The 68,811-nt window shown below is 38.4% G+C and overlaps 7 protein-coding genes across 13 annotated transcripts in view; 3 read left to right on the top strand and 4 right to left on the bottom strand.

Moving 5' to 3' along the window:
- Window positions 1-12,104: 12,104 nt before the first annotated feature.
- On the bottom strand, window positions 12,105-19,628 carry LOC104106945 (WD repeat-containing protein PCN-like). The gene is made up of 11 exons (XM_009615607.4): window positions 19,289-19,628; window positions 19,051-19,197; window positions 18,360-18,666; window positions 18,209-18,272; window positions 17,942-18,055; window positions 17,676-17,838; window positions 15,435-15,588; window positions 14,680-15,275; window positions 13,689-13,870; window positions 13,214-13,471; window positions 12,105-12,630 (listed from the first exon to the last, which is right to left on the bottom strand). Exons 1-11 carry the CDS (start codon window positions 19,448-19,450, stop codon window positions 12,315-12,317), a joined length of 2,463 nt encoding a protein of 820 aa, XP_009613902.1. The 5' UTR covers window positions 19,451-19,628; the 3' UTR covers window positions 12,105-12,314.
- Window positions 19,629-27,137: 7,509 nt separating this feature from the next.
- LOC104106944 (peptidyl-prolyl cis-trans isomerase FKBP62-like) lies at window positions 27,138-36,815 on the bottom strand. Of its 4 annotated transcripts, none has more exons than XM_009615603.4 (13): window positions 36,460-36,815; window positions 36,294-36,350; window positions 35,509-35,766; window positions 35,234-35,314; window positions 35,050-35,130; window positions 30,561-30,755; window positions 30,033-30,122; window positions 29,500-29,675; window positions 28,718-28,840; window positions 28,472-28,618; window positions 27,946-28,073; window positions 27,745-27,865; window positions 27,138-27,420 (listed from the first exon to the last, which is right to left on the bottom strand). In XM_009615603.4, the coding sequence occupies exons 1-13, from the start codon at window positions 36,650-36,652 to the stop codon at window positions 27,355-27,357; spliced, it is 1,716 nt and encodes a 571-aa protein (XP_009613898.1). In that variant the 5' UTR covers window positions 36,653-36,815; the 3' UTR covers window positions 27,138-27,354. The 4 variants fall into 4 exon arrangements, with proteins under 4 accessions (XP_009613898.1, XP_009613897.1, XP_033514736.1 ...); XM_009615602.4 differs by having other exon boundaries at window positions 36,264-36,350; window positions 36,460-36,814; XM_033658845.2 differs by lacking the exons at window positions 35,509-35,766; window positions 36,294-36,350; window positions 36,460-36,815 and having other exon boundaries at window positions 35,226-35,316.
- On the top strand, window positions 32,235-33,722 carry LOC138909081 (uncharacterized). The gene is made up of 2 exons (XM_070200177.1): window positions 32,235-33,486; window positions 33,576-33,722. Exons 1-2 carry the CDS (start codon window positions 32,343-32,345, stop codon window positions 33,713-33,715), a joined length of 1,284 nt encoding a protein of 427 aa, XP_070056278.1. The 5' UTR covers window positions 32,235-32,342; the 3' UTR covers window positions 33,716-33,722.
- A 379-nt stretch (window positions 36,816-37,194) lies between the features above and the next one.
- LOC104106942 (caffeoyl-CoA O-methyltransferase 3-like) lies at window positions 37,195-39,345 on the bottom strand. The gene is made up of 4 exons (XM_070201613.1): window positions 39,262-39,345; window positions 37,694-37,773; window positions 37,432-37,579; window positions 37,195-37,245 (listed from the first exon to the last, which is right to left on the bottom strand). The coding sequence occupies exons 1-4, from the start codon at window positions 39,343-39,345 to the stop codon at window positions 37,195-37,197; spliced, it is 363 nt and encodes a 120-aa protein (XP_070057714.1).
- A 13,579-nt stretch (window positions 39,346-52,924) lies between these two features.
- LOC138910376 (uncharacterized) lies at window positions 52,925-59,162 on the top strand. The gene is made up of 7 exons (XM_070201612.1): window positions 52,925-53,373; window positions 53,547-53,856; window positions 55,165-55,717; window positions 56,351-56,844; window positions 57,190-57,408; window positions 57,556-58,007; window positions 58,418-59,162. The coding sequence occupies exons 1-7, from the start codon at window positions 52,925-52,927 to the stop codon at window positions 59,160-59,162; spliced, it is 3,222 nt and encodes a 1,073-aa protein (XP_070057713.1).
- Window positions 59,163-60,127: 965 nt separating this feature from the next.
- LOC104112056 (uncharacterized) lies at window positions 60,128-61,792 on the top strand. The gene is made up of 3 exons (XM_070201611.1): window positions 60,128-60,378; window positions 60,472-60,704; window positions 61,464-61,792. Exons 1-3 carry the CDS (start codon window positions 60,128-60,130, stop codon window positions 61,790-61,792), a joined length of 813 nt encoding a protein of 270 aa, XP_070057712.1.
- A 6,510-nt stretch (window positions 61,793-68,302) lies between these two features.
- LOC104096342 (serine carboxypeptidase-like 7) overlaps window positions 68,303-68,811 on the bottom strand; it is a 4,454-nt gene continuing 3,945 nt past the window's right edge. For 2 of the 4 annotated variants that reach the window (XM_009602704.4, XM_009602706.4), the window contains exons 13-14: window positions 68,691-68,736; window positions 68,303-68,571 (exon numbers count right to left, since the gene is read on the bottom strand). In XM_009602704.4, coding sequence (XP_009600999.1) covers window positions 68,488-68,571; window positions 68,691-68,736 — 130 coding nt within the window. In that variant the 3' untranslated portion in view covers window positions 68,303-68,487. The remainder of the gene's footprint in view (window positions 68,572-68,690; window positions 68,737-68,811) is intronic. The other 2 variants (XR_686300.4, XR_686301.4) reach the window with 1 other exon arrangement.

Raw genomic sequence — 68,811 nt, 5'->3', positions numbered from 1 at the left:
AGGAAATTCCTGATCAAGTTTTTCCCAACTAAGAAGACAAAGTCGTTGAGGAGCCAAATTCTTGGGTTCCAACAACGGGATGGCGAGACACTTCGTCAAGCTTGGGAAAGATACAAGAAACTACTCAGAGACTGCCCGCATCATTGTCAAACTGACGAGGTATTGGGTCACACTTTTGTTGATGGGTTAGATGAAGCATCAAAGATGAATCTTGACTCAGCTTGTGGGGGTAGTTGCATGGCAAGACCGTATAGTGAAATACAACTCCTGCTAAATAATTTCACTGCTAATGACCATAATTGGCAAGGAGAGGGGGATTCACGAAGGGTAATTAAACAGAAGGCCGCCGGTTTGATTGAGCTTGATGACTTTTCCGCCATGAGAGCCGATATAGCAAAATTGGCAAATCAGATGAATAGAATGACAACACAACAAATGCAACATGTACAGCAGATGTCTATTTGTTGCGAACTATGCGGAGACAGTCATATGATTGACATGTGCCCCACGAATCCTGAATCTATATACTATGTGGGACAACAAAACAGAGGTCCTATGAATCAACATGCGCAATATGGGAACACTTACAACCCAAACTGGAGGAATCATCCTAACTTCTCATGGGGCGGAAGTCAACAGAATCAGTATAGGCCTCAAGGGAATTTTACTCAACCTCAGAAGCCACCCCAACAAATGGAAGAAAGTACGAATGACTTGCTGAAAAAGTTGTTACTAGACAATCAACAGCTCAGGACCGATTTCAGAAATCTTGAGAGGCAAATGGGGCAGTTAGCAGCAAACCAAAATACTAGACCTACAGGCTCACTTCCCAGTGATACAGAGAAGAACCCTCAAATTAATGCAGTTACACTTAGAAACGGGAGGGAACTAGAGGAAGCGCCAAGGAAGATAAAAGAAAAACCTATACCTGGGGGGGAGTTGACACCTAAGGCAACACAAGAGTCAAAGGAAGATGATGCAAGTTCAGAGCGAATGGAGGTTACAAGACCACCACCACCTTTCCCCCAAAGATTGCAGAAAAGGAATGACGATCGCATGTTTCAACAAATTTCTCTCCATGTTGAGTCAGGTTCAATTAAATATTCCATTAGTGGATGTACTTCGTGAAATTCCAAAGTACGCTAAGTACATAAAAGACATAGTGGCTCATAAGAGGAAATTGACTGAGTTCGAGACGGTTGCACTTACTGAGGAGTGCACATCAAGGGTCCAAAACAAGCTTCCCCAAAAGCTTAAGGACCCTGGCAGCTTCACTATTCCAGTACAAATCGGTAATATTAACGTGGGACGTGCTCTGTGTGATTTGGGTGCAAGCATAAATCTGATGCCGTTATCCTTGTTTAAGCAATTAGGTCTGGGAGCTCCGAGACCAACCACCGTGATGTTGCAATTAGCTGATAGGTCCATAGCCTACCCTGAAGGAGTGATTGAAGATGTGCTGCTGCAAATTGGAAAATTCATCTTCCCAGCTGACTTCATTATTCTAGACTTCGAGGCTGATGAACAAGTTCCAATCATATTGGGACGACCTCTCTTGGCTACTGGCGATGCAATAATTAAAGTGAGAGAAGGGAAAATGATTATGAGAGTGGACAACGAGGAGGCAGTCTTCAATGTCTACAAAGCAATCCAACTCCCCCGCCACTATGAGGAGCTCTCTATGATATCTGTGGTGGAGGTGGATGAGAAACTTCTTAACACGAGTGTATATCTAGGCGACTGTTTAGAAAAAGCAATCATGCTATTTGATAGCTTGGAGATGGATGATGAGGTTGAGGAGATAAAGGGAATCCTAGATACATCATGTGGTTACATGCAAGGAATAATCCCGTTTGAGCCCCTGAATAGGCCAAGTGGCCCCCCACCAAAGCCGTCAATTGAAAAAGCTCCAAATTTGGAACTTAAACCCCTACCCCCTCACCTTCAATATGCTTATTTGGGAAGTTCTGACACTTTACCTGTTATTATTTCTGCTCACTTGTCTAAATTACAGGAAGAAAAGCTATTAAGGGTGCTACGTGAGCACAAGCGAGCAATTGGGTGGACAATGTCTGACATTAAAGGCATTAGTCCAGCTTTCTGCATGCACAAAATCCTCATGGAGGACGGACACAAGCCGAGTGTAGAACACCAACGCCGACTAAATCCAATCATGAAAGAAGTGGTAAGGAAAGAAGTGATTAAGTGGCTTGATGCAGGTATTGTATTTCCAATCTCTGATAGTAAATGGGTAAGCCCCGTTCAATGTGTGCCGAAGAAAGGGGGGATAACCGTAGTAGTTAATGAAAATAATGACTTAATTCCGACAAGAACTGTAACTGGATGGAGAATTTGCATAGATTACAGAAAACTAAACAATGCCACCCGGAAAGACCACTTTCCCCTGCCTTTTATTGACCAAATGCTTGATAGATTAGCTGGCCAGGAATACTACTGTTTCCTGGACGGTTATTCGGGGTATAATCAGATTGCTATAGCCCCAGAAGACCAAGAGAAAACTACATTTACATGTCCTTATGGCACGTATGCGTTCAAGAGAATGCCCTTCGGTCTTTGTAATGCACCTGCGACTTTTCAAAGGTGTATGATGGCTATTTTCACTGACATGGTTGAAAGATATGTAGAAGTATTCATGGACGATTTTTCTGTGTTTGGATGTTCTTTTGATAGTTGTTTGATGAACCTTGATAAAGTGCTAGCTAGGTGTGAAGAGACGAACTTGGTGCTAAACTGGGAAAAGTGCCATTTCATGGTACGTGAAGGTATAGTTTTGGGGCACAAGGTTTCAAAAGATGGTCTACAGGTGGATAAAGCAAAGGTGGAGACGATCGAAAAATTGCCCCCGCCGACATCCATAAAAGGCATTCGCAGTTTCTTGGGTCATGCAGGTTTTTATCGTCGTTTCATTAAAGATTTTTCGAAAATTTCTTCCCCTTTGTGCAGGCTTCTAGAGAAAGACGTTACCTTCAAGTTTGATAATGCATGTCTGAAAGCATTTGAGGAGCTGAAGGGAAGATTGGTGACTGCACCAATTATCATTGGCCCCGATTGGGCACAACCATTTGAGTTGATGTGCGATGCAAGTGACATAGCAATTGGAGCGGTGTTGGGGCAAAGGAGGGATAAAATCTTTCACTCCATTTATTATGCAAGCAAAACTATGAATCCAGCTCAGATGAATTATACAGTGACTGAAAAGGAGTTGCTTGCAGTGGTGTGGGCGTTTGACAAGTTCAGATCCTATCTAGTGGGAACCAAAGTCATCGTCTACACAGATCATTCAGCTATCAGATACCTATTTGAAAAGAAAGACGCCAAGCCGAGGCTGATTCGTTGGGTCCTCCTCTTGCAAGAATTTGACTTAGAGATCCGAGATCGAAAAGGGACAGAAAATCAAGTGGCCGATCATTTATCCAGATTAGAGAGCCGGAACCATGTAGCTGAAGGAGGGTCAATTAAAGAAACATTTCCGGATGAGCAAATATTGGCAATCACCTCAGGTGAAGCCCCATGGTATGCAGATTATGTGAATTTTATCGCAAGTGGGGTAACGCCACTAGAGTGGACAGCTGACAATAGAAGAAGATTCCTACATGATGTAAGGTTCTACGTGTGGGATGAGCCATTCCTATATAGGCAGTGTGCAGATCAGTTGGTGAGAAGGTGTGTTCCTGAGGAAGAGATGAAGGCTATACTACATGACTGCCATGCGTCACCATATGGAGGTCATCACGGCGGGGATAGAACCGCCCAAAAAGTGCTACAATCAGGTTTTTATTGGCCAAAATTGTTTAAGGATGCACATGCCTTCGTTAAAAATTGTGATAGATGCCAAAGAACTGGAACTATCACGAGGAAGCACGAGATGCCCTTGCAAAATATACTGGCGGTAGAACTTTTTGATGTTTGGGGGATTGATTTTATGGGACCATTCCCATATTCTAACGGACACAGATACATCTTGGTGGCGGTCGACTATGTTTCTAAGTGGGTAGAGGCCATAGCTCTTCCTACTAACGACGCAAAAGTTGTGGTAGGCTTTGTAAAGAAGCACATCTTCACACGTTTTGGGACCCCAAGAGTGTTGATAAGCGACGGGGGAACTCACTTTTGTAACAAACTGCTGAATAATATTCTTGCAAAATACGGAGTCAAGCACAAAGTTTCCACTGCCTATCATCCCCAAACGAGTGGTCAAGTAGAAGTTTCCAACAGAGAGGTCAAGCAGATTTTGGAAAAGACAGTAAGTATGAATAGAAAGGACTGGGCCGGGAAGCTGGATGACGCATTATGGGCATATCGCACTGCGTACAAGACCCCAATAGGCACTTCTCCGTACAGGTTGGTTTATGGGAAGGCCTGCCATCTGCCCGTCGAGCTTGAACACAAAGCTTATTGGGCGATTAAAAAGCTAAATATGGAGATGGACTTGGCCGGTGAAAAGAGATTGCTACAACTCGACGAGCTTGATGAGTTTCGATTGCATGCGTATGAAAATGCCAAATTGTATAAAGAGAAGACAAAAAGATGGCATGATAAGCATATCCAACATCGTGAGTTTGAACCAGGTCAACAAATTCTACTGTTTAATTCAAGGCTAAAGCTTTTTCCAGGAAAGCTTAAATCTCGATGGTCGGGTCCGTTTGAAGTGGTTAGTGTGAAACCTCATGGTGCGATAGAATTGTGTGAAAAGGGGTCCAATACGACATTCTTGGTAAATGGCCAAAGAGTAAAACACTATTGGGGTGGTGACATTGCACGTCACAAGACCACAATGGACTTAGTGGAGGCATGAAGAACATGTTGCGTCGTGCCGCGACGTTAAATCAGGCGCTTCTTGGGAGGCCACCCAAGTTAGTTAGTTTTTTTCTCCCTTTCTTTTCGTAGGACATAGATTTTATTCAAGAAAACGAGGCGGATGCGTCGCGTCCCCCTCAGCAAAAAAAAAAAATTGACGGGCCAATTGCTCAAGGCAGTGAAGTCTGCCTATCGCGCCCGTATCGCGTCCGAAAATTTTTTGAAGGAAAACGAGGCGGATGCGTCGCGTCCCCCTCAGCAAAAAAATTGACGGGCCAATTGCTCAAGGCAGTGAAGTCTGCCTATCGCGCCCGTATCGCGTCCGAAAATTTTTGAAGGAAGACAAGGGGATGCGTCGCGTCAAAGCTCGCACGCACAGGTAAGTAATATATATTTTAACACATCTTAAGATAACCTATTCGAACAAAAACGTTTCTTGCGACGCATCCACTCGTCTCGTTTTGGCGACGCCTACGAACGCAGAACAGAATTCTCTCATCGAAATTGTATCGCAATAAGATCAAATTGCAGGTACTTAGATTCGTAAAATGACAGCAGCGAGTAAACCATCCAAGCAACAAGACAAAGATGGTAACAAACAACCGCCCAAAAAGCCTACCGGAAGGGCAGCGGGCGGTCCAAATCCACAGAAAAAGAGGAAGCGGACGGAGAAGGAAATGGAACTGCTGCCTAGGCAGTTAAAGTGATGATTCAGAGCAAGAGGAGGAGGAAACATTGGTCCGGAGGACAGTGAAGAAGGGTATTACACCAAGCAAAGGAATAGAGATACGAGAGCCTGTGACATACCAAAGAAAAGCTTCGAGAATGAGTGCTCCAACTGATAAAGGGAAGGAGAAGATTACTACAGAATCTGAATCCGATTCCGATTCGGACAATGACCACCTACAGATCAACATGAGTGATGAAGACGAAGGTGAACCCATAGACCGAGTTGATTGGGAGAAATACTTTGTTAATGAGAAGGCATTCCGAGCCTATAAGAAGATATTGGTTTCAAAGAAGTACATTCCGGAAAAGCCGATAAACATCGGACCACTTAAGACAAAGTACTCAGAGTTTCTCCAGTCAATTCGAGAGGTGCAAAAATGGGGACCCATTCTGAAAGGTCATGGCAAAGCCAACCTCACCATTGTTAGAGAGCTCTACGCCAATTGGCGTCACGCACGGGGAAACATTGTGCGAGTAAGAGGGATAGATATTAATGTGTCAGCTGAAGCTCTGAATAACTTCTTAAGGGTGCCACACACACTCACTGACAGGTTTGACGACATATGCAAAACACCAGATTATGCACACATTAAGTCTGTCCTATGCCCTACCAGGAAGGATGCAGAATGGAAGCATGGGAGTATGGAGTACCACTCTATAGCAAAGGAATTCATGAGTGCGTTAGCACGTGTGGCTCTAAATTTCATTTGTAACCGACTGCTGCCATGCCAACATAAAACTGATGTCCCTCGTTACCGCGCACTCGTATTATATGCTTTATTAGAGGGGATACCACTCAACTTCGGAGCCATCATGCATGATCAAATGCAGCGAACCAGGATGAATTACAAGTGGAGGCTGTTCTTTGCTAATACCCTAACGGTTTTTTTAACAGAGAGGGGAGTACTATGGGACAAGGAGAATGATGACATTGAGGCTAAAGCTCCAGGACCATATGATGTCACTCATGTTCTAGAGCCGAACAAGGGAAGGTCTTCTAAGCTCACCGTCCAACAATTATTTGAGCATATGCAAGCAGATATGCAAGAGAACAGGGCTGAGCTGATAGCGACTCGTGTCGAGTTGAGTGCCACCAGGGATGAGTTGAGACAGACTCGTGCGGATCTAAGCCGAGTTCAGACCGAGCAGGCCACGATGATGAAGGAGATATCATTACTCCTCAGAGCTCTGGTTCAATGTGCAGGTACAGACATCTCCCAGCTGATTGCATCATCCACTGCCGGACCATCCACTCCTGTTCCTCCCATAGTCACCGAGGCTCCACTCAACAGGCCTATTGAGGTCGCTGTAACACCTGATACAGAATCAGCACCAGTTGTTGATGATAGGAATGCTATGGATGCAGATGCTCCTCCACCTTGACTTCAGGGAGTCCTTCTCACCCTACTTTACCTTGTTTGTGTGCGTTGGGGACAACGCACAATCCTAAGTGTGGGGTGGGGGTGATTTATGTTTGATGTATGGATGAATGTACTAATATATTCACTGGATTAATGACATAAAATAGCAGTAAATTCATCTATATGGAGTAACTATCAGTTTATCTATCAGTTTATCATTAGTTTATTTATTCAAAAAAAAAAAAATAAAAAAAAAAAAAAAATATATATATATATATATATATATATAGTATCTTTGTAGATAGTAATAATCCCCTGTGGTTTTTCTTTGTGCCTCGGTTCTTTTCCATGGGATGTAGTTTGAACCGGGTAATTTTGTTTTCTTTTTAGAGTAGAGTAGGAATGTAGGGAATAAAAGGAGGAAGAATGATGAACCTAGGTGACCTTGACTTGGTTGATACTGGCATATTTAAGCTTTTACATATGTAATATCTTCCCTTCTCACTCTGAAATTATTGATGATGCCTTGTTAAAACGGATAGCATGTTTTGTTGCAGCCTATTTCTCATTTTTCTTGACTTGTGTTCACTTTGCGCTTAATGCTTAATATCTCGTTGCTCCGTGAATACTTGCATTGTTTGAGAGTCGGAATGTGACCGTCCTTAGCGAGTCATGTGCCATGTGTGGTGAGGTTTTTGTGTAGTCCATGTAATGTACTTGTGTCTAGAACTTGCCCGGTATGTGAGTTGAAGCGAAATTTTAGGTGATGCTCGGTTTGAAAAATGATTTTAGGCTTTCTTTGATCTTTTTGAGCTTATTGCTTATCACAAATAAAATCTATCCCTAGTTAAACCTTTTGAGCCTGTAGACCTTTTATTTGGTACCCACATTACAAGCCTATACCCTTTTTATTCTTAATTGACATTGTTTTGATCCTTTTACCTCTTAAAGCACTTTAATTGTTAGATGAGCGCTAAAAGAAGTAAGAAGGGACTAAGTGTGGGGTGACTTTTGAGTGGAACCAATGAAAGAAAGAAGGGTGCACTTATTTTGTAAAATAATACGCCACTAGAAAAAAAAAAAAAAAGAAAGAAAAATATAGAGGAATAAATTGTTGTCTTATTCTTGCTAGTGGGTATGAATTAAAGTAGTGCTTAAAGAAAGAGGAAATATTGTTGGGGTGATATTATTTGTGAAATTGAAGTGGTGTTGAAGAATTTGCGCTTAAGTTATTTGATGATGTGTTAAAGTGCTTAGGAAGTTGAGTCACTATTCCTTAAACATATCCTACCCGTCCCTTAGCCCACATTACAACCATGAAAAAGTCCTAATTGATTTTAGATCGAGCGAGCTTACATTAGTAGAGATTTACATTAAGGGCCAAGCCTATGGTACCAACTACATGCATGTGACTTCTTTTGTGAGAGTGAGCGATTTTCTTTGTGAGCATGAGATTCGAATGTGTGGATTGATTCTACTCTCTCTGCTTTTGTTGTGAGGGCACATGGTTTCACGAGGGATAGGTAACGTTATTAGACTTCTCTATGATGTTGGTTGTTCAAGCCATGAGTGCATAGGTGACATTGAGTCGGTTTTTGAGGTTAGGATTGTTGTGAGCATGTTGTCTTTGTTCGAATATGTTTAAAGAAGGGCATAAGAAAAGGGAAGTGTGTTGATGCATAGTCTAGAGCCTAATTGTAGCAAATAACCACGGTCATAGGTGCAGTGTGCTTTGAACGATAAGAGTTTAATTTTGTTTCGTCTACTATATGATGGTTTGTTCGAGGACGAACAAAGGTTTAAGTGTGGGGTAGTGATGTTTGGCATATTTCGATATGTGTTAATGTTACTTTACCCATGCTTTAACCACTTTTTGATGTTATTTAATCTTTAAAACACCCAACATGGTGTAATTATTGGTTTGATGACTAATTAAGTTATGTGTGACGATTTAAGGTGTTCGGAGTGCAAAATATGAAGAAAAGGTGGTTTAGCTAGAGGAAGAAGGGTTGGATGCGTCGCATCCAACCTAGGAAAACATCATCCTGCATGCAACCTTAGCAGTGAAGTTGTGCCATCGCGTCCACCATCGCATGCGAAGCTGAGAAATAGAGGACAAGGTGGATGCGTCGCATCCGCCTTCGCAGGCAAAAAATTGAAATGGAGGACAAGGTGGATGCGTCGCATCCACCTTAGCATCAATCCCTGAAGCCGAATTGGACTAGGAATGGGAGAGCTTTGGCCCACGACTTTTGTACGCAATATATAAGCTAAAAACGCCTCTTTTAGGTTATCTAACATATTGGGAATAGGAAAAAAGCCACGACAAAGCTGTGAAGGCCGGAATTCATCAAGTTTCATCTTTCTCCCACCAAACTTAGTAATTTTTATGTTTCTTTGTATGATTTATTGTTTGGCTACCATGTCTATGTGGAGCTAAACTTCACGTTCTAGGGTTGTGGTTCTTTCATGACTATTATTATTCGGATATTGATTTTGACTTCTTGAGTTATCATATTAGTTTATTTATTCAATCTTGCGCTTAATTATTTAATTGCTTGATCACCAATTGAATATTATCTACGAATCTAGAATTGAACTCGAAAGTGGGAATTCTATATTGCATATAGGATTGAGTAGGGCAAGTTCTTGAACTCGGGCATCGGGGAACGGATTCGTGGTTAGGATAGACATATACCTAATTGCCTTGCTTGGTTGATTTACAGGAATTATAAATGCGTTCTTGTTGATTCTAACTCCATAGACATATAGGCGTTAGGTTAGCTTGAATAGGCGAGTAAGAACTCGACAGATTCTTATGAGCAACATTAACCCTGTCAACCAATAAGCTAGATAAATTAGTCGGTCAATTCAATTGAAGAATACAATAGGATTGTTAGATAGACCATAACCCTAAATCGTTTTCATTACATTGATATCATTAAAATCTGCTCTTTCTCCGTTCAAAGTCTATTATTTATATTTTTCTTATTTAATTAGTTGGAATAAAATATTTTTAGATTTAATTCTTGTTTAGATAATTAAGATAGGCTAATTTAGTTAATAGTTAATCATAAGTCCTCGTGGGTCCGACATCCGACTTTTAATCACTTTATTACTTGACGACCGCGTATACTTGCGTGAGTGTGTTTGGTCGCAACACTGTTCTTTAACCGAAGAGCAAAAAATGTCTTTATCTCAAACTAGTGAATAGACAGTATGATGAAAGATAAGGAGAACTAGTTAATCTTGTCTGCTTAGAGATCTAATCCCTACACATGACCACAAGGGTGGTTCAAGGGGAGGCTAGTAAAGATTCTGCCTCTAGATCCCAAAATTTTGAGGCCCCAAAATATTTTAATAATATATTTTATTATTATTTTAGCTTAGATAATAATGAAGTCTATAGATTAAAGAGAAAAAATAAATCCTTTAATTTTAAAAGAAAGATTATCTTCTTTTTAACACTAGAAATATTTTAGAATTTTAAGTTAAATTACTCAAATCTTCATATTAGTAAATAAAGTTTTTTGCAAAAATATTCAAAGTAATATATGACTAATATATTATTAACATAAATTAACCTTCATAATAATAATAATAATAATAATAATAATAATAATAATAATAATAATAATAATAATAACAATAATAATAATATTACTATGTGAAGTTAAAGGCTTAATGTCTTTTAAGACTACTATCCTATAAGAAAAAATGCAACCTTAAATTTTTGCATATTTGCATTCAACCAAAAATTTAAGACCTCTTATTAAATTTAGCTTTAGGCCACTAGTTTTATTCGGCCGCCCTTGCATGGCCACAAGCATCGATCATCATAACTTTTTTTTAACGAAATATTGTACTAGAACCTTAGAAACTCTTGTAAAGATTAAACAATAAAGGAGACTTCACAATTACATGCAAAATGTTGTTTTCCCCAATTTTGATGCTGGCAATATTGTCATCAACATGCATATATTGATGACCTTAGTGAATGGTTCATAGGTATACATGGTAACTATAATGAGCCTATACTATAGTACAAATGTAGTATTCTACGCAGGCCGGAATTTTTGCTTCAAAAAATACTTTCAAGCTAGGAATTAAAGCATGGATAGCTTTATTTGATAATTAGCTGGAAGTTGGGTATGCCTATTCAACATAAACTAAGGCGATGAGTAAATCGTAGATTGCCGGGTATGAATTCGATTCTAAGTCGGAGAATGCACATGAATAGGGTCTTATTATAGAATCCGCAATTTTGAAAGTAGCCTTAGAAAGATCATTGCTAAGAGGAGAGAAGTGAATTTCTTGCTAATCAGGTGCTATCATCGTATTGTAATGATTGTCCCTTGTTCAACCCAAATTTTTTGTTACACTGTACTTGGAAAAATCCTTGGTGGGGCTTGAAAGAAATAGGTGAGAAAGGCTTCTGCATTGCTGCTGTCTCCACTTCTGGACCATTTAGTGCACCGGTGGCGTGCTTTTTTGAAAGAAGTTCATCGATACCCAAATCGATTGTATTGCCCTCACATCCGCTTACAATATCTAAATGCCCCTCAGTTGAATTAGACACCTCAGTTGAATTAGACACCTCAATTAATGAATGGCTAAACAATTTCAGCTATCTGTTCTGGCCCTGACAAATGAGTACTAGAGTAACCTTCTCGCTAGTTCTTTTTCCTTTTTAATCTTACAAAACAAATTATATTTATTCCACTCTTCAAGTTGCAACACACCCCTAATCGTTTTCTTTTTCTTGAACAAAGTACGTGAAAATATGTTATAAATGGGTAATAATGAAACTCACACTTGCTTCTAAACCTGGATTCACTTAAATTGCTAAAACTATATCTTCCTAGCCATACCGGTAATTGTATTTTGTATTAAAGATGAGGGAAATAGAGTGAGAGGAGGGGTGAAATTTGAGGTACAAGCAAGACATCGGTGAAATTTGAGAGGTGTTACAAGCAAGACATCGAGAATATACTCGTTCCAATTCTTCTGAAACAGATAAAATGGCGGGGATTTTAATAGGTGGGATTCCAACTAAACAATTGACTTATTCGAAGACAACAAATACTTAGCTGTGGTGAAAAGGCTTTAAGCAGCAAAAAGGCAAACTCGCCACTTGGCTACTGTGGTCAAACTCGTGTTCAGGGTGTCATATAAAGCTTCAGTTTACATATGCAATTTACATAAGATAACTCTTGTATATAAAATGAATGACATTGAACTTCAAAATTGATTTCACAGTTAACTGGACTAACAAAAGAATACATTACACAACATGCTTTCATCCCCCGAGTGACAACAAAAGAAAAACCTACCATTGCAAAGGGCTTGAATCGTCCCTCTAAAATCCCTAGTAAGTTGAAACAAAAACAACCTGGCACAAAACAGTTATGTCCCAAAAATATGTCTGTGAACAGGTGTAGCATCAAAAATTTTAACCACTTGAATCCAAGGTTTGTCTATGATCAAGGTAGAGGTTTTTGAAAGATGTCCAACAAATAAGACAGGATCTCTGAAAGGATGAAACTCAAAATTCTTTTTACCATTATGTTTACTCTCCAACTCACTGACTTGTAACTTACGCTTCAAACTTCCATTCACAAGACTACTATGTAGCTTCTTCAATGATATATCTTGATCGTTGGCTAAGTCAGCCTCATCATCACCACCCACTGGCTTCCCAAAGTCGATCAAACACATTGCCCTGTAGGATAAATATCAGCAGATGTTATTATTTTAGTGGAACTCAGAAAACTTTTATTGCCTTAGTAATTGATGTGACATCAATATTGCATGTCAATTGCAATTGCAATGAACAGGTAAGCAAAGTGTTGTAGCATGCAACAAAATACTGGAGAAACATAGCGTCACATATAGTTGCTGATTACTTTGTGTTTCCAGCCATTCAATAAGCTTTAAGTTTAACTTGAACAAGTATTTTAAGGACGTATACCCATGTCAGCCTCCTCCCCAAAGTAGAGGGCAAAAAGAAAGAAAAAAACTCAGAATACCTGCCTTTCGAAAGCACAGATTACTGGTACATGCTAATAAGCCACGACATATGCAAAAAGTCAAATCTTGCAACTCAAAAGAAGCCCATATAGCGCAAGTATTTTTAGCAAATCCAGCTTGTGTTACTTTTCTCAGGTAAGTGTAATTCCCATAATAAAACCCTCTATCGGAATTACGGAGTCACTTTGATTTTTAAAAGGTAATGATCAAAGTGACCATTATTATAAATATCTGAAGTAAAAGCATCAAGTTTGTCAAAAAACTGTAAAACATACCTTGGACTATAGACGATGACAGATGATGAATTGGAAGGTGGGAATGAAAGCCCAATCACTTCTCCAGGAAATTCTTGATATCTTCTCGGCAGGGAAAATGTATTACGACTTGACCATTCCCCCAACTGTTTAGCTTCAACATCTAAGGCATATACCTGGTTGGACGAAGTGGATACTATAAGCACATTGCTATTTTGAGGAGCAAAACCACCTGCCATAACTGAATGACCATCCAATCTTGATATAAACCAGTGTTGCCTGCTCCATGACAAAATGCATTCAGACCCAAAAGAAACAAGAGAGTACAAAATGATGACGGGAATAAGCATATCCTTTCTAGAAAGTTGAGGTATCCCGTGGAAAGGAAAAGAGTTTTTCAAAAATATCAAACGCAAAAAAGGTGAAATCCTAAAGGATCAGAGGGATGATATACTAGACGACAGATTAAATACATGCAGGAAAGGATGTCCAATACCTCTGTATCTCTAGATTAAATATATATACATCTCCAAAGCAGTTGATAGCAGCTAGCCATTGCCCATCAGTGCTGGTGAACAGTCTAGTTATGGGAGGTTCAGCCGGGAACAGTTCTTCAGCATATTCTTTATGACGAGGTGTAAAAACATAAACTATCTCTGAGCTTCCTACATCCACCACCTAGAACACAAAAGCTGTGATTTCAGGAACTATCAAGCTGCAAGATTTGATGGCTCAGATATATTGATAGTCTAAACAAAAATAATCAATTCAATTCCTCAGATTAATTCACAGCCTAAATATCAAACAGTTCCTATAAGCAATGGTCATTGGAGTGCACAGAAAGATATTGATCCGCGGAACTGCATCCTCTTATTAAAAACCATACAAAATTAAAATTTCAATTAGCTCTCACATCTGACATCCACGTGAAAAGAATAGATCAACACCATAATTAAATGGAGAATATGACAAGTTTCATTAAAGACCATGCCCTTACCCACCAACCACAGCCACCGTACCCTCCCTATTCACCAGCAGCATCTCATGCTTGCTCCCCTTTTTCCTATCCATTTGCCCACTACTTCAGCCTCCCTCCAGTAGCAATCTCAGCGATTCAACCAAGTTCCATGACCTGATTCCAGATTTCCTCCCTTCATTATCCCCTATGATGCAGTTTGGTGCTAGGATGGCAAGGCAGAGGAAGCCATAATAAAGTAGGTGGCAGGGTTCAGTGATGCGGGATTAAACAACAACAAAGGTGGTTAGCTCTAAAATCATGATTCTTAACAAAAGGTTCCCAACCTTAGTAAGATCCCTATTGTCCTAAAACTTCCTAAGAATTTCTTAGTAATGCCAAAGGCTGCTGGTAAGTGAACTCACTGCAACTTACAAGTTGAGTAAGATGCAAAATGTACAGTTATTTTTTTAAAAACATACAGTAGAAGATAAATAAAAAAGAAGATAAATTGGACAAAGAAGGTACTGACGTAGACCATTCTGTCACACCCCGCTATCATCAGCCGAGAAGAATCAGCACTGAAAACCATTGAATGGGCAAATGGCAGTTCCAAAGGGAGATGCCTTTTGTTGACTGCCCATGGACTCTTGCTGGCAGCATTTCTCTTAAGCTCAAGAAGGCTGGGTTTAACATGATCAGAATAAGCAAAAAAGGCACCAGAAGGCGAAATTGCACTGCATGTAATTTTCCTTGAAGCTTTACACTTAACTCGGGCGACCAGATCTGTCTTGGCAGCCCCAGCAGATGGACCACAGCTGTTAGACTTAACTCCATTTATTTCACGAACACACAAAATATCAATCCAGTACGACGCTTGGATTAAGAGTAACGAAGACTGATTGAAAATCGTATTTATTGCAAGTTGTATATGCGGCCTCTGCGGTGCAGGACAAATGTCATGTGGGGAAAACTTGGTAAACTCCCTCGCAGAGTATGCAAAAAGTTTAGTATCATCACCGCCTGAGATAAGCATCGGCACACCTAAATGTGCCCATTTATGGTAACTAGACTCAAGGGGGTTCGACCTAGATCGAGGTCTCTTTTCGTCCCGTTCAACTATGGAATCTGAAAGGAAAATGAAAAAAATTAACAATTTAACAGCATAAATACCAAATGGACTATATTAAGACGACTTTCAGCGAACAAAAATTTCAATTCAAAAAATGGGCAAAGTATCAACTTTATTTTCAAAGGAGAAGCAGAAAAGCACACAAATGAACTAACCTTCAGCACTGATGGGCACAGCAACAGTCAAGGCCCTCACATCATGTGTATGGGCCCTCACATGACTAACATAAACCCATTTCTTGAGGACTCCAGAGGTTATATTTCCATCATTAGCCCCGACAAAATCCATAGAGAGCTTATAAAGTATAACCTAAAGAACAGATGCGTGAGTTAGCAGCTACAAGAGCATGTTTTCCAGACATTTCTGAACAGTTATACACCGCAATGTTCACAGTAAAATATCAGAAATGATATTACTTCATAATTATAGAAGCATGGTAAGACCAAGACTTTTGCAACTGAAAGAAGGTTATGCAATAGGCAATAAAGCAAATAGAAGCAACCTTTATTTCAAAATTTAATTAAATAACTCTTTTGCTTTTCTCTTCACTTTCTTTTACCTTGAAACATTGACAAAACAAATGAAGGAAAGTTATCTCAAAGGACCGAAAACAAGTCAGAATCAATGCAAACTTGGCTAAGTATCGAACACAAAGAAACCAAATAATCCGTATAAGGCATACCAAATAATTTGGATTAAAGTAATTATCCGAGTAGGGATAACTGGAAAAGACAGATCTAAAAACATGTCGCGAAAGAGAAATTATTTAGTAGTGGAAAGAAGTAGACCTGTATTAAGCGGAATGGATATAGAGATTTCATATAGCCGACCATAACTGATTAGTGATTGAGGTATGGTTACTCGAGAAACTAGAAATGATGAGAGTTTAAATGGGCAGTCAAGCCACTCAAGAATCAAAGGCTTCTGACATGTTACTTTTTCAGTTTTCACAAGCCACTGACCATGTGTATTACAACTTAAGCAACTAAAGCACTACAACATCCTCCAAACCCATCATCATTTGTCTTTGAATCCTTTACTGGCATTTGCTAAGATGATAGTACAAAAAAAAAAAAAGCAAAAGAAAGCAGTCTACAAAATCAGAGAAGCATCCCTTTCTGCGCCAGGTAAGGAACAGTGATGTGAACGAAGACACAGCAGGACAGAAATGTATTGAGTTCCATTGCATACAAGGAACATCATTCAGATGGGTTTTTACATAACTGCCTGTGAATCCAAAGCAGTGCACTAGGATAAATTGAGTTGTGATCCTCTAATATTTGTTTTATTTTATAAGGAGAGTTGTCATCCTCTAATATTTGTTATCGTGCGACTGACCAATGTCTAAATACTTAACAGCGTTTGAATTAGATAAAGTTGGTGTTAGTTTAGTTTGCATTAGATTTTTTTTAAAACAATTCCAATTTGCTTTGGGTAACAGTTTTTAGGTTGTTTAGGGAGAAGTGACTTTACAACAACAACAAACCCAGTGAATTCCCACAAGTGGAGGGAGAGGCGACTTTGAGTTTGTTTTTTTGGGGGAAATATCACTAAAGTCCAAAAAGAATTCTTTGAAGCTCTTAAATATGTGAAATGAACAAGAATAAACCGACAAAAACATCTATCGTTCATTCTACAAATAAGAAAATTTGGTTGAAGGTGAAAATTGTTGATGCAAAAAAGATTTATGGGACCAGAATGCAAGTTAACAAAAGCTGAAAATTCATTTTCTGCTTTCGTAGAGAGCGGGCACTACGTGGGGCCACTTAAGTCCATTCCATACGCACCCACTACTAAACAGTACTAGTAATGTTTGTTTTAAAACTAGTGGTTTTCCGGAACAAACACCACCTCACTATCAACTGGGCTAAAAATCAAAAGAGGCACAGCATCATTAGCTTAATTTTGTTAGAGTTTTGCCCTGAATTTCTAATCTATTAGGACTCTCTTTCTTGAAGGAAGGGAAAAAGACTCCTAAAATAAATAAATCTTTTTCATATGTCTTGTCCTTTTCTTGGAGGAAAAGTCTTGAACACCTATAAATTGAGGATCTCTGCTTCTCAAAACAACGATGATAACAACCTCCACAATGTAGTCTTTTAGAGAGTTTTGTTTAGGGGTTAGGGGAGACTATTCTCTCAAAATTTATTCTCTTTTATATTAGTGATGAATCATATGTAGGTCGATTGACCAAACCATAATAAATTGCTATGCCTAGTTTAGTACATTTTTTATTTGTCGTCTGATTTATCGTCTATCAAGCTTTGCATTGTTAGCTTCCTCATGCACCTTGTTATTATAATCCCAACAAGTTTCAACTACTAGAATAGTAGGGGGACAACCCCCTCCAACTCCAACAGAAAGAGTTCATTTTGTAGGGGTTTCCATTTATATACCTGACCATCGGAGCCAGCAGAAAACACCCTTCTATGGCTGGGAGATGCTGCTAAAGCATTAACATCACCTTTATGATTGGAAAGGGCATTCACAAGAGTCCCATGCTTGGTGTCCCAGAACTGAACACTCCCAGTTCTATCAGCACTCACAAGGGTACCACATCTGGAAACAATGTGAAGTTAGAAGCGAGAAGGAAAATTGGAACATCTTACAGAACACTGTAACAAATGAGAAAAATGAATATCATTTCCAATTCAATTTTCACCTCAATGCAAGTAACGACCATATGCATAATTCAGATCCACTACCCAGACCTCCAAGACCAACTGATATCCTGTAGATTTCATGAGCAAACTTGGCATCCCAGCATCTTATAAACCTACAAAATAAGCAACTCTATCAGATAGTTCACTGTGTACATCCTATAAAACATAACTTCAGGGCTCAACCTACACTTGTGTCCTTTTTGAGTTTTCAGCAGACATCAACTAGTAAAAATTCAGCAGATAGAAATGTTAAAAATAGAACATACCCATCACTACTCCCAGAAAATATCCTACTTGCATCAGAACTCCAAGTGACACTCAATGCACGTCCTGCCAAAAAAAACAAAAAGATGACAACTCTATAATTCCAAGCAACAATCACATTTGTACTCTGACTCCTAAGGATAGCTGTCTCACCACTGACCCTTGGCAATGATCTTTTGTAAGTTAAGTTTTCGTCATCATTGACACAGTAGATTCTTACACAGCCATCATCACAAGCAAATGCTATTCGGCTATTATCACTAACAAGATCCTCGTGAAGCTCTATGGAGTCATCACCATCTTCGCTTTCACTGCTCTCACCATCACTGCTCTCGTTATTGCTGTGATTGACGTGGCCATTTTCATAAAGCTTAGGAGACTGCTTTTGATTAAGCTGTGGATTATTGCATGGTTCCACAGCCATCTGCCATATTGAAACACCAATAGAATCTAGAGCAATCTGCAAACAACCATAGCAAATAAAAGATTAATCGACTCACATCATACAAAACATAAAAACCTCTATCAATGATATAACATATCTTACATTGTGATGACCCAATCACAAGCATAAAGTGATTAGAATAATGATGAGCAGCACAACAAAATGCAAAAATCTCTCATCTTTCGTGGTAGTCAATTTTCACTTTGCATTCATTTCTATGCTAACAAAAAATAGGTTACAAGGTTTCATTTTTCATTGTAATTGCAAGTTTATTGAACCCTAAGCTACTTACAGGTTATCAAAACTTTTCCTTTCCTATTTTTGAATAATAGGAAATCTCCAGTAAAAAGAAAAATTCAGCTCAATACAATAAAAGCAAGGATTTTTCTTCACACACACCTTCTGTCTCAAATCAAAAAGGTCCCATTCAGAAACTGATCCATCAATGCTGGAAGAAAACAACCGACCAGCAGCCGAACCACCACTCGAACCGGACCGACACCAAACCAGTGAAGAAACCCTAGAATTTGGATTCCCGTGTATTGTCTAAGCAAACACCAATCAAATTCAAACTTTTAATTAAAACCGGGAGAGAAAACAATACATAAGCAATATATATAAGTATATATGTACGTACGAGCTGACAGTGCCAGCCTACAGAGCCAGGAGAAACGAGCCAAATCTCAAGAGAGCCGTCTTCACGAGCGGCAGCAACTTGAGAATCGTCGGCGCTGGTAGCTAAAGCTACCACCGGTGATGGCTTCCACTCAACTGAGCTGCTCCTATATACTGAGAGCATTTCCAGTCCTCAATATTATAGCTTTATTGAAGAGTTTTTTCGGCTGATTGGTGAGTCTGTGAGTTATGGGCAATGAAGAAATTTTGAAGTGGAAAGGGAGAAAGAGAATAGGACATCAGCGCCGCTAGGTTTTTTCCTAAGGGTTTAAGCGCCGGATCCATCTGCTACAAACGGGTCTATCAAGTTTTTCTTATTTTAAATTTTAAATAATTAAGCTTCCCTTTCTCTTTTCTTTTTTCTTCTCCCTTTTAAGTTTTAAATAAATTGAATTAAAAAAAAAAAAAGAACTTGAAAAAGGCAAAAACATTATTACTTGATAAAATGCGTTTAATTATTGAAGATGTTATGGAATTGTTAAGCAATTACATTTTAATAATAATATTTACAAAAAGAAGGTTATGATAATTTTGAGAATTGAAATAATATGTTTTGAAATTAGTGTCTAAATTGTCTACCATCTTAATGAAACATTTACTTGTCTAATATTTTAAAAATGTTCTCCTGAATAGTCTACTGCATCTAATATTTCAGAAAATGTTCATTTCAAATTTCATAGAACCTTGCTTCTATAAACCCTCAAATTATTTTTTCGAACTGTGTTGAGTATCACTTGGGAAGAATAACAATAGAATTTTTTAACCAAAAAGAAGAAGAAAAAGAAGAATTTAAGTTGGACATAAACTAGACTGCCCAAAATTTTAAATATAAGGCTTTATTTAAATAGAATGGACTGCGCAATGTTAAATAATTTATAGTTGATAAAAATATTGTTGTCTTATCAATTTAGAACTTTTAAGTCAACTAAGAAATGAGTTAATTGTAATTGAATCAACTTAGAGTTAAAATCTTGCAATAAGCTACTCGTGTTATAACCAAAAAAAAAAGTGATTATCAATATTCTTTTACCAAATCAGTCAACTACTAATTGTTTTCAGCTTCACTATTTCTGTCCAAACAAACACATAATTGTTTACATAAGTAAAAAGTCCATTGTTTTTTCAGAAACACTCAAAAAGTATTTTTACCGCTTTGCGTTTAAAAGTTACTATAGTTCAGCTAATTCAAACGGGCTAATAATGCCAACGTTTAGCCCACTGCCACTTAAGTATCCCCAAACCATTTTAGCCATAACGCTTTAATTGCAGGGGAATTTTACCTTCTTATATTATATATAAAACTTTATTATCCTTCTTAATTAAGTTTTAATTTAATTACATAGTCATACACAATTTATCAATTATATACAAATAAATTTGTAATGAGTATCCCTTTATATTAGGAATTGAATAAAGAATATCAGTTATTTTCGCATCCTTTTATACTTGCACCTCTCTCTGTCTCTCCCCCTCTCTCTCTCTTCCTCTCTCTATCTCTCCTTCTCTGTTTTTTTCCTGTTTTTCTTCCTTTAATGTTCTCTATTTTTTATGTTTTTTGTTGTATAGAGTTTTAATGGAACTTATCAATGTATTTCAATCGTTTGACTATAGAGTTTTAACTTAGCAATTTTTTTTCATGTTGCACAATTGACGTTCGAATTAAAATTGTCAATCAATAAATTTTGAAGGTGTTTGATTCTCCACCATTGACAACCATTAAAAAGCTTCGAAGCTTTGAATTCGAATTTGGGTTTTCAAAAATTATTATTTGTTTGGATTTGGTGTTGTTGCAAACAATTGAGAATATTCTTTGGAGTTTATATCTCAATTTTGAGGGTGTTTGGTGAAGATTAGACTTAATTTTGGTCGAATTTCTGATTGAAAATCGAAGAAGAAGAAGAAGAAGAAGAAGAAGACGACGAACAACAACAACAACACATGACATACAATATACTTACGAAATTGTATTAAATTTGTATTATAGTTGTATGTAAATTGTATTTTAAGTTGTATTATATTGTAGTTATATATTTTTTTATTTGACTGTTGTATGAAAGTTAAAAAATAATTGTATAATGTATGAATCGTTGTAAGAAATTTGTATTTAAGTTGTAAATACTATCTTTTTACATAAAATTGTTGATATGTATCAAAATTGTATTAAGAGAGAAAATTTTGATTGGAATTTTAGAGAGGAAGAAAAACACACCACATACAAAATATATATAAATCAGATACAAAATACATACAAAAGGCATATTGTATAAAATTTGTGTGAAATATGTATTTAAGTTGTATGATGTTGTAGATGTATTTAAGTTGTATGAGGGCTCTCCTTTGTCTTCTCTCTCCTTCTGCTTTCTCAACGTTCACTTTTCAAGCCACCACTGTCTCTTCCCTCCCTTCTGTTTCCGTCCAGTACCCCCCATCGGCGTAGTGCAGCCCAGGTAAGTTTCTCCCTTTTTTCCTTTCTTGCTTTCTCTCTCCTCTGCCTTCTCCCCCATTATGCTTTCTCTCTTTCTCTCTCCTCTTTCTTCTTCCCCTTTTCTCTATATATGGTCTTTCGGCAAACAACGAAACATCGTAGACCAAATTCCGGTAACCACGGTCCAAACAGGAACGACAGCGGTACCGAAAGTTTTCGTGAAGCCTGCATTTTTGCGTTGCATTTCTTCGGACCCTGCTAGGTTTGCGAGGGTAGTAGCGACATCCATCGTCGCTGGGGACATTAGGAAGACAATAAAGGCGTTATGTTCCTTCTTTCCTGTACTACTCTTTAATTTATTCGTTGTAATATTCTTGCTCTGTTTTTTACTTGTTAGTTAGTAGCATTCTTGCATTGACTTGAATTTAATTGCATTGCACCTCGGGTGCGCCCCAAGTCATATTCTCAAGTTCTATCATCGGGAGTTGCTACCTCCTGCTTTCCTGCTTCTCTTTGTTATGTTAGTTATATTGTTGTCATTTTAGTTAGCATTAGTTTAATTGTACTATTAGTGTGCCTGTAGTAATAATTTGTTATCTTCTAGTTTGGTCTGCTGCCCATTTTGTGTTAGTATTTTTCCTTAGTTTGTCATTGGTATAGTGGCTGTGGTATGGGATGGTACAGTAAGGTCATGTCCTCGGAGGGGAAGGGGGAGAGGGCGTGACACGGGGTGGGGCGATGGGAGTGGGGAAGGGATAGAGGCGGGACGGGAAGCAAGGTAGGTAAGGGGAATAAAGGAGCCTATAGGTTGAGGATAGGGTCATGGAATATTGGCACATTGACGAGTAAGTCTATAGAGCTGGCAAAGATTCTCCAGAGAAGGAAGGCCAGTATAGCTTGTGTTCAGGAAACTAGGTGGGTAGGATCGAAGGTGAAGGATGCGGACGGGTATAAGTTGTGGTACTCTAGAGTCAGGAAGGGTAAGAATGGAATGGGTATTTTGATAGATAGGGAATTTAGAGAGTATGTGGTAGAGGTTAGGCGGGTGAATGATAGATTAGTGGCTATCAAGTTAGTAGTTGGAGAGTGCACCTTAAATGTTGTTAGCGCTTACACACCGCAAGCGGGCTTGGATGAGGAGGTTAAAAGGCGCTTCTGAGAGGGGTTAGATGAGATTGTGCATAGTATTCCGCCTGCTGAGAGGTTATTTATAGGAGGGGATTTCAATGGACATATCGGGTCATCTGATGGTGGTTATGATGAGGTGCATGGCGGCTTCGGTTTTGGGGATAGGAACGGAGGAAGAACTTCGCTATTGGATTTCGCTAAGGCATTTGAACTAGTGATTGCGAACTCTAGTTTTCCGAAGATAGAGGAGCATTTGATTACTTTCCAAAGTACGGTGGCAAAGACTTAGATTGATTATCTCCTCATCAGGAGGTGCGATAGAGAGTTGTGCATAGATTGCAAAGTTATCCCGGGCGAGACTCTCACGACGCAGCATAGACTCTTAGTGATGGACATCGGAATCATGATAAGGAAGAAGAAGAGGTATGTTCGAGGACGACCGAGGATTAGGTGGGGAGCCTTGAGTAAGGATAAAGCTAAGGAGTTGGAGGTGAGGCTATCAGCTATGGTAGCCTAGGGGGAGTAATGGGGATGCGAGCGCTATGTGGACGACGACGACAAACTATGTAAGGGAGGCGGTGAGAGAGATGTTAGGGGTTTTGAAGGGTCTCTCTGGCAGCGAGAGAGATGTTATGGGTTTTGAAGGGTCTCTCTGGCGGGCATAAAGGCGATTGGTGGTGGAATGATATGATCCAAGTCAAAGCGGAAGCGAAGAAGGCGGTGTACTTGAAGTTAGTAGGGAGCTCAAGCGAGGAGGAGATGAGAGCGAACATGGAGAGGTATAAGGTAGCGAGGAAGGAGGCGAAGTTGGCGGTCACAGAAGCCAAAACTGCAGCGTTTGGCCGGCTGTACGAGGAACTGGGGACAAAGGCGGGGATAAGAAGTTATTTCGGTTGGCTAAGGGGAGAGAGAGGAAGGCTCGGGATCTGGATGAAGTGAGGTGCATCAAAGACGAGGACAGTAGAGTGTTGATGGGGGAGGCTCATATTAAACAGAGATGAAAAACTTACTTTCATAGACTTTTAAATGAATAGGGCAGCTGAGATATTATGCTAGGTGACTTGGCGCATTCGGAGAGCCACCAAGACTTTAGGTATTGTAGGCGCATTAAGGTTGAGGAGGTCGTGGAGGCTATGCGTAAGATGAGTAGGGGTAGAGCAACATGGCCAGATGAAATATCGGTATAATTTTGGAAGTGTGTGTGTAGAGCAGGTTTGGAGTGGCTGGCTGGGCTATTTATTGTTATTTTCAGAACAAAGAGGATGTCGGATGAGTGGAGGTGGAGTACGGTGGTACCGTTGTACAAGAACAAAGGTGATATACAGAGTTGTAACAACTATAGGGGTATCAAGTTACTAAGTCACACCATGAAAGTTTGGGAAAGGGTATTGGAGGTGAGGGTGAGGAGGACGGTATCTATATCCGACAACCAATTCGGGTTCATGCCGGGTCATTCGACCACGGAAGCTATTCACCTTATTAGAAGGTTGGTGGAACAATAAAGGGATAGGAAGAAGGATCTGCACATGGTGTTTATTGACTTGGAGAAAGCATATGACAATGTCCCCATGGAGGTTCTCTGGAGATGCCTAGAGGTAAAAGGTGTGCCGGTAGCTTACATTTGAGCGATCAAAGACATGTATGACGGAGCTGAGACTCGGGTTAGGGAAGTAGGAGGTGACTTGGAGCATTTTTCGGTTGCTATGGGGTTACATCAAGGATCTGCGCTCAGCCCGTTCTTATTTGCCCTAGTGATGGACGCACTGACAAGATATATTCAAGGGGAGGTTCCATGGTGTATGTTATTCACTGATGACATAGATCTGATTGATGAGACGCGAGACGGTATTAACGAGAAGCTGGAAGTTTGGAGATAATCCTTTAAGTCTAAGGGTTTCAAGTTAAGCAAGACAAATACAGAGTAATTGGAGTGCAAATTCAGCGTTGAATCGAGGGAAGCGGGCATGGACGTCAGGATTGGATCATAGGTCATCCTCAAGAGAGGCAGTTTCAAGTACCTGGGGTCGGTTATTCCGGAGGACGGGGAGATTGATGAGGACGTCACACACCGTATAGGGGTGGGTTAGATGAAATGGAGGTTAGCATCTAGAGTCCCATGTGACAAGAAAGTGCCATTGATACTCAAAGGTAAGTTTATAGAGCGGTGGTTAGACCGACCATATTGTATGGGGTAGAGTATTGGCTGGTTAAGAACTCACATATACAGAAGATGAATGTAGCAGAGATGAGGATGTTGAGGTGGATGTGTGGGCACACTAGGATGTATAAGATTAGGAATGAAGATATTTGGGAGAAGATGGGCATGACTCCTATAAATGACAAGATGCGGGCAATGAGACTTAGATGGTTTGGGCATATGCGGAGGAGGAGCCCTGATGCCCCTGTAAGAAGGTGTGAGCGGTTGGCTTTGGTGGGAATGAGAAGAGGTAGAGGGCGGCCTAAGAAGTATTGGGGAGATGTGATCAGGTAGGACATTGTTAGGCTTCAGATTTCCGAGGACACGACCCTTGATATGAATGTGTGGAGATCGAGCATTAGGGTTGTATGTTAGGAGGTAGTTGAACATTTTTTTTCTACTTCATTCCGGATGTGAGGATAAACTGATAGGGTTGTCTTAGATTTCTAGTGGTTTATGTTGTGTTCTCACTATTCTCCCGTTTTTCTTTACTGGTTATTGTATTGCGTTTCAACTATTTTTTGATTTTTATAATGCTTTATTATTTCTATGGTTTCTGATGATGGTACTGATATGTTGTCTCTTTTGTCTTTTTCGTTTTCTTAAGCCGAGGGACTATCAGAAATAACCTCTCTACTCCATGGGGGTAGGGGTAAGGTGTGCGTACACACTACCCTCCCCAGACCCCTTACTTTTGGGATCTTACTGTGTTGTTGTTGTTGTTGTTGTTGTTGTTGTTGTTATTATTATTATTGTATATTTGTTGTAGATGTATTAAATTTGTACAAAATTTATTTTTTAATTTGTAGATGTATCAAATTTGTACGAAATTTAATTCTTTCTAACCGAAAGAATTAAATTTACGAGCACCTTGTTAATACTCATACTTAATAGTACTAGTTAAAAGTCCCAATACTTAAAAATAATCCGTTACTGTCACCCTAATTAATAGTGATAAAAAAGAATTAATTTGAGAGATTAAGCTTTCTTTCTCTTGTCCACAGTTGCCATCTCTATGCTGCAGGAATTAAAGTGATTTGTTGGGCGAATAGAGTGAATTGACCAAGAATGAGTTTGCTATTCAAAACCTAGAGTTTTGGTTTTCAACCTCTCTTGTATTTTTTTTTGGTCTGATGAAGTATTAAATAATGTGAGGCATCTGAATGCACAAGGACTATATAGAAAAATCCTTGTGCCAGAATCTTCGCCCCTATTAATTCTTGGCAATGTACAGTGCTGTATACGCTAGTGACAAAGCACATCAGAGACTCTAATTTAGTGCCTATCAATCTCTCCTGTATTTGTATATATGGCTAAGTTTTTATTTTTGTTAACCTTCTACTTTTATAGAAAGGGGAGAGGAGAGAAAATAGGAAAATGATATAACTAAATTCCTTAATTTAAGGCACTAGTAATGAATTGTATATAATTTGTAAGCAATTCATGTTTAGGGTGGGTAATATACAAAATAAGGATAATTTTGATAAATAAATTACAAATATTGTATAGGAAGTAAATACTCCCTAATTGAAAATATGAGTTTCTTCCATCTCTTACACATAGTAAGACATTCTTTAGGCTTGTATTCCTGAAACCTTACAAAGTGTAGTAGCTTTTATCAACATCTATCACCAGTTTCCAAACTTCTCTGGTAAAAATTACTCCCTCCCATATTATCGGTCGTGATTATTAAAAATAGATGTCTCAAATTATCCTTAATTATGAATAACTTTGTTCAAATACCAATGAAGAAAAATTAAATATTAAGACATGAATAAGGGTAAAGTAGTCAAAATCTCATCATAATTAATTTTTCTTAAGGCGCGTGTACAAGAGAATCATGACATATAATATAAGACGGAGGGAGAAGAACTTTGCCGAAAAACAATAAGCCAAGCCAAATATGCAGGGTATATCTCTTATTGTGTCGATGGTCTATCGGAAACAGCATCTCTACTCCTCCGGAGTAGGGGTAAGGGTCTACGTAAACACTACCCTCCCTAAACCCCACCTGTGATATTTCACTGGATTGTTGTTGTCGTAGTATAGGGGCTACTTAAAAAAAATACTTCTAATTTGCAGCATCCAAATGAACTATACAATGGGAATGTGTCAACTTACATTTAAAATAGAACTGAAACCACATATTTCAAGCGGTACATGTGTGGTTTCTGTGACAAATACCCTTTCTCTATTACCTTGTCTATACATGCTCTCTGTTAGTTTTAGAAAATGTACAAGTACAATTCTTCAGCAAGAATCAACTATCAATCAATTGTCAAGGCATGTTGATATCACCAACATTTTCTTCATTCTTGCTCTCCGTTTCTTCAACTTTCAATCTCTGCCAAATTGGAATAAAGTAGGGTGTAATTAGGCTGTAGATGACAATTTTTTAGATTGATCATAGAGTGAATTTTCAAAATACTACACTTTGTGTTTTCTTAGGTTTGGAGGATTAAGGTATTTAATTTGAGCTCACATTAGCAAAAATCTTTCAAGTCCAGAATGAATCATTAAAGGCTTGAAAACTCTGTACTTCTTCAGCTTCTTGCATATTTTTTTTTTTTTTTTATAAAAAAATTATCCTCATTTGCTCTTTTTTCTCTCTCAACCTATGAATCATTACTACTTTTTTTTTCCCACAGGTAGAAATCAAGCGACAAACCTTTGCCGCCGAAGAGTTCTCATTTGACAAGCGTGTGAACATTGTTGTGTAGAGCTTTGCATCTTTCTTATTGCTCTCTACTTGGAGTTGTTTCAGTGTTTTCTGTATCAGTTTCACCTCCCTGAGCAGCAGGAACTCTTTGATTCATAATAGTCAAAAGAAAAAATCTCCAACGATATTTTAAGTCATGAGTTGCATTACCTGTTCTGTGGATCAATTTCTAGGGCCTTCTTGAAATCCAATTCTGCCAAGTGCAGATCAGCTGTTTCCATAAAAGCTTGTGCTCTCCTATATAATGCTTTCACATTGCAGGACTCAATTTCTAAGACCTACAAGCGATGAAAAAGGATAAGGATGAAATTAAGCCTTGCTTGCGTGGATTACAAATGCTTTTAATCAGCTAAACTTGCATCAAGCTTTTTTCGTTCTTCAGCATTTGAAACAGCTAACAAGAATTAGAATAAAACGCGAAGGGAAGTACATAGCAGCAGGGATTTGAAGACCTACAACAGCTCCTGCTAGAGAAAGGGACGAAGGGAGAGAAAAGAGAAGAAACATAGTAAAACCATGACACTTTAAAAAGAAAACATATTTCTAGTCCAACATATATAGACAGTAAGTGAACTTGCCCCATCATGCATGATCATACTCTTGTCACACTACAAAAACCTGCCTATCCATCCAAGTTACATGAAAATAGAGTTGTTCGGTTACCTAAGTACATTACCTTGGAACATAGCTTAAATGCTTCCTGGAAATCATTTTGTTTGAGACAACAAGCAGCACCATTCAACCAGCATGACACTCTCAATGATTTCACTAGCCTTTGATCATCATCTTCAAAGGTTCCATCTTCATTAATATAATCAACAGCCTGAATGTAAAAAACCCAAAAGAAAAATGCATACAAATAATAAAGCGTTTCATGAAAAGTTGCATATTCTAAACATTAATGACCAATTCACTGAGATACCTTCTCATATTTCTTCATTGCTCTTTGATACTTTCCGTTTTTGAAGAGTAGATTGCCCTCTTCTTTCTTCCTTTGGGACACTTGGATTCTCTCATGTTTATTCATTTCCCAAGGATCCTTTTCCTTGTCTCCCAAAAGGAGAAAGTTAGACCTTCGTAAAATTTGTATGTATCAACCCAAAATGAGTAAGCGAAAGAAATTTCGTAAAATGGTTTTATGCAGTATCAAAATTTTGCCATTAAAAGCTTATCAACTTGAAATGCAGGCATGTATAATGCATCTAATAACTTCTTTCCAGCTAGAAATATGTTACCACAGAAGAAACGAAGGCGCCAAATCATACCTGAACTATCACAAGATATACCAAATGAGAGAAAGGAGCTTTTGGTGAAGACAGAAGAGACTTCATGGATGTTCAGAAAAAGTTTTGTTAGTGGCTAATTTGTTCCCTAATGTGTACTAGGAAATTCTCACAAGTCTGAAAACTATTTGGGTCTATTTATAAGACTTAAATCTTGTCAAAAAGAAGAAAAAACACAGCAATATATCTACAAACTTAACTTATCAGTCCTAGCAATAATGTCTGTCACCCTATTGGATAATGTTAAGGTTTCTTCATATGCTCGATCCTTGCAAATTAACTACATTTTCCAAACAGAACTTTGGCCTACTTGTTTGGATCATTTACCTATCGTTGCAGTAGGAGTTCCACTCCTACATTTGCTTAACCATATGTACTAAGCCAAATATGTCTTAGCACAAAATAGACTTCCGTCAGATACCTTTGTGAACTCCAACATCTCAACTTCGAAAACTATGGTTGAGCAAGGAGGAACCATAGCAAGATCCCGCTTCACTTCAGTATTTCCAAACCCATAGTCAGGTTTAGCTGTCACTATTGCGTGTTCACCCTTCTTCATTGTAGTAACTGCTCGGTCCAGTCCAGCAATGACTTGTTCTACATGCAAAACAGTACAATATAATTATAGCAAGGCAAAAGTTCGTAGGCATAAGTGCAACATGAACAGAAGCATCATAAAAAACTTATGGCATATATACAAGGTTTCGTCATAGAGTGAATGCATACTACAGAAAATCTAATGAGTTTAGAGCTTTAAGAAGAAAGTCATCTAAGAATTGCACCTGATAACTTTTATTTCTAGTCAGAAGACCAAGAGCGTATCACAAAAACCTCATTTTAACATAACAAACCTTATTATCTTATGATTGTAAGGCCGGATAATGAGAATAAATATATTACATGCTTAATTATCACAACAGTAGGTATATTTCAGATTCATTTCATTGCACCGACCTTCATCAGTTGTAAACTTCAATGCAGCCTCTCCATCGAAGCCTCTTTTCTCTAGTAAAGTGCCATCCTCAAGCTTAGCTGTATATCTAACTGGAGATTTGCAGCAAAGACCAAGTAGTTAGTAAATTCTCCATACTCATGCTGAATCTCATTATCAATCCTCAAACTGGACGCAAACTTAAGCTAATTCTGCTGGTTATGCTCCTCAAAATAGCAAAGCACATATTTGTGCCTTTCCCAGAGCAAGATTAAGGTAACATTTCCATCTTTTCAGCCCCCTTTTCCAGGATGATGAAGGACACAGTCTACATTTGATGAAACGTGAAATCTCACAAATTATCAAGGGTAAAGTAGACAGTATATGACCCAAATACGTACTCAAAGTGCCATCCATAGTTCCCTATAATCTCTGCAATTTTCTGCAGATCCCACTGCTACCCAACCCTTAAATAAGTAACATTATATGAACTCTATGTTTTTATTACCAAACGGGAAAAGGTAAAATGCACATAGATTCTGAATACTTACTAGTTACAGCAGCACCTTCGTTTGCAGTAAGAGTGCCTTCCCCCTCTTTTAAAATCTTCTTTAAAACTCCCAAATCACCAGTCACATTTATTACCGGCTTGAAAGAAACCAGTTCAAGATCAATACTCAGGATAGAACATGGAAGAATTGAAGGGAAGCCGTTTTCAGAATCCTTAACCCCGTCAACAAAGGCATCTGCAAGGGAAAAGAAAATTTTAAGAATGAAAAGAACTGTTTGAGCTTTTTGGTGTAGATTTAAATTTTTTTAATGATATAAACTTTTTGTTGGAAATCTAACATTTTATCCACTAAGATCCAACAGGCAGCTCTAGCCTTGATATTCTACTTAGAAATAAATCAGAAGGTACAACTATCTACCACCATTTTCGTCATCTATAGCAGTGTTTAGAAAAGCGATCGCTTCGTCGCTTTAAGCGCGAAGCGACGCGACGCGACCCAGTGTCGCTTCTAGGTGCCTGAGGCGACTCGACCGAGGGAAGCGCACGCTTCAATGGAGGAATCGACGAAGCGAGTAAAGCGATGAAGCGATCGCTTCTGTTAAAAAAGCGCAGAGGGCCCTTTTTTAAAAAAAAAAAAACTTTGGGTCTGTTTTTTTATTATACAAAACAGACCCTAAATCGACAAAAATTGGCCATTTCTTCTTCTCTCTTCTTCGATCGACGTCGACCAAAGCCTAGGGTTCAACTTCATCGACATTGCTGACGAGTCCAGGTAATTTTCTTCTTCTCTTTTTTTTCTTTCTTTCTTCTTCTTGTTCCCGTCAGATTCTGCTTTTTTTTCTTTCTTTTTCCTTCTTTCTTCCTTCTTCGTCTTCGTTTATCTCTGACAGTCCAGTTTGCACTGTTCAGACTTCAGCGTCTTCTTCTTCCTTTTATCTCTAACCCGTCCAGATTTTGTTTTTTTTCCCCCTTTTATTCTTCTTATTTATTAATTTTAATATGTATTTTAGTTTATAAAATTAATTATTATTTATATATGTTATATTTTTCAGTTTATTTGATTTTTTTAATGTATATTTCAGCATATAAAATTAATTATTATTTATATATGTTATATTTGAAAATTATATATGTTATATTTTAGTTTATTTGATTTTTTTAATGTGTATTTCGGTTTATAAAATTAATTATTATATATATTATATGTATTTTCAGTTTATTTGATTATGTATTTTCTTATATCTTAATAGGGATTTCAAAATGTCTCAAAGATCGAAAGATAAAGACCCGGCTTGGCGATATGGCGATAGAGTTAATGAGAAGAATACAAATATTGTATGCAAGTTTTGTAACAAGATTACAACGGGTGGAATTTATCGCTTTAAATTCCATCTTATTGGTGGCGATAGAAACGTCACAAGTTGTCCGAAATGCCCACCGGAGGTGAGGGATGAAATAAAGAATTTTGTTGAGAAGAAGAAGGAGCAAAAAAATCAAATGAGTCATCAACCATTGGTGACCAATCTTGATGATGATGATATTGAAGAATTGTCACTTCCAACAAAACGGGGAAGAGATGCAATCTCTTCAAGTCATGGATCGACGGGTACGAGTAGGACTAAAGGTCCTATAGATTGCTATTTCCCAAAGAAGCCGGAAGGAAATAGCGGTGGAAAAGATGTACAAAAAATTGCTAAGGACATTTTGAGGGATCGTGCAGTTTGCACGATGGGTCTATGATGCTGGGCTCCCCTTCAATTGCGTCAACTATACTGACACTTTTGGAGACTTTATTGAGGTCGTTGGTCAATACGGACCTGGAATGAAGCCTCCCACTTATCATGAAATCAAAGGTCCTTATCTAAATAAGGAAGTGGAGGAGACTAATAAAATTGTGGAGGAACATAAAGTTGTGTGGAACAAGTATGGCTGCTCCATTATGATGGATAAGTGGACGGCAAGAACTGGAAAAATGATTATTAACGTGTTGGTGAATTCTCCCAAGGGAAGTTTGTTTCTTGAGTCCATTGATGCTAGCGACTCATCCACTGACCACATCAAAATGTTCACCTTGTTTCAGAACACCATTGAAAAGATTGGCCCAAGCAAAGTTGTTCAAGTGGTCACTGATAATGCGAGTGAAAATGTGAAAGCGGGTGGCATGGTGGAAGGAGCATACAAGAATGTCTATTGGACTCCATGTGCGGCTCATTGTATCAACTTAATCTTCGGGGACATTTTCAAGGAAAAACCCTTCTCTACAGTTTTTGGCCAGGGCGTTAGGATACATTCTTATATTTCTCAGCGGTCCTTGTTATTGAATATGATGAGAAGATTCACCAGACAAAAAAATTTGGTGAAACCGGGCAAGACAAGGTTCGCCACTGCTTTCTTGACTTTACATAGTATCCACTTGCAAAAATCCAATTTGAGAAAGTTGTTCACTTCAGAGGAATGGAGCAAGAGTAAATTTGCAAAGGAAAGTGCGGGGAAAGATGTTGCACGCATTATTCTTTCTTATTCTTTTTGGAATAATGTCCTCCATGCTCTTAAAATTGGTGGCCCTTTGGTTAAAGTACTCCGTTTGGTAGATGGGGAGCAAAAACGACCAATGGGCTACCTCTATGAAGCTATGGATAGGGCCAAGGAGGCTATTCAAGCATCATTCACTGATGAGCAGAAATATGCAAAGGTCTTTCAGATCATTGATGCAAGATGGAGTGAGCAACTTCATAGACCTTTGCATGCAGCTGGACTTATTCTGAACCCGTCACTCTTTTATGATCAGCATGAGAATAATTCATTGGCTAGAGAAGTGTGGACAGGATTCCATGAGGTTGTTATCAAGTTGACCCCAGATGAAGACTTGCAAGAAAAGATAGTAGATCAGCTTGCTATTTACAAGGCAGCTGAGGGACTTTTTAAGCTCCGACTTGCTATTAAACAAAGAAAGATGAAGTCGCCAGGTGACCAAGTGCTTCTATATTTTATAGCTCTAACTTTAATGTATTTTTTATACTTATTAACTCTTGAATATTTTTTTTCACTTCTATAGTTGAGTGGTGGGACCAATATGGTGTAGAGACTCCATATTTACAGACTTTCGCCATCAGAGTTCTAAGTTTAACTTGTAGCTCATCCGGATGTGAAAGGAACTGGAGCGTTTTTGAACACGCGAGAAGTGTTTTGAGATAAAGTAAATTATATCTCAATTGTCCCAACTCCTACTAATTAGTTGACACATCTTGTTTGCAGATTCATACAAAGAAGAGGAATCGACTAACCTTGAAGCGCCTCCATAATCTAGTGTTCATAAAATACAATAGAGCATTGAGGCGTCGCTACAACCACCGCAATCTAATTGATCCAATTCTTTTGGACAATATTGATGAGGCTAATGAGTGGCTAACCGGAGTCCCCGAAAATTGTGAAGATGAAGAAGTATTTGAAGGCGACTCTAATTTCACTTGGGGTGATGTTGCAGTTGCTAGTGGAGTTGGGGAGAATCCTTATGGTTTAAGGGGGAATACTTCAAGTTCAAGCTCGATTAGGAAGGGAAAAAGTGTGGCTACTACAAGTCGATCTCTATCCCTAATTGATGAAGATGAAAGTGATCATGAAGAGGAAGAGGAGGGGGAGGAGGAAGATGACGAGCAATATGAAGATAATAGAGGAATTCAAGATTTTGACAATCTTGAAGAAGAACAAGAAGAGTAGAAGAATAAGAGGTTGATTCTAGTAATTTAGTAGCTTTGATTTTGCTTGTCCTATGGTTTGTGGAGGATTTGGTGGTACCTAGTACCTACTTTTAAGTTTTTAAATTGAATTTTTTGATTATTTATAATTTTATATTGTGTCTTTGCAAGGTTTACATTATGTTTTTTAAGAATTGCGCTTCACTTTAATAAAGCGTGCGCTTCGCTTTTGAAGCGAGGCGAGCCCTTGTCGCTATTTTGCGCTTCTCGCTCTTAAAAACACTGATCTATAGGAACACAAGTCACATGTGAGTAGGGAAAATCAGGAATTCCGCTCGTTTACTTTACACTTGATTCGCCTTAGTATAACTTATCATTAACAAAAATGCAATTAGCGGCAATAACACACAGTTCATCTCCCTTATACAGATATGAATCATTACCAACTTCCCTATATAGAGTCGAGGCAAAACCCTAGCTATAAATTTAGATATCGAGATAATCTTAACAACCCATGCAAGAATTAACATTATGATAAACTATCCCAGCAGAGCTATCTTTCCATCTGAATAGCGAGTAGGGTAAAGCTGATGGTTCAATGTGATCAACCAAAACGCATCAAGGCACTCAACCACAACTGGAAATCTGGAATACCAGTTTTTGAGATTGTCAAACATTTGCCAGGTTCGCTACTCACAAATAATCTAATCTCTTTATCCATGACTAACATATTATCTATGAATTATACTCCTGAAACACACCCCTCCCCTCAAAAAAGGAACCCCGACTACCAACCGAAAGAATGATAGCAAAGAATGAGTTGGAAAGACGTACACTGAGGCTGAACAATTAAATTCACTTTCTCTCCCCTTCTCATTGTCTTGATCGCTTTTGGTAATGCTTGACAAAAATGGCCTAAAAGGAAACACAGTTGGTTAGTCAAATCAAAGGAATGAACCAACAGCTGATAGTACAAGTTTGTTGATTCTAAAGCACAAATGCCAAGATACCAAGGTACCATCTTTGACATAAAACTCCACTCCGTGTTCAGGTGTTTTTGCAACAATTACACCATCAAGCAGCCTCACCACATACTTCGCTGCAAAATCAAATCGAAAAAAGCAAGGATATTTTATCTATAAACAATTAACAAAATATATCACAGGCAAGACCATATAAATGCAGATACTAGCACTAGCAGCAACTTCATTGGATCGAATATTCTTTTCTGTTTTTCTTTTTGTTTCCTTGGAGTTGATTCTTTTGGAGTAAACACTAAACACATTCACGTACCTAGAACTTCATCCAAGTCATCAGGAGGTCCTATTAGCTCCCCCTTCTCCATAATTTTCTTGATAATACCACCATCCTTGCAGACATCCACTACTGTGATCCATGATACTAGCTCGACCTCAAACTGAACTACAGAATTCGATGAAACTGCATCCAAGTCCGCCAATCCAAAACCAGTTCTTGGGGGCAATGTGAACAATGCCGTTTCACCTTTCCTCATCGTGACAATTCCGCAATCTACGCCAGTGGCAACTTTCTCTAACCAACCAAAAGCAAAACTAATTAAGCTTAACAAATAGAAACCAAATCATAGGTGCAGAAACCCAATATCAGCAAAATCAATACTCCATCCGTCCCATTTTACGTGACCTTATTTGACTGGGCATGGAGTTTAAGAAAGAAAGAAAGACTTTTTAAATTTGTGATCTAAAACAAGCCATAGACATCCGTGTGGTTATAAACATCTCGCTAGTGGTAAAATAATAGTTTTAAAATTAAATTATTTCTAAATATATAAAGGTGTTATTCTTTTCTAGACATACCAAAAAGAAGTGTGCCGCATAAATTAGTACAAACGGAGTAATTTTTTCCTAGAATCTCTTACCCGAAAAAATGGTAAAAAGAAATGGCCAATAATAAATTATAACCATTTTTAGCAACTTTAGACATCATTATTAATTAACAAGTGCACACCAATATAGGAGGTAAACTAGAATGAAGGGGAAGCAATTCCACTTAAGTAACCAAGAACTGACCTTGGCCAAGCTTGAACGTAACAGGTTTACCTTTGTCCCTAGTCGAAACACATTTGGTTCCATCACGTAGGCTACCAACATAGTGAACTGCAACTCAATCGAAAAAACAAGAAAAAGGGTACAAACATTTTCAGTTAAAAAATTTGATCTTCGATTAAACAGATTAGCAAATTCTTGAAAATTGGTTAGTAGTTACCAGTGACTTCATCACCAAATTCAGGGGTTTCCCAACCAAGTCCAAGCTTAATAAGCTTCTTCTTAAGACCATTTGAGTTAATTTCCCTTTCATCGCCAATATTGAGTGGTGGTGCTGATTCTATTTCTTCCCCTGCCTCTTCATCATCTTCATCTATAAATGCTTCGGCATTTGCCCTGGAAAATTCCACCATCTCTAATTACTGCTTACTTAGAAGTTAGAATTTATAGCTTAATATAGGGTGTTCGGTGAAGTGATTTATACGGTGGTAGGAGATCGGGCGCCGGTGAAAACCAACGGAGGACTGGAGGTGACTGAGTAATATGAGTGGTGTGGGCCACTTGTCTGTAGTTTGTAGAAACTACGAAGCTGTTCGGTCGTTTGAAGTGGGTTGGGCTTTCTACAGACCAAAAGATTGGATCAGCCCAGCCCACTTCCTTTTTACCTTTTTTTCAAAATTAACCTAAATATTTATTCCGATATCTTTTGGCTGTTATAGTGAAGTGCTGTTATAGAGGACATATATTATAATATAATATAATAATTGGTTCCGAGATACACTTGACTTTTATAATAAATGACTGTTATATAGAGATTTGGTTGTAGTCGTTTACTTAACCGATTAAACTAAAAGTAGATGACGTATGTATAATATAATTGTATAATTCATGTATAATCTATATATATTGGTTTCCCACTATCTATTTGTGTAAAGATCCTTTTTTCCCACTTCCCTTAAAGTGAAAAGTTTGCAATATTATTAAGTATATTTTCTTTTACGATTATCTGTTTCATATGAATCCAGAATTTGAAGTTAAGGGTGTGATGTAGACAGCCAACTCTAATGGAAGTATTAGTGGCTGCTTCTGCGGCTCGAACCCATCACCTATAGATCATATGGAGACAATTTTACTGTTACTCCAAGTCTCCCCTTCAGACTGCGATCAGTTAGTTGGTAAAAATTATAATTACCTTGCCATCATCGGGAAGAGCCATAGCAGTAGTAAGCAGAGAATAATAACCAGTAAAAACACCAATTTCCATAGTATTCTTGGCATTGATGAGTTTGAGAAGCATGCTCAAGAATTGGCCTTCATCAGCAGAGGTGGTCATGATATTCCTGTTTTTCCAAATGGAGATTTTTATACTTAATTCCAACTAGAAAATTACCGCATTTAAGTATTCAATTTGATTGAACTAAAAGTTAAAAGGAAATTAGGAGAATTTTAATTACCAAGGGTGTTTTGCAGTAATTTCTCTTAGCTCTTTCGTGGGTTCAGGTTCTCTTGGATACACACTTGCGTCAAGAATGTACTGTTGAAACACAATTTAAAAACTCAATATCTTCAAAAAAGATTTTTTTTAAGGGTAATCTTGGCGTAACCGGTAAAGTTGCTGCCATGTGACCAGGAGGTCACGGGTTCGAGCCGTGGAAACAGTATCTTGCAGAAATACAGGGTAAGACTGCGTACGATATACCCTTGTGGTTCGGTCCTTCCCCGGACCTCGCGTATAGCGGGAACTTAGTGCACCGGGCTGCCCTCTTTACGATATATGGTTTGTATGTAGTTTACCTAAACCAGTTTAACGGTCCGGGTTGACCCGTTTCCGGACCGGTAGTAACCCGGATCGGTCAAACCCGGTCAAGGAAAATCACTGTTGAACCGGTTAACCGGCTCGACCCGATTCAACGGTGATTTTCTGTTTTTTTTTTTAAATTTTAAATTCATTTGACCGTTGGTAACGGTCAACTTCCAATTTGACTGTTGCCCAACGGATATTTTGCAAGAATAGCCTTTTTTGGGCAATTATTTTAAAAACTAACATATTTTGTAATTACTAATTTAGCCTTTTGAAAAACTTTAAATACACTCCCCCTCTTCTTCATTTCTTCACTCATTTCTCATTTCTCATTTCTCAAACTCAAATTCTCAATTCAAGTTAAATTATGCCCCGTGATTCTAGAGTGCGCTCATATATTTGGGAACACTTTGAGGTGGTAGAAGAAAATGAAGAAGTTCACAAAGTAAAATGCAAGAACTGTGGTCTTAATTCTTCGTCGAAAGTGGGAGAGCACAGACTGTTTAAGGAGGCATACGAAGAGTTGTCTTGAGCATCCTCTAGAAATTCGAATTTAAGATTTTAAGTTGATTTGAGACAATTTATGTTATTTTAAAATTATTAGACGTATTGTGCTTAATGTTTTAGTTTGTTAGAATAATTTGAAATATTATTATTCAATGAAAATTTGAAATGAAACTATGAAAGCCTTTGAATTTAAAACTCCACATTGATTATGAAGAACTTACTAAGGCAATGCAAAACATTTGAAGTTCTAGATTTATATTTAATAATTAAACTTTGAATTTACTCTTTTTTTATTAATTTAGTTGTTAAATGTAAATTTAATTTGCAAGTTTGAACTTGCAAAATATAAGTGCAATTTTTTTCCATCTTCATTGTATTCTATTATCTTAAATTCTTAATGAAATATTCAAATATAAGAATTTTAAAGTCTTTACATCCTTTATTCAAACACTCTGTTTATAAGATTATTTTTTTATTTTATATTTTTACTTTAGTTATACAAATTACAAAATATATAAAAAAAATAATTTGCACTAACCCGGCCCGGCCCGACCTCTTAGGCCCGGAACTGTTCCGGTTTAATTTTTGATCGGATGGGGCCGGACCCGTTAAGCGCGGTTCTTAAAACCCGAAACCCGGCCCGGATTGGTGACCGACATGTCACTTTTTTTCTCGGGCCGGCCCGGCCTACCCGTTTGTCACCTTTAAGTTTACCTCATAAAGGGCATCACTTTGCAAAAGACTCTTGTGTCCAACTTCTTGGTGTCTTCCATTCTGATTTTCACCATTGGTTGCCATTGCTGCTTGTGAATATTTTAATTAATATATAGTAATTTGTTTCTGAATTAGATAATTTTAAGGTAGCAACCTGCTTTTTGGAAAAATGAAAATGGTCTTCCATTTTGGTTTTCTCCATTGGTTGCCATTGCTGCTTGTGAATATTTTAACTAATAAAATGGCCAACCAAGGATAAAGTGGTAATTTTCTATAGCTGGTCTTAAATTAAATTTTTTTGCTTTGATGAAATACGTGTCCTTCCTCACATTCTTCCTTCTAGAATCCTCTTTCACTATTACTTTGTTAATCATCTACCATTTGCTACGAGTTCAAGCCGTAATTGTCTGTCATTAGTAATAGTCCTCTCTCACTAACCTTTTCTTATACTTCAAATCTTCTTTTAGGAATTTTGCTTTTTATTATCTCTAATCAGACTTTGAACACAATTATGTGTTTCACAAGTCGGGATAAACTTGTCTACTGCTTCTTGCTTAATGAACTCTTGAAGCAACAATCGTCTACTAGGATGGAGTATTCTTGGAGATTTCGAACTGCTGAATGAAAATATTGAGGTATACCCTTTCAATTGTTATTTTGAAGGGTTTATATGTTATTTTTTTCTTTTTTTATTTATGATAATTAGTCAGTCGAAGGTCGATTCTCTGCTAATTTTGAGGTATAACCCCTTTGAAACGTTGAATTTTTTAAGGTTTAAAACATGGAAAATTTACTAATTGTTGATTTAGAATTTTGATGTATAACCCTCTTTTATATTTTTGTTTGCATTATCGGACTAAATTGCACATTGATTCCTCATCTATGCTCTTATAGTCCTGTTCTATCGCTCACTGATTTTTGTATGTTTTCATTGTTTCTATTTTGATTCTTCTTCCGACCTCCTCTTGAATGAGGTTCAAGGTTAATCCCATGATTAGAAATGGTAGCTTTTGTACTTTTGATTCTTTTATTTTATTATTTTAACTATTAAAATATTTTTAGGAATCCCATAATGTGCATAGTGGGTTGTCAATGCATAGTCAGTGCAGTGTATGTGATTTTAGGATCATAAAGGTGATAATTAGTGGTTAGTTTTTGATGAATCATTTTTATAGTTTAACTGAAAAAATTTGAGGAGACTGCACGGGGGTTGTTTATCTTTACGCCATTTGCTTGCTTCAGTGGCTACCATGTGAATAGCAAGAATAAGTCATTATGGATCAGTTACCTTACCTATCACGATTGTTGTTAAATTAAGAACTTCATACTGCATTTCAATATAAGTACTTATTTTCAATTCACACCTTAGAGTATTCATTCTTACCAAACAAAAATTATGGATTCAGTGGTACGATGTCTACCTATTTGAACTTGTAGGATGTGCATGTCATATTTCAACTATAATTTAGCTTATCGGCGACATAACCAATGCTCACATAAGATATTGAAAAGTAAAATAAATGGTTTTATGCCTTGTTCTCTCTTTTCTTTTTAAAAAACATGGTTAACCTATTGAAATTTGTCTATGACAATATATTCAAATCATACTGGTTATAATTGAACAATCAGTTATGCAAAAGAATAACATGTTGCGACATTTGGTACTACAACAAGTTGTAATTCAAGTTCATGATTTTCGACAAAAATATAGAATAATAATTTATGGAGTTAAGATTGTTATTCTTTTAATATAGCAAAAAGATCTAGGAAGAGATAATGTCGCGAATGATTACAATAGCACTTTGGTTTAAATTTAATTGACTATTTACTTGTTATTTCATTTTTAATTGATGTTCAAGTTGTAACTACATGTCTAATGATTTGCTATTCTCAATTACAGAAATCACATATGGCGGAGAAGAACACAATCAGCTCAAAATTTTCAAACATTTAGAGAAAAGGTAATTTACAGTTGAATACGACCTAAATACAAAGTTCATATGACTTAGAGTCAACTCATTAATTGTCTCTATATTCTTTTTTTTGTGGCTAAAAACTAAAAATATCCACTTGTTTATTTCAGTGATTGAGTTTAGAATAATGTATGTATGAATACTTCTTTCTTCTCCATTTAAAATCATTAAAAGTAAACTAAAAGTTGGCATGTGTACTGATCATTCTCAAAAAAGTTGGCATGTGTACTGTTATAACTTGAACTTAGTGGGATCACCTTCCGTGAGTAAAATACTTATCTAGCTCATCTTATGAATACCACTTCTCTCTTAATAATTTTCCTTATATTTTCTCAATTATTGAAGTTATCATCCTCGGAAACCTTCTCTACCTTACCTTATAAGTACAACATCTCTCTTTTGATAGTTCTCCTTCTCAATTACTGAAGTTATAACCTTTTCAAGCTGTATTTTAAGTCCTCTAGACATATTTTGTTGTTACTTACATTTACTTTTTTCCTTGACACGCATAACATCTGGAATATTTGTAAATGCCATTTCTTCTTTTACTTTTAGATTTATCATTATTTTTCTGTATATTCAGTACTTATATTTTTGCTGTTTGTGGATTAGTGTATCATTTTGTCTTATTTGTTTTCCATGTTATGTAGCCACATGTGCAAGTACAACTTATCTTTCTTCCTCCCTCCCTCCTTTTTTACCTCCCTAGAAATACTAACGCACATCCATAGTATTGTTCAGTTCTTCTGATGGAGTTTTATGTCTGTATTTTGTGTCAGTTTTGTGTCTTACAGAATAAGATCATATATACTTCTAAAAGTATTTACTTTCGATATCCTTGACATTAAAAATTAATTAATATAATGTATGCTAGATACAAATATTTATGTTCTACACTTCTACTTGCTTATGAAATTATTTTTTAGCTTTGGTTAATAATCAGTCCATGTACAAGGTTTCGAGAAATAAGGAATACATCAATGCCAACTTGAAAGTGGTGTTGAGGTTGATCCATGAGCACATTCAGATAATATCCTAAAATTTATGATCGACCAAATCAAGATTTTTGACCAGCTTTTTAAAAGAAGCTTATACGACAATTCAGGACTTGTATTCATGTAATCGAAATTAAGTGACTCAGCCTACAAGCTACATGACGTCAAGCTCCTTATAAGGTTTGGAGGAAAAGAATAGTAATGAAAGTCAGTAGGTTAGGTGTTAGACATGTGATTCACCAAAGTGCACCAACTTTTTCGACTTTACAACTTAATAATTAAATGAGGATTCAATTATTTTGTTAAATACCGAATGATGATAGCTAAGATGCAAGTTTTGTCATGGTATTTGCAATGGATACTACTCTGCAGAATTTGAGAATAATGAACCTTGAATATTCCATATTTGGGTAATGAATATTGGGATTAGTCCTTTCATATTGGGTAATGAAATATTGATTACTTCATACGGCTTCTTTGACCATTCCAGTTGGATTCCCAAATGAATTCTCCAAAGCATTATTAGAGAATGAACGTCAGTTTAAATCAACAATGTTGGGCCCATGCCCTGTACGGGTAATTCTCATCTAGTTATATATAGAAAACCAAAGGGACGTGACCATATAGAGCGGAGGAGTTGGTGTGCGTAAAATTAATGATTGAAAGTTGGTGAGTTTCTAGTTCTGTTCTTCCTCCTACAATTTCTGGGAAAATACATGTTGGGAATAAATTTTCACAGAAATAGTATTCACAGTAATAAAAGCGGAATAATAACGTAGCATCGAGATACGGTAATTAATAAAAAAAATAACAACGACACCAAAATTTTTACGTGGAAAATCCTTTTGAATAAGGAAAAAACCACGGCCCCGAGAGGAGCAACTGATATCACTATAACAAGGAATTTTACACTTTGTAGGTCCGAGTAAAATACTCCAAAGATTACTATAACACTCAAAAGAAATAACCCTCTTTTGATATTCCTACCTCACTACAATATCGCTCACTCTCTATTTTTTTCACAGACTATTTTCTTATACCATGTATGTGAAACCTCACTCTTTCTTCCTAACTCTCACATATATTTTTCCTCTGAGATTGGTGTGTAGAAATGAGAGCCGAAGCTATCCTTTTATAGGTGCAGCCTCACTCTCTCACGCCTACTATATTTGATATTTTCCTTCTGCAGATTTGCAAATCCCATAGCCTACCATATTTGACATTTTTTCTTCTCTTTCATTTATGGTCTACAGATTTGTAAATCCCATAGCCTACCATATTTGGCATTTTTTCTTCCATTTTATTTATGGGGATGGACCCCACAAATTTTCCTCTCCAGACCCATTCACCTGAAGGAGGTAACACCGGACTTCTAGCTTGAGTGCATGCCGACAAGTTCTTTGCACAATTCGAACTTGTCTCTTGGTACCACCTTGGTCAATATATCTATGGGATTCTCACTTGTAGAAATCTTCAAGATTTTTATTGATTCATTCTCTACCATTTCTCGAATCCAGTGATATCTCACGTCGATGTGTTTGGTCCTTGTATGGTACATGGAGTTCTTGCTAAGACCTATTGCACTTTGACTGTCACAATAGACGACATACTCCTTCTGATGCAATCCAAGTTCTTGAAGGAACTGTTTCAACCATATCATCTCCTTGCCAGCTTCAGTAGCGGCAATATACTCCGCTTTAGTTATAGAGAGTGCAACACACTTCTACAACCTCGACTGCCATGATATAGCTCCCCCTGAAAATGTAAATAAATATTCAGTAGTGGATTTTCTATTATCAATGTCACCTACCATATCGGCGTCTGCATAGCCCTTCAAGATTGGATCAGATCTTTCAAAGCACAAACAATCTCTCGCGGTACCTCTCAAGTACCTGAGTATCCACTTAACTGCTTCCCAGTATTCTTTTCCAGGATTTTCAAGAAACTTGCTGACAACACCAACTGCGTGAGTAATATCAGGTCTAGATCTAGTGCATACCATTGAATACATCAAACTTCAGATGGTAGAGGAATAAGGAACTTTAGTCATGCTTTCCTTTTCCTCCATTGTTAGAGGACATATCTTCTTGCTTAACTTTAGATGACTAGCAAGAGGTGTGCTAACTGGCTTAGCATTCTTCATGTTGAAGCGTTCCAGTACACGTTCAATGTACTTCTCCTGAGACAGCCACAACTCTCTGCTTGTTCGCTCTCGAGCTATCTTCATACCCAGAATTTGTTGTGATGAGCCCAAGTCTTTCATACCACATGACTTGGACAAATCTCCCTTCAACTTTGCGATCAACCCCTTGTCTTTTCCTACAATTAACATGTCATCCATATATAATAACAATATAATAAAGTTATTCTCAGAAAATCTTTTGAAGTATACACATGAATCAGAATAGGTCTTTATGTATGTTTGACTTTTCATGAATGAGTCAAACTTCATGTACCACTGCCTTGGTACCTGCTTCAATCCATAAAGTCTCTTATTCAATTTGCACACCATGTATTTCTTTCCAGTTACTTCAAATCCTTCTGGCTGCTCCATATAAATCTCCTCTTCTAAATCTCCATGAAGAAATGCAGTTTTCACATCCAATTGCTCCACTTCAAGATCTATGCTAGTTGCTAAGCTCAAAATTGTTTGAATAGAAGTCATTTTGACAACAAGTGAGAAAATTTCATCAAAATCAATACCTTTTTTCTGTTCGAAGCCTTTAACCACCAATCGAGCTTTGTATCTGACCAACTTGCCATTTCCATCTTTCTTGAGTTTAAAGACCCACTTACATTTGAGTGGTCTTTTACCTTTTAGAAATTCAACTATCTTGTACGTGCCATTTTTCTACAGAGATTCCATCTCTTCTTGTATGGCTTTCATCCACTGGTTCTTTTCTGTATGGGACAACACCTCTTTAAGACTTTCTGACCCCCCTCATCACTGATGAGGACATACTTTGTGGCAGGTTAACTGCATGACTCTACCCTTGGCCTTTCTAATCTTCTCAGAGGTTGAGGTTGTTCTTCTCCCTGAGTGGGGTGATCCACTAGCTCGACATCATCATCTAGTTGCTCCCCCTGCTCAATAACCTCACCAGGTTGCTCCCCCTGCTTGGCAACCTCGTTGATCGTACTTTCTGTACTTGTGGGATAGTTAGAAGAAGAAGGAATTGTAACAAGGTTAGGAATTATACTATTCTTAGCATTCCCTGACATATCATCAACAGTTCCAACTTCACTTTCTCGGAAGACTACACCTCTTCTTCTGATGACCTTCTTCTTTACAAGATCCCACAATCTATATTTGAACTCTTCATCTCCGTATCTGATGAATATACAGGGAATAGATTTATCATCTAGCTTTGTTCTGTGCTCCTTTGGTGCATGCGCAAAAGCTTTGCAACCAAATACCTTCATATGCGAGTAGGACACCTCCTTGTTGGTCCAAACTCTCTCTGGGATGTCAAATGCCAACATAACTGATTGACTCCTATTGATCAGGTAACAGGTTGTCTGAACTGCTTCACCCCAGAATGACTTAGGCAGTTTAGCCATTTTGAGCATGCTTCTCACCTTCTCCAATATGGTACGGTTCATCCTTTCGGCTACGTCATTGTGTTGTGGGATTCCAGGAACTGTATTTTCATGTCTGATCCCATGGCTCGAACAATACTCTTCAAATTCACTTGAAGTGTACTCACCTCCATTGTCACTTTAGAGACGCTTTAGATTTTGGCCTGTCTCCCTTTCCACCATAGCATGAAACTTCTGGAAAACTTGAAACACCTGATTTTTGGTTTTCAAAATATAAACCCATAATTTTTGTGAAGCATCATCAATAAAAGTAACAAAATATTTGTTACTACCCATCAATTCAATTTCCATTGGACCACAAATATTAGAATATACCAAATCAAGTATATTCAATTTTCTTTTAGACAATGTCTGAAATGAGACTCTGTGATGCTTACCAAATAAACAGTAGTCGCAAGGTTTTACCATTGTACCTTTGGCATAAGAAATGAGTGATTTCTTGGCAAGAATCTGCATTCCCTTCTCGCTCATATGACCCATTCTTTTGTGCTACAAATCTGTAGAAATCTCATTTTATCCCGCGTTCAATTCACCTTGGCATACTTCTGCATTTGTCATGTACAACGTGCCACGAGCAACTCCCTTTGCAATCACCAATGATCCCTTGGCGAGTCTCTACTTTTGATTTGCAAACTAGTTCTCGTATCCATCTCGGTCTAAAGCAATTCCCGAGATCAAGTTCATCTGCAAATCAAGTATATGTCGCACGTCCTTTAGAACCAATGTGCATCCGACATTTGTCTTGATACAAATGTCATCGATCCTCGCAATCTTTGAGCAACTTGTGTTACCTATTCTCATAGTGTCGAAATCACCTGCTACATATCTACAAAAAAGATCTCTTACCGGTGTGGCATGGTAAGATGCTGCTGTATCAACCACCCATTCCGACTCTGGATCTGACAAGTGTATGAATTCCTCATTCTCATTTATAAAGAGGACAACATTATCATTGTTTTGCACCATGGCGGCTGTGTTGTCATTATTCTTCTGGCCACTGCTTTCACCTTTGCCCTTCCTTGGATTTGGGCAATCTCTTTTGAAGTGACCTGGTTGATCACAATTGTAGCAATTTTAGGCTCTTGATTTGGATCGGTTCTTAGACTTCCCACGAGCTCCGGATCTACCATAGTTGCTCGAATTCCTTTGATAACTCCTGCCTCTACCTTCTGTGATGAGAGCTTGTCCTTGATTTTCAGGCTTCTTTCTCATCTTCTCATTGAGTGGAAGAGCCGATGTGACATCTTTCAACTCAATGATAGTCTTACCGTGCAGGATAGTTGTTGCCAAATTATCGTACGAATATGGCAACGAGTTCACTAGCAAGATGGCTTTATCTTCTTCCTTGATTTTCACTCTGAGATTGGCGAGCTGTGTGATTAGTCCGTTAAATACATTTAAATGTGACAAAAGATTCGTACCTTCACCCATGTGTAGGGCTTATAGCTGCTTCTTCAGGTATAATTTATTTGTCAGCATTTTGGATATGTATAGGCTTTCCAACCTTGTCCAAATGCCACGAGCATTGTCTTCATCAATGATGTTATTTACCACATCATCTGATATGTGCAACCTGGTTGCATTAGCAGCCCTTTCATCCAAGTCAGCCCAATCCTCAACTTTGATGGTATCAGGCTTTTTGGCTTCAGCATCTAGTACCTTGTGTAATCCTTGTTGGATGAGAAGATCCCTCATCCTTATTTGCCATATTGAGAAACCTTTATCTCCGTTGAATTTTGTTACCTTGTACTTTACTCCGGATATTTTTTTTTCACCGCGAGTACTATCAACTGTGAATAGTACTTCTATGAGCGAGCATAACCTGTGCTCTGATACCAGTTGTTGAGAATAAACCCCCACAGAAATAATATTCACGGTAGTAAAAGTGGAATAATAACGTAGCACCGAGATACGGTAATTAACAAAAAAAGTGACAATGACACCAAGAATTTTACGTAAAAAACCCTTTTGAATAAGGAAAAAAATCACGGCCCCGAGAGAAGCAACTGATATCACTATAGCAAGGAATTTTACACTTTGTAGGTCTGAGTAAAATACTCCAAAGACCACTACAACACTCAAAAGAAATAACCCTCTTTTGATATTCCCACCTTACTACAATATCGCTCACTCTCTATTTTTCTCACAGACTTTTTTCTTATACCCTGTCTGTGAAACCTCACTCTTTCTTCCTAACTCTTAGATATATTTTTCCTCTGAGATTAGTGTGTAGAAATGAGAGTTGAAACTCTCCTTTTATAGGCGAAGCCTTACTCTCTCACGCCTACTATATTTGACATTTTTCTTCTGCATATTTGCAAATCCTATAGCCTATCATATTTGACATTTTTTCTTCTCTTTCATTTATGATCTGCAGATTTGCAAATCCCATAACCTACCATATTTGATATTTTTTCTTCCCATTCATTTATGGGGATGAACCCCACAATACAACCAAGTGACCAACTCCTTTCTTTGACTTCAACTCTATCATCTAATAATATGCCTTCCAATAGCTCTCCCGGCTCTAAGGTGTTGAGTAGCAAGGCTTGTGCCGTAGGCCTCCAAAATTTAGGGGCCTCATTTTTTTAAAAATAATAGGTTTATATGTATTTAAAAAATAATATTTAGTATTTTTAATACAATAGTCTTAATTTATTCAAGTCCATCTTTCTTTTCCCGATTTCTTCATATTTCAGAAAGCCCTATATATTTTCTGTCTTTCTCTTTAATATTCTTGCTCCCTTCTTTCTCTAAGAAATTAAAGTTTCCAATAGTGTAAGCACATAATTTTTGACCCGCGCAACTTTTAAAAGTAGTATTTCAAAAAATATTTGTTTATTTTTTATTTTTTATAGGATTTCAGTCAACTTTTAGTTTTAATTTTAAAATATAAGTTTGAAAACACAAAAATAGTTTTATAACATTTTTTTTAGCTTATTAGTATTTTATAATATTTATAACATTTTTTTTTTAAAAAAACCAAAAATATTTTCTTTTTAATATATAGTTCACTTTAATAATGTATTCTTATTAACTAAGATTAATTAGTATATTTTGGTAGTATTTTTATTCAATGAGAAAGAATTGAATTTGGGCCAAATGGGAGCTCATTTTCGAATTCTAGTGGCCAGCAAGACAAAGGCCCATTCTTTCCAATCCCTTTTAGCCCAAATCCTTTTTTCACCCATCAAACCCCTCCCTTAATCATAGCCACTGATCTACTTTGATCCAAGGGCCAATATTAATTTCCCACCCCAAATAAAACCTAACTATTCTCCTAATTCCAAAACAGAAGGCAAGCAGCCGCAACCTGCACAAAATAAAAGGGCAAAGAGTGAAAAAAAAAAGGAACGGAGGGGAGATTAAGGGAACAAAGGAAGGGGAAAGGGAATTGGAAAGCAGCAACGGGTAGGAACGGGGGAAAGTTATAAAAACAGAGGGAATAATTGAGGGGAAAAGCTACAAAATCTCATTACCTCGAAACGAAAATAGTGTGTTCATTTTCCCATCCTCCTTCTCGCACGTTACACAATTTCGAGTTGGGTTCATTTGATTCGAGTTTTTCGACGAGTTTCGAGGTCGCCAAAGGTCGTAGGCCGAGGTTTCCGGGCAGATTCGCGGTTCCGTCGAGGTTGTCGCTGTCTAAGTTTTCCGGTGTTAAGCATTTTCAGATTTTATTTGGCAAAATATATCTAAGGTTCGTTTCTTTATCTGCGACTTTATTTTGTTCTTATAATGTTTGCCGTTTCGTCATTTGTTCTATGTCAGCATATTTTTTTTTATCTTGATTGATTAATCAATTTTCTTGAAATAATTTGTTTTTGAGTTACTTTAGGTCTGTGACGGTGATTTAGATAAATTAGTTTCCATTATTGTTTTGTCTTGATTTGTGAAATAATATGCTGGGAAGATAACTATGAAAGCACAAAGAGTTGTGGGTTTTCTGTTGATTTAAAATGATAAATAATGGACTGTAGAAGTTAGTTCTCAAAAACTAAAATGGACAATATGATAGGCCGAATGATTTATTCTTATACACCCCAATATAATAAAAGTTATAATCTGGCCCTATTATATAATAGGTAATTGCTTGATAACTCCGTAATCTTGTTGCTGCTTCAGTTATTCCTCAACTCATTAATCCCTTCATTTAATTCATCACTAGTCTAGTGATTGGAAAAACAGTCCTAAGAGGCAGACTATTAGCAATTCATTGTTGTAAATATTTCTAACAACTTAGTTGTATAATTGATCTCATGAATTCTTTGGTTATGATCGAGGTCACCTCTTCCCCAATAAATTTCCATAACTCATGATCCTTATATTTGAATCTCAAATTAGTTTAGGAAATGAACAACTCTAGAACATCTTAGCTTGCTTTAGGTGCGTTTAATAAATTATCGCAGTTATGGGTACGGTTCCCGTGGCATGGTCATGATACATAACCCCAATTCGAGTGTGCGTTTCACGTGACTCGACCTCAACTTCAAATAATAATAATAAAAATAAATATGTTGTAAATCACGGGTGCATTTCATGTGGCGCGGTTTGCAATGTGTATCAAAACGACAAGTGTACGATAACGTGACTTGTTCCAGAAATGAATTCCATAAATATTAAAAGCGATATAAAAGCGGTAATGCACAAAAGGTTTTAAATATGTATAAATCAGATAATTTGGCCAATTATTACTAGTTAAGCGACCGTGCTAAAACCACGGAACTCGGGAGTGCCTCACACCTTCTTCCGGGTTAACAGAATTCCTTACTCGGTCTTCTGTGTTCGCGGACCATAAATAGAGTCAAATTTTCTCGATTTGGGATTTAAAATAAACCGGTGACTTGGGACACCATAAATTATTCCATGTGGCGACTCTGATAAATAAATAATCCCATTTCGATTAATGTCACTTTAATTGGAAAAATTCCCTTATCCCCTATCCCCTCGGAAAAAAGGAGGTGTGACAGCTCTGGCGACTCTGCTGGGGAACGAACCCAGAATCTCTGGTTCAGGGTTCAGAATTCGAGCTTAGAATAACTATTATACTTGGTTTTTGTCTATTATCTGATTTTTACGTGTTTGAGCCTAATGTGCTAAATGCCATTTTTTACCGCTTTGATATTGTTTGAACTGTATATAAACTGCTACGAAACCCTCCTTCTCTCTGAGTCTTCTAAATCTTCTGGGGAGCGTGCGCTTCGCGTGGCTTCTTTTCTGTTAGAGTCATATCCTAATTTTAGAACGAGGTTCGGACAAGTTGCAAAGCCGGTAAAGCTTCTGTATTCCCGGTACGCTGCCCCCCTCGGTTCGAGTTGTACGCTCGGGTAAGCCAGGTCTAGAACAATACACCCAGGATTTAAAACTTAGAATAACACAGCCTCATGCCGGATTCCTAGTAGGTACGTTTGCTTGCATCACGTGCATTTGACTTAGGGGACTCAACATAGAGGTTGGGTCCGTCTAGGATAGGTGCACCCGAAAATCAAAAGACCATCCTGATACATTCTTTACGTGCTACTTGTGCATTAGTTTGCTTGGCTTGTATGTTGACCGGCTTCTAGAGTAAGGACACAAAATTAAAAAAAAAAGAAAAAGAAAAACCAAGAGTGAGGTAGGATAGAAAAATGCCCGATTTTGATAATCCCGATATTCAAAAATCCCGTTACTCTACCAAAGTTTCAAAACAAAAAAGAAAAAAATCATTTCAAAACAAATCATATCTTTCTGTGCATCAAGATGGACCGAACTACGCGGGTTTGATTCTCACCGGATGTGAGATACGTAGGCAACCCTCATCGGTTCCGGCATCGTTTTTGTAAAAATAACCAGAAAATATAAAAATGCGTCATTTTGTCATGAATAAATTTAGGGGATGTCACTTTCTGTCCAAATAGCCAGAAACGTCCCAACGGGACGCAGGAAGTTTGTTTTACCAGAATAGCCACCTATGGCTCTTTTCCTAATTTTGGCCACTTAGCAAGCACAACTTTAAAATCTTTATTTCTGAAGGGCTGAAGGTTCGTATTTGCAAAGGTGGCCTTGAGTTGTTTGAGTTTTATTTTGCACAAATAATCTTTCTTTTGGGGTCAAAAATAAAAATAAAATCAATCAAAAATCACTTGTTTTTAACCAGTCGCCTTAAATAATTGTGCAGGATGAGCACTGTTGAAAATATACCTTTTCGAGTCGTAGACGAGATTCCACTAGGACTCCATATGTGGTGGAACGACCTGGGGGGAGGTCAGCAAGCATTCTGTGACAAAGGCTTTAGGTGGGCTCACTGGTCTTCTAGAAATTAAACCAAGGGTTGATATAATCGAAGCTTTGATACCGTTTTGGGACCCGACACACAATGTTTTCCACTTCTCTGATTTCGAGTTGACCCCTACACTAGAGGAGATAGCAGGTTATGCTGGTTTCGAAGGGAAGTTAAGGTATCAATATCCAGTAGCACCAAGAACTGTAACCCCTCATAAGTTTTTGGACCTCCTCAGTATTAGCCGGCAGGTTAAAGATGAAAATTTAGCAAGAGGATTCTGCACATTCCGTTTCTTATACAGCCGGTATGGGGACCCCCACAGATTTGAGGCTCCGGACACTGGTTTGAATCACCAGGGAAATAAAGACAAATGGGAAACATGCAGGGGTTTGGTCTTTGTGGTGGCATTTTTAGGCACTCTGATATGCCCAAGGAGTGACAAACATATAGAATTGGGGCTCGCAGGAGTGGCCGACTTTATGGTCAAAAAGGCCAATGGCACTATCATACCGATGATTCTCGCAGAAATTTACCGAGCTTTAACCGCTTGTCGAGCCGGGACAAAGTTTTTTGAGAGTTGCAACTTGCTTTTACAAATGTGGTTGGTAGAACATCTTTGTTATCGTCCAGGTTACATGAACTACGGTCTGACCGGACTCAATTGCATCGAAGAATATGAAAACCGAGTAAACGGTCATGAGTTGCCAGAAGGTACTGAGGCATGGTTCGCGTATTTGGGTTCTTTAAACTCAAATCGAATTGAGTGGACTTTCGGTTGGCTCCCGGTCGATAAAGTTATTTACATGTCCGTCGGAGTGTGCTTTCTTTTATTAATGGGTCTTCGGAGTATTCAACCATATGCCCCACATCGGGTCCTACGCCAATTGGGCAGATACCAAATAGTCCCCTATGACGAAGATTTGAGTCCACAGGTTATTGAACTATGCCCAAAAGCCACATTTCCAGAAGAAAGGGTTCGTCAGATTTGGCACCAATGTAGGTTCTTGGAACCACATACTCAAGTACGAGATTTGTCCATGGGTGAAGTAGGATCCAACTACGCCATATGGTATGGTAAAAGAAGTCGGGTCGATCAAGAGCCAGAACAGCCCGCCAAAAGGCCCCATGTCCAACAATTCACCGATGGAGCACGAGAGCAATGGGTTTGGTTAGCTAAAGAAAAGGAATACCGGACTACTATAAACAAACTAGAAGAACAAATTGAAAAAATCAAATTTGATAGTAGTTTGCAGGCAGCTGAAGATGAAGGGGAAAAGAAGAGGTTGGCTAGGGAAAATGAAGCCCTTCGAGCCCAAATCTAGAGAATGAAAATAGCCGCCGAGACACCGGTAAGAAGTGAGAGAGATGAGAAAATTATAACCAACCTAAGGCGAAAAGTGCATGATTATGGTTTTGACTTGACAAAGGCCGAAAAGGACTTGTTAAATGCTCAAGCAAAGTTGGCCAAAGTGCAGAAGAACATGCTAGATTAGCCCACCAATTGAAGCAGAAATATGACAAAGAAGTAGCAATTTTACAGAAAAAGCTGGTTGCCCTGGAAAATGAAATGGTCAAGCAAGTAAAGGATTTCAAGACAGAAAGAGAGCATTGCTATGCATTGATTTATCAACTAACCCTGCAACAGTTACAAGACCAAAACAACATAGATACACAAGTGTTAGAGGCTCGGGCCCAGCAGATTGGACGTTTGCTTCAAGAAAAGGGTGTCATCAGAATGAGGATTAAAGAGATAACTGATTATGTTGTAATGAAATGCCATGAATGTGAAGACATGACCCAGTCTATGTTTTTTTTGCTTCTGTAATGACATTCGTTCGACAGGTGATGGTTGACCTAGACCACCTTCAAGAAGATATTGCCCGTAGGCCTGTGCGGAGACCGGCTGATGTCCCGCAAGCCCCCGGAGTACCAGTGGAGGCTCTTATGTATTTTTGATTTTTTTAGTTAGTTTTTGAGTCTGTATTTTACTTTCCTCGAGTTTTGTTCATCCTTGTCAAGGTTGCTTATTGCTTTATTTCGAGTCTGTAGATTTTTCTTTTGTAGTCATCACTACTTTTAAGTCCTTGTAATAGAAAATCCAAAAGATATCTTTTATTAATGAAATATTGAAAAAAAAAATCATTTTGCATTTATTTCCCTAAACTACGTAATGATCTGATTCATGCGGCGTCATGATACGTAGGCAATCCCCATAGGATTCGATCATAGTCTTAAAAGAAAATAGAGAAAAGAAAACAAAAAAAGAGAGAGAGGAAAATTAAAAAAAAGGAGGGAAGAAAGAAAAGAGGGGCCAAACAAAAGAAAAAAAGAGAATGAGAATTAAAAGAGCGAAACACAACAAAAGGAGAAAGGAAAAAATCAGGATTCGAAATTTGGGAAAAGAGCCAGGATGAAGCACATAAGCCGTCGCAAAACATTTAGAAACGTTTAACTGCTCAGGTGTATTGTATCCCCAATATGCGATTCCCTATCTGTTAAATGCTTCAAAACTGACCAAGTTATTGTGTGTGCATATCTAAGACAGGTTCTGTTTAGGTGGTTAGTTTGTTGGCATCCTGGCAAGTCACCCCTATAATACCAGATCAAAGCGCAAGGCAGTCATGACTAGCAAAGAGTCGGACACGGGTATTGTTGATCCGCCAAGGGAGATTGTAGAATCAGAGTCTGAATTGAAAGAGGAGGTCCACAGGTTGAAGCATCAAATGGCTGAAATGTATCAAGCCTGGATCATGGGGCATCCTCCACCTACCGTTGATATTTTCCCTCAGCATGCACCGAGTTTTACCCCTTTCCACCACTAGCTCGACACCTCATCCCAAACTCTCCATGCTCCACAGCCAAAACAACCACATACCCGGCTCCGACATCTGCTCCTATTTTCGTAGCCCCTCCGCGAGCTACCCTCCACCGATCTTCTAGTGAACCCGCGTTCCAAGCTCCAGATACCCAATATTATGCTCCGGAACCAACTTTCAAAGTCACGGATCCTTATTCCTACACCCCTCACTTTGAACCTCCTGTTGAAACTGAGAAACCATCCCGAAATGTGTAGCAGGATGAGATATTCAGGAAAGTGAAGAGTCTAGAGCAATCTTTGAAGAACATGCAAGGGATAGGAAGCCAAGTAAGTGTGGCTTATAAGGATTTATGCTTATTCCCTGATGTCCAACTGCCCACTGGGTTCAAGATGCCCAAGTTTGACCTGTACGATGGACATGGAGATCCCGTGGCCTATTTGAGAGGCTTTTGCAGCAAGATGAGAGGCGCCGGTGGGAAAGACGAATTATTAATGGCGTATTTCAGTCAGAGTCTGAGTGGGGCAACTTTGGAATGGTACACCCGCCAAGACGCTAGCAGGTGGTACACATGGGACGACTTGGCTCAGGCCTTTGCTCGGCACTTTCAGTACAATATATACATTATCCCGGATCGCCTATCTTTGACCAAGGTAGAGAAGAAGCCCAGCGAGAGCTTTAGGGAATATTGTTTCAGATGGAGAGAACAAGCTGCACGGGTCAATCCTCCAATGGAAGAAGATGAGATGGTCGAGTACTTTCTTCAAGCCTTAGAACCTACTTATTTTGGCCATTTGATCTCAGCCATAGGTAAGTCCTTCAATGATGTGGTAAATATGGGAGGAATGGTGGAAGAGGGACTCAAGTCAAGCAAGATCATGAGCTACTCCGCCATAAAAGCAACCACACAGGCAATTCAAAGTGGCACCGGAAGCCTGTTAGGCAAAAAGAAGAAAGATGATGTCGCTATGTTTGACTCTGGATCAGGGTGTGGCTCAAGGGGTTCGCCTCACCAGTACACCCAACCTCGACCCCAACCTCAAGCCTACACCCAAGCTCCATATAATCCATCCCAACATTATTTCCCACCACAAGACCCTCAATATTCAGTCAGACCACCCCAATACCATGTTCACCATGCACAGTCATATGCGCAACCCCCTCCTTACCCACAATGGCGTGCTCCAACTCCACAAAATCCTTATCCACCCCCACAACCATACCAAAACCCTACTGGTCCAAGCTTTCGATCGAGGCCGGATTATAGAAAAGAGAGGCAGTAGCAGAAAGAAACCTTCACCCCTCTTAGAGAGTCATATACCAGTTTGTTTCAAAGGTTGAGGCAGTTGGACGTTTTGAGGCCGATTGAGCCAAAGACACTAAATCCACCTCCAAGGAACCTTGATTATTCCCTCAGATGTGCATATTGTTCTGATGCCCCAGGGCACGACACAGAGAAGTGTTGGCATTTGAAGAGGGCGATCCAAAAGCTTATTGATACAAATCAAATTATGGTCCAGAGCTCGGAGGGGCCAAACACCAACCAAAATCCTTTGCCGACTCATGCAGAGACACATATGATTGAGATAGTTCATAAGGATGGGGAGCCCAAGAATTCTTCCAAGTCCGTCATGATGATCCGGGCTAGCGAAAGTAATCCATTTAAAGCTCCAGATTTTGCAAAAGCAATGCCCTTGACAGTTGAAGGGGTGTCGGGGAAGCTAAGCACGCTCGACGTGAAGCCATCTGTATTGGTTGTGAAAGGGCCTCCGATTGATGTTGAAGCGAACCAGGAAAAGCAAAAAGTGATTGTACCGGGGGTCCCGGGCAAGCCTGTCATAATCGTGGAAGGAGCTCGTATTACCCCCGTTATTATTAAGCTAGTGACCCAGTTACCAATGGTTGACACAAAGGCCGTCCCGTGGAATTACAAACAGGTGATAGTAACATATAAAAGGAAAGAAGTAGAGGAAGAAGTCAATGAAACCGGAGGACTGACTCGTTCTGGGAGATGTTTTACCCCAGAAGAACTGAGGAAAGCCAAGCCATTCAAGGATGGCCACATCCCAGTAAAGAAGCCGGTCACCGAAGAAGAGGCTGAAGAGTTCCTGAAAAAGATGAAAATGCAAGACTATTCCATTGTAGAGCAGTTAAGGAAAACACCAGCTCAGATCTCTCTTTTGTCTTTGCTGATACATTCAGATGAACACCGTAAAGCCCTGATGAAGATTTTGAATGAGGCCCATGTTCCTGATAAGATCATGGTAAACCACTTGGAAAAGATTGCTAACAAGATTTTCGAAGCAAACAGGATCACTTTCTCAGATGATGAACTTCCTATGGAGGGTACAGAGCACAACAAAGCTCTTTATCTCACAGTGAAATGCGAGGATTCTGCTGTCTCAAGGGTACTGGTTGATAACGGTTCTAGTGCAAATATTTTCCCCCTGTCCACTTTGCAAAAGTTGAAGATCAGCACTGAAAGGATCCACATGAACAATGTATGTGTTCGAGGCTTTGATGGAGGAGGGAAAGATTCTGTTGGTGATATAATGCTCGAATTGTCAATAGGGCCAATTGAGTTCACTATGGAGTTCCAAGTGCTAGATGTGGTTGTCTCCTATAACTTGTTGTTGGGCAGGCCCTAGATACATGCTGCCAAGGCAATCCCGTCTTCTCTGCATCAAATGGTGAAGTTTGAATGGGACAGGCAGGAAATAGTTGTGCACGGTGATGAGAACTTATCTGCTTACAATGACACAATTGTTCTATTTATTAAAGTTGAAGATGATAAAGGGCCTTGGGTTTACCAAACGTTCGAAACAGTGTCTGTCGAGAAGATTCCTGAAGGAGAATGCATTCCAGGTCCGAAGCTACCATCTGTGTCCGTCATGGTAGCAAATGAAATGTTGAAGAATGGTTTTGTGCCGGGTAAAGGCCTGGGTTCGTCTCTGCAGGGTATTGCACATCCGGTGTATCCATGTGAAAGTTTCGGTACATTTGGTTTAGGATTCACACTCACAGGGAAGGACATGAAAAAGGCTAAAAATTTGAAAAGAAAGGCATGGTCACTTCCTAAGCATGTTCCACATATCTCCAAGTCTTTTGTCAAGCCAGGGGTCGCAAAACGCCCAATATCAGCGGTCCCAAAACCTGTGGTCGACTTTGATGAAGAGCTGATCAAGAGGTTCCAGAGTTTGTTTGATGAGGTTAACATGGTAGAAATCGGGGAAGGTTCCAGTAATGCCGATGTGCATCTCGTTGGGCCAAATGTGAAGCTTAGCAATTGGAAAGCTACTCTTCTCCCCACCCGGAAGGAGTTTTGGTAGTTTGCTTTATTTTCCTTTCTATTATCTGGGTTATTCCAGGGTTGTAATCCAGATTTTTTATTTTTTGCTTGTTTTAATGTACAAACCCTTCTATCCTTTTATTTTCAATGAAATACAATTTCCCGTTTTCCATTATTCCTAATAGCGTTTCATTTTTGTTTTGTTTCCTTTTTCTGCACAGTTCTTTTTATGCTGGTTTCAATGGCATGACATGCATGAGAAATTTTCAGCCAAATCTTAAAAGCCAATCTAATTCCAAAACAACAATCCAAGAAGTAGAGTGTGATGATGAAACAGAATATGATGAAGAAGCAGTATTTCAAGAAATTAGTAGAGAACTAAATCACTTTGAAGAAAAACCCAAGCCTAATCTGAATGAAACTGAAGCAATCAATTTAGAAGATCAAGATAATATCAGGGAAACCAAGATAAGTGTGCATCTGGAACCACAAATCAAGGAAGAAATAATCAAAGAACTGTTTGAATATAAAGATATTTTTGCATGGTCGTATGACGACATGCCGGGTTTGAGCACTGACTTGGTAGTTCATAAATTGCCAACTGATCCGGCATTCCCTCCAGTCAAGCAAAAGTTAAGGAAGTTCAAGACTGACATGAGTGTGAAGATCAAAGAAGAAATCACAAAGCAGCTTGACGCAAAGGTCATTCGGGTCACTCGATATCCCACTTGGTTAGCTAATGTCGTGCCAGTACCAAAGAAGGATGGTAAGACCAGGGTCTGTGTCGATTATCGTGATCTCAATAAGGCAAGTCCAAAAGATAACTTTCCATTGCCTAACATCCATATTCTGATCGACAATTGTGCCAAACATGAGATTGGGTCTTTTGTGGATTGCTACGCGGGATATTACCAGATCCTGATGGATGAGGAAGATGCAGAAAAGACAGCATTCATCACACCATGAGGGACATACTGCTACCGGGTAATTCCATTTGGTTTGAAGAATGCTGGGGCAACTTACATGAGGGCAATGACTACCATATTTCATGACATGATACACAAGAAAATTGAGGTTTATGTAGATGATGTGATCATAAAGTCAAAGAAGCAGTCCGACCATGTTGGAGACTTGAGAAAGTTTTTCCAAAGGCTCCGCAGGTACAACCTCAAGCTCAATCCGGCAAAATGTGCATTTGGTGTCCCGTCCGAGAAATTGTTGGGATTCATAGTCAGTCGACGCGGTATTGAGTTGGACCAGCAAAGATAAAAGCCATCTAAGAATTACCACCGCCAAAGAACAAAACCGAGGTGATGAGCCTTTTCGGAAGGTTAAATTACATCAGCAGGTTTATTGCTCAACTCACGACAACTTCTGAGCCCATCTTTAAGTTGCTGAAGAAGAATGCTGCGGTTAAGTGGACTGATGAGTGTCAGGTAGCATTTGATAAGATCAAGAGTTACCTGTCAAACCCACCTGTGCTGATCCCGCCAGAACCTGAGAGACCTTTAATTCTCTATTTGACGGTATTAGATAATTCTTTCGGTTGTGTGTTGGGTCAACACGACATCACAGGCAAGAAAGAGTGAGCCATTTATTATCTCAGCAAGAAGTTCACTCCTTATGAGGTTAAGTATACTCTTCTTGAAAGGACATGTTGCGCCCTGACTTGGGTGGCACAAAAGCTGAAGCATTATCTGTCATCCTACACTACTTACCTCATTGCTCGCATGGATCCTCTTATGTATATCTTTTAGAAGCTTATGCCCATAGGAAGATTGGCAAAGTGGCAGATTTTATTCACAGAGTTTGACATCATCTATGTGACTCGGACCGCGATGAAAGCCCAAGCCCTGGCCGATCACTTGGCCGAGAATCCGGTGGATGAAGAATATGAGCCACTGAAGACTTATTTTCCTGATGAAGAAGTGATGTATATTGACAAGGCTGATCATGATGAAAAGCCAGGTTGGAAACTCTTCTTTGATGGAGCTACTAATATGAAAGGTGTCGGAATAGGGGCTGTACTCATTTCTGAAACAAGGCATCACTATCCCGTAATAGCTCAACTTCGATTTTATTGCACTAACAACATGGCTGAATACGAGGCATGCATTCTGGGTTTGAGGCTAGCTATAGACATGGGAGTTCAAGAAATATTGGTTTTGGGAGATTCAAATTTGTTGGTTCACCAGATTCAGGGAGAATAGGAGACTCGAGATTTGAAGCTCATACCGTATCGACAATGTCTGCATGATCTTCGTCAACGATTCAGGTCGGTAGAATTCAGGCATATTCCCAGGATTCACAATGAGATTGCCGATGCCTTGGCTACTCTGGCGTCAATACTACACCATCCAGATAAGACTTATGTTGACCCTCTGCATATCCAAATCCGTGATCAGAATGCCTATTGCAATATGGTTGAGGAGGAACCTGATGGTGAGCCTTGGTTCCATGATGTCAAGGAATACATCAAATCGGGGGTATATCCGGTGCATGTCACAGGTGATCAAAAGAGAACCATTCGACGTCTGGCTAGTGGATTTTTCTTAAGTGGGGGAATCTTGTACAAGAGAGCTCTAGATCTAGGACTACTAAGGTGCATAGATTCTAAACAAGCTTCTACCATCATGGACGAAGTGCATTCCGGAGTTTGCGGGCCGCATATGAGTGGGTATGTCTTGGCAAAGAAGATTCTTCGAGTAGGTTATTATTGGCTCACCATGAAACGAGATTGCATCAGCTTCGTTCGTAAATGTCATAAATTCCAGGTGCACGGTGATTTGATTCATTCCCCGCCATCTGAGTTGCACACAATGTCTGCACCTTGGCCCTTCGTTGTTTGGGGCATGGATGTCATCGTACCAATTGAGCCGGCAGCGTCAAACGAGCATAGGTTTATTCTGGTGGCCATTGATTACTTTACCAAGTGGGTCGAAGCTGTAACTTTCAAGTCCGTGACCAAGAAGGCGGTGGTAGATTTTGTTCATTCAAACATCATTTGCCGGTTCAGAATTCCCAAGGTAATCATCACAGATAATGCTGCTAACCTCAACAGTCATTTGATGAAAGAGGTATGCCAACAGTTCAAGATTATGCATCGAAACTCCACTCCGTATCGTCCTAAGGCAAACAGAGCTGTTGAGGCTGCTAACAAGAACATAAAAAAGATACTTCGTAAGATGGTGCAAGGTTCCAGGCAATGGCATGAAAAGTTACCTTTTGCTTTACTGGGTTATCGCACTACTGTTCGCACTTCAATAGGTGCAACTCCCTATTTGCTGGTATATGGAACCGAGGCAGTTATACCTGCAGAAGTTGAGATTCCATCCATGCGGATCGTTGCTGAAGCTGAAATTGATGATGATGAGTGGGTCAAGACCCGGCTAGAGCAATTGAATTTGATTGATGAAAAAAGATTGGCAGCAGTATGTCACGGTCAATTGTATCAGAAAAAAATGGCAAGAGAATACAACAAGAAGGTGCGTCCCCGGAAATTTGAGGTGGGTCAGTTGGTGTTGAAATGCATCCTTCCACATCAGGCTGAAGCTAAAGGCAAGTTCGCCCCAAACTGGCAGGGCCGTTCATTGTGACAAAGGTGTTGCCCAATGATGCTTTGTATTTAACAGACATAGAAGGTAAATGTGTGGATATGGCTATCAATTCTGATGCAGTCAAGAGATATTATGTATGATTTTTTTTACTTATCTTCAATCGCATTTTGTACTAGGCATGTTCAAAGTTGGAATGACGAAGGCATTTTATTCTGCTATCCCAAATACTTTTATCATTTGTTACCCCTTTTTGAGCCTTATTTGTGTTCTTTCATACCCCTCTTTTGGAATCAGAAGTAGAGCTGGAAATAGAAAAGAAAAAGAAAAAAAGAGAGAAGCAAAAGAAATAAAAGAAAAAAAAGAAAGGAGAAAAAGAAAAAAAAAAGAAAAAGAAAAAGAAAAGCAAAGTAACAAAAACAAAACAACTTTTACTAGTTTGAACTACGTTCGACCTAATTCCTTTTAAGGATACGTAGGCAGCCTTACACGGTTCGGTCCCATCAAATAAAAAATTCAAAATTCCCCAGATTCGATGAAACTGGGGCAGGAGTTTTAGCTTTGTAAAAAGATCTGATTCCAAAAGTTGTCATTTTGAACCCCTTCATCTTAAATTATTTTGAGCCTGCATGCCACCCTTTCTTTCTAACCCTGTCCAAAACCTACACTACAGTCCAAAGAAAGACCTTCTGATCAACTTTGAGGATGCCAAGTCAAGTGAGATGGAGGTATTATTTACATCATGGGTAGCACCTTTGTTCATGGGCACAAGGAAAAGTGAATAAATGAGAGAGTCTTATTGGTGAAAACCCTCACGGGCACCATAGGGCGATGGTGAGTCGAGAGAAAATTCAAATGAGAGAGTATTATTGGTGAAAACCCTCACGGGCACCATAGGGCGATGGTGAGTCGAGAGAAAATTCAAATGAGAGAGTCTTATTGGTGAAAACCCTTATGGGCACTGTAAGGCGATAATGAGTTGAGATAGGAGCAAATGAGAGAGGTTTGCTGGTGAAAACCCCTCGGGGCATTACAAGCCGAATGGGGTTCATGACTTTACAAAGAAATTGAATTATGAAAACCCCGATTTTGAAGTATGAAGACATTGCATGAACTGAAATGTGATTAGTTGGATGGATTAGGCTGATCAATCCGAAATGCATGTCATGATCATTGGAGCCAATTGCTTCATTCAGATAAGTCTCGTTTTCATTTTTCTTCAAATAGTCATCTCTGTTTTTTTTTCCTAATTCTCGAAGTCACTTCGCTTTGTTTCTTTTGGGTCTATTTTTCTAAGTCTCTGTCAAATCAGTCTTTGTTAAGTAAGCAAGAAAGGACTTCAAAGCTCATTACCAGCTTTTTATTTGCACCAAGCGAAATTCAGCCAGGCACATCACAAGTGACATGATTTAGAATGAGCAATGTGGTGGTAACTGAAGTTCAGGTGGTCAAGTGATTCATGAATTTGTAGGAAATGCAAAGGTTCAACAGTTGTCAGAATGAAAGTGCCATACGACGAGTTGAGTGTAAGGGATTCAAGTCATTCAGAGGTTTTGTGGTCGAGGTCCGATCAAAAGGTCAAACAATTCTTTGTAGCCCGAAATAGCTAATCAAAATGAAGCAGGGTAGTGGCAGAAGCAGACACTTTCAGCAAGGATGCCACAAACTAACCGCCACATTTTCAAACTGATTTTCTTTGTTTTAAGCAGGGGAAAGAAATTTTGTTTGCTTTGCCAGGAATCCACCATGAGAAAGCATGCTCCAGATAAGTTCAGTTTTAAGTTTTCAGGACCCTCCTGGATAATGAGATTTAATTTCAAGTTTTCAGGACCCTCCTAGATAATGGGATTTAATTTCAAGTTTTCAGGACCCTCCTGGATAATGAGATTTAATTTCAAGTTTTCAGGACCCTCCTGGATAATGGGATCTAGTTTTAAATTGTCAGGACCCTCTTGGATAATGGGATGCAACTAACAATCAATGAATGTTCCTGCTACAAACTGGGACACAAAATTCTCTGTTTTGTCTGTGTTGTTGTGATAGCAGCGCCCACCTGGAGAACGAGGAAATTTATTTCAAGTTTTAAAAATTAGGCGCCCACCTGGAGAACGAGGGAATTTATTTCAGTTTTAAGTCAAAATCAGGCGCCCACCTGGAGAACGAGGGAATTCATTTAAGTTTTAAGTCAAAATCAGGCGCCCACCTGGAGAACGAGGGAATTTATTTAAGTTTTAAGTCAAAATCAGGCGCCCACCTGGAGAACGAGGGAATTTATTTTGGTTTTAAGTCAGCAGGCGCCCACCTGGAGAACGAGGGAATTTATTTCAAGTTTTAAGTCATCAGGCGCCTACCTGGAGAACGAGGGAATTTATTTCAAGTTTTAAGTCATCAGGCGCCCACCTGGAGAACGAGGGAATTCATTTCAGTTTTAAGTCAAAATCAGGCGCCCACCTGGAGAACGAGGGAATTTATTTCAAGTTTTAAGTCATCAGACGCCCACCTGGAGAACGAGGGAATTCATTTCAGTTTTAAGTTAGCACAGACGCCCACCTGGAGAATGAGGGAATTTATTTCAATTTTTAAGTCATTAGCAGGCGCCCACCTGGAGAATGAGGGAATTCATTTTAGAATTCATTCCAAGTTTAAAGTCAGCATCAGGAGCCCGCCTGAAGAACATGGTCAACTTTCAGTTTTCAAGTTCAAGTCAGAGACGACAGGATCCCGCCTGAAGAATAGGGGCAATCTCCAGTTTTGTTTTCAATTCAAATCAGAAGTAGCATGAGTTGCTTGAGGAATAAAGTTTTTACCTCGAGGCACAAGGTTCAAGAAGACCAAAAAAGAAGTCTCAATCCAAAATAAAGAAAAGAAAAGGAAAAGAAGTGAATCCGTAATGCAGAAGCGGATGAAAGGATGTGGACTGCTCAAGACATGACTGAAGTCACAAGCTTTGCATGTCGCGTTTTGATCCGAAGAAACCATAGAAGAATGAACTAGCACCTGCAGCTAGCAAGCATCAAGGTTCAAATCAAAAGTCTGCATGAAGAATCATTCAAGACTCAAGATCAAGTTTCAGAAGACTTATAGATAGGAATCTTGTAACTCATAGCTGATAGGGTTGTTTAGTTCCTTTAGATTTTGATTTTTATGTAATGACAGGACCACGGACCGGAGCCTCGACGGAACTTCACTCGACTCTCTCATCCTCTCCACACACTCCATCACTTCATTCACCTCTGAACTACACGTGACCTGATTTCTTTAAAGCCAATGATATGTAGGCAGCTCAGATAGCAGGGCTCGGTCACAATCTTTTGTCCGTCTTTGTTTCGTTTTGAATAAGCGTCGGGTCATAAATCAATTACGTTGCTTATTGTTCTTTGCTCCGAAAACTCTTCATGTTTCCAAGCAAAGAGGGGCAGCTGTAAGCACGTAATTTTTGACCCGCGCAACTTTTAAAAGTAGTATTTCAAAAAATATTTGTTTATTTTTTATTTTTTATAGGATTTCAGTCAACTTTTAGTTTTTATTTTAAAATATAAGTTTGAAAACACAAAAATAGTTTTATAACATTTTTTTTAGCTTATTAGTATTTTATAATATTTATAACATTTTTTTTTTTAAAAAAACCAAAAATATTTTTATTTTAATATATAGTTCACTTTAATAATGTATTCTTATTAACTAAGATTAATTAGTATATTTTGATAGTTTTTTTATTTTTTATTTTTTATTTTTATTCAATGAGAAAGAACTGAATTTGGGCCAAATGGGAGCTCATTTTCGGATTCTAGTGGCCCAGCAAGACAAAAGCCCATTTTTTCCAATCCCTTTTAGCCCAAATCCTTTTCTCACCCATCAAACCCCTCCCTTAATCATAGCCACTGATCTACTTTCATTCAAGGGCCAATATTAATTTTCCACCCCAAATAAAACCTAACTATTCTCCTAATTCCAAAACAGAAGGCAAGCAGCCGCAACCTGCACAAAATAAAAGGGCAAAGAGTGAAAAAAAAAAGGAACGGAGGGGAGATTAAGGGAACAAAGGAAGGGGAAAGGGAATTGGAAAGCAGCAACGGGTAGGAACGGGGGAAAGTTATAAAAACAGAGGGAATAATTGAGGGGAAAAGCTACAAAATCTCATTACCTCGAAACGAAAATAGTGTGTTCATTTTCCCATCCTCCTTCTCGCACGTTACACAATTTCGAGTTGGGTTCATTTGATTCGAGTTTTTCGACGAGTTTCGAGGTCGCCAAAGGTCGTAGGCCGAGGTTTCCGGGCAGATTCGCGGTTCCGTCGAGGTTGTCGCTGTCTAAGTTTTCCGGTGTTAAGCATTTTCAGATTTTATTTGGCAAAATATATCTAAGGTTCGTTTCTTTATCTGCGACTTTATTTTGTTCTTATAATGTTTGCCGTTTCGTCATTTGTTCTATGTCAGCATGTTTTTTTTTATCTTGATTGATTAATCAATTTTCTTGAAATAATTTGTTTTTGAGTTACTTTAGGTCTGTGACGGTGATTTAGATAAATTAGTTTCCATTATTGTTTTGTCTTGATTTGTGAAATAATATGCTGGGAAGATAACTATGAAAGCACAAAGAGTTGTGGGCTTTCTGTTGATTTAAAATGATAAATAATGGACTGTAGAAGTTAGTTCTCAAAAACTAAAATGGACAATATGATAGGCCGAATGATTTATTCTTATACACCCCAATATAATAAAAGTTATAATCTGGCCCTATTATATAATAGGTAATTGCTTGATAACTCCGTAATCTTGTTGCTGCTTCAGTTATTCCTCAACTCATTAATCCCTTCATTTAATTCATCACTAGTCTAGTGATTGGAAAAACAGTCCTAAGAGGCAGACTATTAGCAATTCATTGTTGTAAATATTTCTAACAACTTAGTTGTATAATTGATCTCATGAATTCTTTGGCTATGATCGAGGTCACCTCTTCCCCAACAAATTTCCATAACTCATGATCCTCATATTTGAATCTCAAATTAGTTTAGGAAATGAACAACTCTAGAACATCTTAGCTTGCTTTAGGTGCGTTTAATAAATTATCGTGATCATGGGTACGGTTCCCGTAACATGGTCACGATGCATAACCCCAATTCGAGTGTGCGTTTCAAGTGACTCGACCTCAACTTCAAACAATAATAATAAAATAAACATGTTGTAAATCACGGGTGCATTTCATGTGGCACGGTTTGCAATGTGTATCAAAACGACAAGTGTACGACAACATGACTTGTTCCAGAAATAAATTTCATAAATATTAAAAGCGATATAAAAGCGGTAATGCACAAAAGGTTTCAAATATGTATAAATCAGATAATTTGGCCAATTATTACTAGTTAGGCGACCGTGCTAAAATTACGGAACTCGGGAATGCCTCACACCTTCTCCCGGGTTAACAGAATTCCTTACTCGGTCTTCTGTGTTCGCGGACCATAAATAGAGTCAAATTTCCTTGATTTGGGATTTAAAATAAACCGGTGACTTGGGACACCATAAATTATTCCAAGTGGCGACTTTGATAAATAAATAATCCCATTTCGATTAATGTCACTTTAATTGAAAAAACTCCCTTATCCCCTATCCCCTCGGGAAAAAGGAGGTGTGACAAATAGTTCTATACTTCTATTGCTCTATAAAATCTTATCTAAAATTAACAATATCTCAAGAAAGATTAAATGAGTTGACTATATTATCAATTGAAAATGAATTATTAGGGAAAATCGATTATAAAAAGGATTATTAACAATTTTGTATTTAAAAAAGCTAGAAAAATAGACTTTAAATAAAAACATATCGTATAACTTTCTTTTAAAAATTTAGGCCTCATATTAAACTTTGGCTTTAGGCCCCGCCCCGCATATACTTGAGCCGTCCCTGCTCACTTTCCCAGTTTCAAATTTCAGTCTATAATTTAATGATTTAAGTAATAATATGCTCCATCGGTGTAAATAATATTTACACCGTCATGTTACTTTTACCTGTTGTAGCAGGTAGTGTATCTTATTTTCAAGATTACAAATCTCACATCTCAAATAAATTTACCTATAGATATATGTTAGGTGACCTGATAGTATAAAATATTCTTTACAGTGACGAATAAATGATGACGCATATTCTTTATTTGAAGAGACTGTCAAGAGGACAATGTATTGCAGATATATTTTCTTAAAAAGCTTTAGGATTAGTAACTCTTTAAACACGATGAGAAGTTACAAAAAAAGTACTAGGTTCGGCAATTACAGTGAGTCTGATTGTTCTAAATATCTTTTTACACACTCAGCATATTAAAACTTAAAAGTTACATTAGGATGAAGTCGTTATTTGAGACCACGAATTGGACGCCCTAAGTTTCATTAGTTGAAAGAGTTTCCATCTTACTGTTCTTGAGTCCTTTGACTCATTGGCAGCAATTAAGGGATCGATATAATCCTGTGAAAATTCAAGTATAATGCTGAAATAGTGGAATAGAAATCCTTAGATATGGTTCATATAATTCTAGCTGAAGAAGAGAGGCAGACACCTTAGCTTCAGGCCATATCATTTTATTGACACATTTTCATAATATATATATTTATACTACTAACAACTGAACCTTGACTTTGATTTTATTCTATTAAAATTAAAACCCTTTCCCCTTGAAATAAGAAATGAATGTTTGAACTGTGCCAATGGAATCTTGACAGTGATTACAAAGTATGATACATTTGTTGATTACAAGGGCTTGTAAGACATCCACCTCTTGAGCATGGCCAGACATTCACGAGGCTTGTACTCTGGTGCAGTATGGCCTGCCCCCTATAACAAAATAATACAATTTAAACATCAATTTCACAATTTTTTATCTGCAAACTTAAGCGAGAAAAGAAAGTGAAAGAGATAGATTGAGAGACTAGTTCAGTAGGAGATTCTCTTGCCTTCACTGTAACAAATGTCATCCGATTTGAGTAACTTCTCGTGTAACTGAGATTGTTCAAAAGAAAGAAAAAAAAAGAGTTTAAGTTCTATACACGGCTAGAGTTTATGATTAGTGTACAA

Source organism: Nicotiana tomentosiformis, chromosome 4 (assembly GCF_000390325.3).
Source record: "Nicotiana tomentosiformis chromosome 4, ASM39032v3, whole genome shotgun sequence".
In the NCBI taxonomy this organism is placed as follows: domain Eukaryota; kingdom Viridiplantae; phylum Streptophyta; class Magnoliopsida; order Solanales; family Solanaceae; genus Nicotiana; species Nicotiana tomentosiformis.
Note: the sequence above shows the minus strand (reverse complement) of the source record. Positions and strands in the feature narration are given on the sequence as shown.

Coding starts and splice junctions, on each gene's coding strand:
- LOC104106942 (XM_070201613.1), bottom strand. CDS start 39,345: ATGGCAACCAATGGTGAAAATCAGAATGGAAGACACCAAGAAGTTGGA. Junction 37,774..39,261: donor AAAGTGATGCCCTTTATGAG/GTAAACTTAAAG, acceptor GTGTTTCAACAG/TACATTCTTGACGCAAGTGT. Junction 37,580..37,693: donor ATTACTGCAAAACACCCTTG/GTAATTAAAATT, acceptor TTGGAAAAACAG/GAATATCATGACCACCTCTG.
- LOC104112056 (XM_070201611.1), top strand. CDS start 60,128: ATGTATATTGACAAGGCTGATCATGATGAAAAGCCAGGTTGGAAACTC. Junction 60,379..60,471: donor GTTTTGGGAGATTCAAATTT/GTTGGTTCACCA, acceptor TCAACGATTCAG/GTCGGTAGAATTCAGGCATA. Junction 60,705..61,463: donor ATATCCGGTGCATGTCACAG/GTGATCAAAAGA, acceptor GCACTTCAATAG/GTGCAACTCCCTATTTGCTG.
- LOC104106945 (XM_009615607.4), bottom strand. CDS start 19,450: ATGCTCTCAGTATATAGGAGCAGCTCAGTTGAGTGGAAGCCATCACCG. Junction 15,276..15,434: donor TGTGCCCATCAGTGCTGAAG/GTTAGTTCATTT, acceptor TTTTCCTTTCAG/ATTCCATAGTTGAACGGGAC. Junction 13,871..14,679: donor GGTGTGACAGAATGGTCTAC/GTCAGTACCTTC, acceptor TTTGTGTTCTAG/GTGGTGGATGTAGGAAGCTC.
- LOC138909081 (XM_070200177.1), top strand. CDS start 32,343: ATGAAGCCTCCCACTTATCATGAAATCAAAGGTCCTTATCTAAATAAG. Junction 33,487..33,575: donor AAGAAAGATGAAGTCGCCAG/GTGACCAAGTGC, acceptor TCACTTCTATAG/TTGAGTGGTGGGACCAATAT.
- LOC138910376 (XM_070201612.1), top strand. CDS start 52,925: ATGGGTCTTCGGAGTATTCAACCATATGCCCCACATCGGGTCCTACGC. Junction 53,857..55,164: donor AAGAGATAACTGATTATGTT/GTAATGAAATGC, acceptor CGAAATGTGTAG/CAGGATGAGATATTCAGGAA. Junction 55,718..56,350: donor CCATTTGATCTCAGCCATAG/GTAAGTCCTTCA, acceptor CTGATGCCCCAG/GGCACGACACAGAGAAGTGT.
- LOC104106944 (XM_009615602.4), bottom strand. CDS start 36,652: ATGGTGGAATTTTCCAGGGCAAATGCCGAAGCATTTATAGATGAAGAT. Junction 36,351..36,459: donor ATTTGGTGATGAAGTCACTG/GTAACTACTAAC, acceptor ATTGAGTTGCAG/TTCACTATGTTGGTAGCCTA. Junction 28,619..28,717: donor CAATGAAGAAATATGAGAAG/GTATCTCAGTGA, acceptor TTTTACATTCAG/GCTGTTGATTATATTAATGA.